Raw genomic sequence first — 70848 nt, 5'->3', positions numbered from 1 at the left:
CTTTCAAATAGTCACATTCTCCTCCTCTCACCTGGAACTCTTCAAATCAAATGTTATTTGTCACATGCGCCGAATACAACAGGTGTAGACCTTACAGTGAAATGCTTACTTACAAGCCCTTAACCAACAATGCAGTTTTAAGAAAGAATACCAAAAAATAAAAAAATACTATATAAAATAATACGAAATAAAAGTAACATTAGTCATTTGTGTACAAGAGAAAGTAGTGCACGGTTTCCTGTCAATATACCAGGTAAAATAATGGTTAATAAACAACTAAGGGGAGCCCTAAAAAATATGTGATTCTGCTCCCCCCCCCCCCCAATAAATTATGTTTTATGTTTCCTAAATTCTGTTCTCAGTTTTATTTTTCACTCTTAAAATTACAATTGTTCATAGAGAAATATTGAATTTGATGTTCTGAGTCCATGTAAATGCTTAAATCACATCCGAATACTTTAGGTCTGTAAGAAAAGTAACACATTTAGATTTTTTTAGTGAGGAGTGAGGAATGTTCCAGTCTAGTGATGGTTCTGTACTGCTGCTGCTCACTTCATGGCCAAGTTGGCAAATAACAAATTATAGACACAAATGATATACTTCTGCCAGGTAAACCTACTTTGCAGTTAAAATTTGATTGAGAAGGTTTTAGGGAAAGTATCTGTCAACCCACAAGGCGGTTATCACATCTACTGATAAATAAACGCGCGCACCACACAGACAAATGTGCAATATTGCAGGAAATTAATTGGCAGATAGTGTGTTAGGTTTGGCTTTTTTAGCCAATAGTGGCTAACCAGGGATCAGATAATGTCAATGTTGCGTTGATTAGATTAGATTGTAGCTGGGAGCTTGAACTGTCTGATACTTGAGATTTGATTCTGACAGTTTGTGGTGGAACACGTGAAAATTGCATGTACTTTCAGAATTGTTTGGCGAGTTACTCATAGGTGGGCTGCGTGCTACTGGTAGCTGGTGATCAACCTGTTGGAGACCCCTAGTCTAACCCGTAAACTAATACAGTGCAATCCTATTCATGCACTTGTTGAGAGAATGTTCCGCTACAAGTTAAAGGCTGGATCAGTCAATGAAACTGTTAGTGCTTGTGGTAATATTGTTCCTACACCCAGAGCTTGTAAAGTGTGAGACTTACCCAGCCACAGTGAGGCACTGGAGCTCTGCAGCAATCCTCACAGGGTGACTGGTGGGGATGAGGTGTTTCAGGGCAAACTTCTCTTTCGTCCCATTGGCCATCAGAGCCTCACCCAGGTACACTGAACTGAAAGTACCTAAATAAAACAACGTATTTTGTTGTTTTGCCAACTTCAACTGATATAGGATAACCCCTTTTTAACTACTATTTTTTTCTGATACTTGTTAATTGCCAAACTGTGTCTAAGCTGCAGTTGTCTGCATATGAAGACAGAGTAGTACTACATACCTTCACCAATTTTGTCTATGATGTGGAAAACTGTGGAGAGCTGAGGAACAGCTTCGTAGAGGTACTCAATGTCATTCTCCACATCCACTGAAGAAAAATTGAGAGTTACCATACAGAAGGCATAACATAACTGGTAAAGACAAGGTCACAGAAACAATGCCCCTACTTCCTGTTGCAAGATCACACTCACGTGATAGTTTTCTCCTTCCAATGTGCTTGTTGGCTTTGACGTGACTTTCTGTGCTGTTGCCGTCATTGCAGACAGAGGGATTAACTTCCATTTGTTCTGAGGACTGTGGATCTAGAAATACAGATGAGCATTTAAACCAGTGACAATTTTGACACACATGATGACTGTTCTGGAATGTTAACATGTAATTGGGAAATTGTAGGTGACCAAAGTTAATATTTAGAGTGATCAACACAATGTTTAGCATATTTTGAGTTTCTGTAATACACATTTTCCAGTGTTCAGTTTGTGACAGTCAAGGTGCAGAGGCACAATGACCGAGTACACACTGATTATTCTGAAGAGCAACTGTCAGCTAACCAAGTTACTGTGCATGGGACAGCTGGCAAGTTAGCTAACGTTTAGCAATCTGCTAACTCTGGTTTGACAAGCTAGCTATGTCGAAACAAGGTTTTTAATAAGGAAAAAAGCAGATAAAAAAGGTACTTTATACTGATATTACTAATTTGTATACTATTCAAATGACACAGAACTGAACAACTAGCTAGCTTCTAGTTTGGAGAATGTACACTGAACAAAAATATAAACGCAACATGTTTTCATGAGCTGAAATAAAAGATCCCAGAAATATTCCATATGCACAAAAGGCTTATTTCTCTCAAATTTAGTGAGCATTTTATCCTTTGTGAAGATAATCCATCCACCTGACAGGTGTGGCATATCAAGAAGCTGATTAAACTGCATGATAATTACACCAGTGCACCTTGTGCTGGGGACAATAAAAGACCACTCTAAAATGTACAGTTCTGTCACAACACAATGCCACAGCCCAGGACCTCCACATCGGGCTTCTTCACCTGCAGGATGGTCAGAGGGGGGAGGGCGGGGTGCTGAGGAGTATTTCTGTCCATAGTAAAGCCATTGGCTGGTTGGCTGGGCCTGGCTCCCCAGTGGGTGGGCCGATGCCCTCCCAGGCCACCGCCCCTGCCCAGTCATGTCCATAGATCATAGTCCATGACCAGTCATGTCCAGTCATAAATATATTTTATATGTGCGGTGCATTCGGAGGGTATTCGGATCCCTTGACTTTTTCCACACTTTGTTGCATTGCAGCCTTATTCTAAAATTGATTAAATTGTTTTTTCCCCTCAATCTACACACAATACCCCATAATGACAAATCAAAAACTGTTTTTTAGAAATGTTTGCAAATTGATTAAAAAGAAATACACTGGGTTCAAGTCCTGGCTGGGACACTCAAGGACATTCAGAGACTTGTCCCGAAGCCACTCCTGCGTTGTCTTGGCTGTGTGCTTAGGGTCGTTGTCCTGTTGGAAGGTGAAATTTCGCCCCAGTCTGAGGTCCTGAGCAGGTTTTCATCAAGGATCCCCACAGCATGATGATGCCACCACCATGCTTCACTGTAGGGATGGTGCCAGGTTTCCTCCAGACGTGACGCTTGGCATTCAGGCCAAAGACTTCAATCTTGGTTTCATCACACCAGAGAATCTTGTTTCTCATGGTCTGAGAGTCTTTTAGATGCCTTTTGGCAAACTCCAAGCAGGCTGTCATGTGCCTTTTACTGAGGAGTGGCTTCCGTCTGGCCACTCTACCATAAAGGCCTGATTGGTGGAGTGCTGGAAGGTTCTCCCATCTCCACAGAGGAACTCTGGAGCTCTGTCAGAGTGACCATCAGGTTCTTGGTCATCTCCCTGACCAAGGCCCATCTCCCCCGATTGCTCTGTTTGTGCGGGCGGCAAGTTCTAGGAAGAGTCTTGGTGGTTCCAAACTTCTTACATTTAAGAATGATGGAGGCCACTGTGTTGTTGGGGACCTTCAATGCTGCAGACAGTTTTTGGTACCCTTCCAGAGGAGCTGCTCTTCCTCCCGGGGAAGGACTGCCGGCTCCATGATCTCGCCATCACGGTTGACAACTCCATTGTGTCCTCCTCCCAGAGTGCAAAGAACCTTGGTGTGACCCTGGACAACACCCTGTCATTCTCCGCTAACATCAAAGCGGTGACCCGAACCTGCAGGTTCATGCTCTACAACATTCGCAGAGTACGACCCTACCTTACACAGAAAGCGGCACAGGTCCTAATCCAGGCACTTGTCATCTCCCGTCTGGATTACTGCAACTCGCTGTTGGCTGGGCTCCCTGCCTGTGCCATTAAACCCCTACAACTTATCCAGAACGCTGCAGTCCGTCTGGTGTTCAACCTTCCCAAGTTCTCTCATGTCACCCCGCTCCTCTGCACGCTCCACTGGCTTCCAGTTGAGGCTTGCATCTACTACAAGACCATGGTGCTTGCTTACGGAGTTGTGAGGGGAACGGCACCCCCTTACCTTCAGGCTCTGATCAGACGCTACACCCAAACGAGGGCACTACGTTCATCCACCTCTGGCCTGCTAGCCCCACTACCTCTACGAAAGCACAGTTCCCGCTCAGCCCAGTCAAAGCTATTCGCTGCTCTGGCACCCCAATGGTGGAACTTGAAACCCTACCTCTTTAAGGAATACCTGGAATAGTATAAAAGTAATCCTTCTGGCTATCATAGGTTGAATGCACTAATTTGTAAGTCGCGTCTGCTAAATGATGTAAATGTAAATAGATTAGGGCCTAATTTATTTACTTAAATTGACCGATTTCCTTATATAAACTGTAACTCAGCAGTCTTTGAAATCGTTGCGTTTATATTTTTGTTCAGTATATATATATATATCTATATATATTAGAAGATAACTTTGAACTACCTAGCTACTTATTGTTTAGCTAACTTAGTTAACGTCTAGGTCCTCTGTAGCTCAGCTGGTAGAGCACGGCGCTTGTAACGCCAAGGTAGTGGGTTCGATCCCCGGGACCACCCATACACAAAAAATGTATGCACGCATGACTGTAAGTCGCTTTGGATAAAAGCGTCTGCTAAATGGCATATCATATTATTATTATTATATCCCATCTTCAACCTAGGCTAACCTTAGCTAAAGTTAGCTAGCTGAGCTAGCCAGCAAAGTTCTTTGGCAAATCGACTTGATGTTAGCAAACTTTAACTTACCTTTATCGTACAAATCGCTTGTAAAGGATAGCCGATGAGACTAATCTAATCCTCTCTGAGACAAATACTTAAAAAAAGATAAGATACAAAGCAGAACTTTATAAAAGACAAACAAATCCAGAAGTGTTCTTCCCCTCTCCTTTTCCGCCAACAACAAACTCCGCGCTAAAAATGTACGTCAAATGACGTTGAACGTGATACGCACAAAATACGCCTTTTCTAGTAAAGGCGTCTTTTTTGTAGGCACTAACTCCGCTATGCTTCGTTGAACAAGGCTTATGGAAATGAATATAATTTTAGTAGGGTTTTTGGATAAACGCCGAAAAAAATGTATGTGGTAAACACAGGCTTAGGAGATCCTATACCTTTTGTTCTATGAGATAACCTTAATCAGCAAACGTCACTTTTTGTGAATTTTTAAGCATTTACGTAATAAAACAAACAAACAACGCACATAAAGGCTTCATAATTCATAAAGGTCATGCTAACTGACTGATATTATCTCATAGAACAAAACGTATTGGATCTCATAAGCCTGTGTTAACCTCAGACCTTATTTTGGACATTTATTCCAAAACCCTATTCATTTTGCCAATAGGGATGGCTGAACTAACCAGATGTAAATCATTTCCGGTCTTTAGGACTACAAGCTGGCGAGCTCGGCAGCTGCTCTCTAGAGCTCGCCAGTTTGTAGTCCTAAACCCGGAAATGAGTCACCTTTATGAATTATGAAGCCTTTGTGCTTTTTTTGATTACATAAATGCTTCAAAATTCACAAAAAGTGATGATAACTGATGAAGGTTATCTCATAGAACAAAACGTATAATATATCCTAAACCTGTGTTTACCACAGACCTTATTTTTGGAGTTTATCCAAAAACCCTACAAAAACTCAATTAATTTTCTAATAGGCTTTGTCCAACGAACCATGCCGGAGTTAGTGCCTACAAAAATACAATAATTGTGCTGTCCCCACTAAAGCTTCACTCCCATTGAGCGCTTTTTTGAGCTACACAGTCATCTTCATCACTAAATCTTAGAAGAATCAGGCTGGAGATTAATTCAGAAGTGTAAAACTGCAACACGAGCACACAGGATAGATACAACAGGTAAGTAGACTACGATATCTTAACACATAGGGTACATGAATATCTGAATAAGCTGTGACAGTGACAAAACAACATTGTGTGGGTCAATTACAGGTTTGAAGAATAATTAAGTGTTCTGAAATAAACCGACATTTGCATACAAAGTAGCTAGGATTAGGAAAATAGTAGCTAAATACGGGGGGCTCGCGAACAGCTGGGATAAACAATCTGTTTCAAGTTTTAATAATAATAATAATAATAATAATACTATGCCATTTAGCAGACGCTTTTATCCAAAGCGACTTACAGTCATGCGTGTATACTTTTTTTTTTGTGTATGGGTGGTCCCGGGGATCGAACCCACTACCTTGGCGTTACAAGCGCCGTGCTCTACCAGCTGAGCTACAGCTGTCACATGCACACGTACAGTGAAATGCCTTTCTTGCAAATTCAAAGCCTAACAATGCAATAATCAATAAATGTATTACTAGAAAGAAAAAAAAAAGAAAAAAACTAGAGAAATAAGAAATATGAAATACACAATAAAGTAAGCATAATATATACAGGAAATATTTAAAAAGTCAGTTCCAATACCATATTTACATGTGCAGGGATACTGGAGTGATGGATGTAGATATGTATAGGGGTAAGGTGAATAGGCAACAGGATATGAGATAAACAGAGTAGCAGCAGCTTGCATGTGAGTGGGTGTGCGGGTGTGTAGAGTCAGTATGAGTGTACACTACCAGTCAAAAGTTTGGACACCTACTCATTCAGGTTTTTTTTTTTTTTTGGATTGTAGAACAATAGTGAAGACATCAAAACTATGAACTATAACAGATATGGAATCATGTAGATAGCCTTATTTGGTAAAAGACCAAGTCCATATTATGGCAAGAACAGCTCAAATAAGCAAAGAGAAACAACAGTCCATCATTACTTTAAGACGTGAAGGTCAGTCAATACGGAACATTTCAAGAACTTTGAAAGTTTCTTCAAGTGCAGTCGCAAAAACCATCAAGCGCTATGATGAAACTGGCTCTCATGAGGACCGCCACAGGAATGGAAGACCCAGAGTTACCTCTGCTGCAGAGGATAAGTTCATTAGAGTTACCAGCCTCAGAAATTGCAGCCCAAATAAATGCTTCACAGAGTTCAAGTAACAGACACATCTCAACATCAACTGTTCAGAGGGGACTGTGTGAATCAGGCTTTCATGGTCGAATTGCTGCAAAGAAACCACTACTAAAGGACACCAATAAGAAGAAGAGACCTGCTTGGGCCAAGAAACACGAGCAATGGACATTAGACCAGTGGAAATTTGTCCTCTGGTCTGGTGTCCAAATTTGACATTTTTGGTTCCAACCGCCGTGTCTTTGTGAGACACGGTGTGGGTGAACGGACTATCTCTGCATGTGTAGTTCCCACCATAAAGCATGGAGGAGGAGGTGTCATGGTGTGGGGGTGCTTTGCTGGTGACACTGTCTGTGATTTATTTAGAATTCAAGGCACACTTAACCAGCATGGCTACCACAGCATTCTGCAGCGATACACCATCCCATCTGGTTTGCGCTTAGTGGAACTATCATTTGTTTTTCAACAGGACAATGACCCTACACACCTCCAGGCTGTGTAAGGGCTATTTTACCAAGAAGGAGAGTGATGAAGTGCTGCATCAGATGACCTGGACTTCACAATCCCCCAACCTCAACCCAATTGAGATGGTTTGGGATGAGTCGGACGGCAGAGTGAAGGAAAAGCAGCCACCAAGAGCTCAGCATATGTGGGAACTCCTTCAAGACTGTTGGAAAAGCATTCCAGGTGAAGCTGGTTGAGAGAATGCCAAGAGTGTGCAAAGCTGTCATCAAGGCAAAGGGTGGCTATTTGAAGAATCTCAAATATATTTTGATTTAACACTTTCTTTGGTTACTACATGATTCCATATCTGTTATAGTTCATCGTTTTGATGTCTTCACTATTATTCTACAATGTAAAAAATAGTAAAAATAAAGAAAAACCCTTGAATGAGTAGGTGTGTCCAGACTTTTGACTGGTACTGTATGTGCATATTATGTGTGAGTGAGAAAATGATGGAGTGAGTATTTGCGTGTGTGTTGGAGCGACAGTGTGTGTGAGTGTATAGGGCCCTGTGAGTGTGCACTGAAAGAAAAGGTCAATAAAGATACAAGGTAAACTCTGTCCGTGTAGCTATTTTGTTAGCTATTTATCAGACGTATTGCTTGGGGATAGAAGCTGTTCAAGAACCTGTTGGTGTCAGACTTGATGCACCGGTACCTCTTGCCGTGCGGCAGCAGAGAAAATAGTCTATGGCTTGGGTGGTTGGGGTCTTTGACGATTTTCCGGGCCTTCTTTTCACACCGCCTGATATAGAGGTCCTGGATGTCAAGGAGCTCGGCCCCAGTGATGTACTGGGCTGTCCGCGCCATGCGATCGAGGGCGGTACTATTGCCATACCAAGCAGTGATGCAGTTGTAGACCCTTTTCAGGATTTGAGGGCCCATGCCAAACTTTTTCAACATCCTGAGGGGGAAGAGGTACTGTCGTGCCTTCTTCACGACTGTGCCTGTGTGTTTGGACCATTTAAAGTATTTAGTGATTTGGACACCGAGGAACTTGAAGCTGTCTACCTGCTCCACTGCTGCCCCGTCGATGTGGACGGGGGCGTGCTTGCCCCCCCGTTTCCTGTAGTCCACGATCAGCTCCTTGATCTTGCGGACGTTGAGGAAGAGCTTTTTGCTCCGGCACCACACTGTCAGGTCACTGACCTCCCTGTAGGCTGACTCAACGTCGCCGGTGATCAGGCCTACCACCGTCGTGTCGTCAGCGAGCTTGATAATGGTGTTGGAGTCGTGCGTGGCCACACAGTCATGGGTGACCAGGGAGTATAGGAGGGGACTAAGCACACACCCCTGTGGGGCCCCTGTGTTAAGAGTCAGCGTGGTGGAGGTGTTGTTGCCTACCCTCACCACCTGGGGTTGGCCCATCAGAAAGTCCAGGATCCAGTTGCAGAGGGAGGTGTTCAGACCCAGAGTCCTAAGCTTGGTGATGAGCTTGGAGGGGAGAATGGTGTTGAACGCTGAGCTGTAGTCAATGAACAGCATTCTCACATAGGTATACCTCTTATCTAGGTAGGTGAGGGCAGTGTGGAGAGCCATTGAGGTGGCGTCATCTATGGATCTGTTGGGGAAATACGCAAATTGGAGTGGGTCTAGGGTGGTTGGGATGGTGGAGTTAATGTGTGCCATAACCAGCCTCTCAAAGCAAACATCTCTGTGGCAACTGCTAATGGCTGACGGCTAACTGTTAGGACTGTTTGGCTAGCGATTTATTTGATGAGGCAAAAAGTAGAGGAAATGACTAATTAACAACATGTAAGCATATAAAAACATACAGGAACGTAAATACTTACAGAGACAGGATGAAGAAGGTAAGACTATTTTACATAGAGGAATGGCGAACTTATAGCCAGGGGCGGACTGGCCATCTGGCAGTCCATATTTAGCCCAGTGGGCCTGTCTAACTTGGGTTTTTAGCACAAACTTATAATTATTTGACTAATAATGGGGGCCTCAAGGAAAAAATGGGCAGTTGTCGGGGCCTCAAGGAAAAAAATGGGCCGATGTGTTAGAAATGCCAGGGCCGATTTCTGGTCCCAGTCCGCCCCTGCTTATAGCTAACAACAACCAACTGCTTTCTGGATTAAATCTTCTCCAATTGCAAGCACAGAAAGTGCAGCCACGAGCTGCAATTTAAAGAAAGTCCACCAAAACGTCATTATGTGGTCCATGACACTCCCGCCTGCAATATTTAAAGATGCCACTCTAAAACAAACTTAACCTTTGAATTTGCACAGAGAAAGTTTCTAGGATAGCCAGTTTAGGCAGCTTTGCTGGTGGTCGGTTGCGAACACCTCTCTGAGCTGGTAGCGTTGGTGGGCTGACGATGAGGGCCGACTTGGGGAGGCCTTTCTTGTTGCTGTCGTTTGTGACAGGCTTCTCTGGATCACACAGGTTGGCTGGTCCGGATAGCCCTGTGGTGCTTGCTGCGCTTGCTGCTGGGACGGCCTGTGTACCCTGGTTTGCTGAGTTGAGAACGATGGGAACATACCCGCTCTTCTCTGGTTGTGTCGACTGCATGACACGCTGTGGCTTGGGGGTTCTCTTTCAGGTTTGTAGGATGGCTGTGGAGTAGTTGTCACTGCCTGCCCCAGGTTTGGCTCAGTGGGTGTCACTGTTGAGCTGAGCGTGGGAATCGCTGTAGGTTTGAGCGCTGCTGAGGCACACGTTGCGTATGGTGACCCATTTGATTGCTGAGTCTGGATCATTTTACATTAATAGACGCTCTTATCCGGAGCGACTTACAGGAGCTATTAGGGTTAAGTGCCTTGCTCAAGGGCACCGACAGATTTTTCACCTAGTCAGCTCGGGGATTCGAACTAGCGAGCTTTCAGTTACTGGCCCAACACTCTTAACCACTAGGCTATCTGCTGCCACCGATCAGACATGTGTTCTTCCACCCCACCGTACTCTGATGAAGGGGAGGAAAATCGAGGTCGGATGTGACATTGCTAGTGATGGTATCACCTGGAGAGTTGTCCGTTAGCTGTTGTCTGAGAGCGAAGTCCTCTGCTGCTGTGGGTTACCTCTAGTGGGATGGAGTGTCGTCGGGCGGATACTGTTGAGCCCTGGATGGCTGTGGTTTGCTTGCCTGTGGTGTGTGATCTGCTTGTGATGTGTGGCACGTGTCCCCATACCGCTCTTTCTCTGTAGGTTCGCTGGAGCCGACACTGGAGAGCTGTGTCACATATTCCCTGGTACGTTGCTGTTTGCGCTCAGGGGGTTGGAGGAACTCTAGGTTTTGGAGGAACTCTAGGTTTGTGATGGGGGGTTTCTAGGAGGAGGTGAGCTAAATGTAACTTCAGCTCCATTTCTCTCTGAGAATAAGCTTCTCTTGCCTGGTATGTTGTGGCTCTAGCATGTGCTCTAGCTCCTGACATACTAGATTTTGAGGCTTTTGATGAGCTTGACTTGATGGAGATGTTAGGCTTGCTGTCGGCGTCACCAGCTTCCATGATGACCAGAAGGTGTGAGGTTTGCTTCCTGCGTCACCAACTCTCTGTGTGATGACCGGCAAGTTTGAGTGCGTTGTCTGTGCCTACCGTTGTTGTTGCTTGGCACTCTTTCAGCCGGATGATGTGGCAGTCAGAGTTCAGCATCTATCTTCATGGCTCCATAGCTTGGTTCATCTTTTTACTGGTCTGTCTTCACTAAAGCTTTGCTCCTATTGAGTGCCTTTTTTTGCTATAAATCCAGCTAAACTCTTCATCACTAAATCGTTGAAGAATCAGTCTGGAGATACATTTAGTTGATTTAATTCAGAAGTGTAAAACTGCAACACCACAAGAGCACAGGATACAAACGGTAAGTAGAGTACTATACTGTATCTTAACACATACGGTACATAATGAATAGCTGAATAAGCTGTGACAGTGACAACAAATAGTGTGGGTCAATTACAGGTTTGTAGAATAGTAGTATTATAAGTATTCTGATATAAAGATACATTTGCATACAAATAATAACATGTAAGCATATAAAAACCATACAGGAACATAAATACTTACAGATGGTGCCAGCATAAGCTTACTCTAAGCTGGATGTAACTCTGAGCCGGATGCTGGATGTAACTCTGAGCCGGATGCTGGATGTAACTCTGAGCCGGATGCTGGATGTAACTCTGAGCCGGATGCTGGATGTAACTCTGAGCCGGATGCTGGATGTAACGCCGAGCTGGATACTGGATGCTGGATGTAACTCTAAGATGGATGTAACTCTGAGCTAGATGCTGGATGTAACTCTGAGCTGGATGCTGGGTGTAACTCAGAGCTGGATGCTGGGTGTAACTCTGAGCCGGATACTGTATGCTGGATGTAACTCTGAGCTGGATGCTGGGTGTAACTCTGAGCCGGATACTGTATGCTGGATGTAACTCTGAGCTGGATGCTGGGTGTAACTCTGAGCCGGATACTGTATGCTGGATGTAACTCTGAGCTGGATGTAACTCTAAGCTGGATGCTATACTGGATGTTACATCCAGCTCAGAGTTACATCCCCGACTGTCTTCTCCCATAGTGAGCACAGGAAGTGCAGCCACAAGCTGCAATTTAAAGACAGTCCACTAGAGGGTTTAAAACATCATTATGTGGTCCATGACACCATTACTATTGCTCTCTACACCCTCAGACTTCCTCTGAATAAATATTGTGTTTATTAAATTAATTAAATTAAGTACATAGAAATATTACATTTTTGGAATCATGCTAATGATGATTGAAAGTTCATACTCCTATGATATCAACATTTTCAAATAGGGCCAACAGTAAATCTAACAGTAAATCTCAAACAACAAACAGTACAAATCACAGTATAAAAAAATAACATACACAGTAACATGACAAATCACCATGAAACATTATCATGGTCCATACAACTATAAACACTACTAAAATAGTCCATCAAATATCCCCATGAATGCCTCCACTTCCTTGCTGTAATCCTCTCCATGGAGCCTGCAATGATGAAGATTAATGCTATCTGTCAATGATATCAAGTTAATTCATAATCATGATTTCAATTAGTATGGATGAACAAAGTTAAGAAAATAAAGTATCATTTCTCTATAGTCCCTCCTTACCTTTTGCCAGTCACATTGTCATTGTTTGGGGTAGTCGTCTTTGAGAATAAATCAAACCGTTCTCCCAGGGGGGGCAAGCTTGTGTCAGTCTGTTTTGGGAAGGAGGGTGGTGCATTCACGGGGGGTTCACTGAATGTCCTCTGCAGAGGGGAAAGATGTGTGTTTCAGATTACTTTTCAAACGTGTACTGAAACAAATGGGCTGCTAAACCCAAAACCGAACATTGCTATCCCCTTGATTTCAAAGCATGTGAATTGCGTGATAAAAGGTAACTTTTCATTCTACACTCAGTGGCCAGTTTATTAGGTACACCCATCTAGTACTGGGTCGGACCCCCTTTGCCTCCAGAAGAGCCTGAATTCTTTGGGGCTTGGATTCTACAAGGTGTGGCGTTCAAACGTTGCTCAATTGGTATCAAGGGACCGAAGGTGTGCCAGGAAAACATTCCCCACACTATTACACCACCACAACCAGCCTGTACCGTTGACACCAGGCAGGATGGGGCCATGGACTCATGCTGCTTACACCAAATCCTGACTCTGGCATCAGCACGACGCAACAAGAACCGGGATACGTCGGACCAGGCAATGTTTTTCCACTCTTCAATTGTCCAGTGTTGGTGATCATGTGCCCACTGGAGCCGCTTCTTCTTGTTTTTAGCTGATAGGAGTGGAACCCGGTGTGGTCGTCTGCTGCAATAGCCCATCCGTGACAAGGACCGCTGAGTTGTGAGTTCCGAGATGCCGTTCTGCACACCACTGTTGTACTGCGCCGTTATTTGCCTGATTCTTGCCATTCTACTTTGACCTCTCTCATCAACAAGCTGTTTTCACCTACAGGACTGCCGCTGACTGGATGTTTTATGTTTGTCGCACCATTATCGGTAAACCCTAGACACAGTCGTGTGTGAAAAGCCCAGGTGGCTGGCCGTTTCTGAGATACTGTAACCAGCACGCCTGGCACGGACAATCCTACCACGCTCAAAGTCGCTTAGGTCACTCGTTTTGCCCACTCTTAACGTTCAATCGAACAGTAACTGAATGCCTTGATGCCTGTCTGCCTGCTTTATATAGCAAGCCATGGCCACGTGATTCACTGTCTGTAGGAGCAAACCATTTTCGTGAACGGGGTGGTGTACCTAATAAACTGTATCATATATCATAACAGAAGCCTTGGCTTTGTCTGTTGTCAATTTCATTTTGACCTCAGATCCAGCATTGAGATAAAGTCAACTGATACTATGGGTAGATAATAACTCACTGTGGTCTTGTTGTCAGGGTGGCTCCAGCTATCAGAAGCCTGGCGGTTGTGTGGTCTGACTGGGAAAGTAGTAACTGGTATCTGAGAAACATCTGGGGAGGTCGACCTGAGACACACAAATCATTACTTAACATTGATAATCAATTGCTCAGGGTCACATTTGTCACGTATTTTTGCAACAGTACCAAGTTCCTTCCTACTGACGTCTCTTCAACCAGAAACCAGTTTTGCCCGCTGGGATAGATCATAGATATTTCATTCAGTGAAATGACAGGGGTTTGATACCGTGTGGAACTGTGAATTCCTAGTTTGTTACGAGCTGAGCTCACCTGAGTGGGGTACTGGACATAGTGCAGCGGGGTTTGGGCTGTAAGCAAGTGGATGGTAGTGGTGTGGAGTGGCCTGTAAACATCAATACATTTAACTATTCAATAATTTACATGACCAAAATGAAATTTTTAACATTGATATGTTCAAAAACTGCTCCCTGTTAGAATACCTTTTCTATCAATGTCCAGGTCCAACCCTTTAGTTTTAGCTACAGTGGTGCATGACTTCTCGTTGGAGTGCACCAAGTTGTCGTCAAAATCGTCCCACTCGTCTCCCAGGTCAAAGGTCACGCTGGGGGTGAGTGACGATGAGAAGAAACCACTGTCGTCGGTCAAGTCTACAATGGGACTCGGAGGGAAAGACCTGCTCTGACTTTGGGGGGTGCTGTAACTCTGAGGGTAACCCCTGCTCTGGGGGGTGCTGTGACTCTGAGGGTAACTCCTGCTCTGGCTTTGGGGGGTGCTGTAACTCTGAGGGTAACTCCTGCTCTGGCTTTGGGGGGTGCTGTGACTCTGAGGGTAACTCCTGCTCTGGCTTTGGGGGGTGCTGTGACTCTGAGGGTAACTCCTGCTCTGGCTTTGGGGGGTGCTGTGACTCTGAGGGTAACTCCTGCTCTGGCTTTGGGGGGTGCTGTGACTCTGAGGGTAACTCCTGCTCTGGCTTTGGGGGGTGCTGTGGGGGGTACTGTGGCTGAGGGATCTTCCATCGTAGGCATTGGGCTTCCTCCACATTGAAGTGCCTTAAAACAGAAATATGGATTGGTTATGGTGAGATTATGAGAACACGTTATTGTCTGTTTGCAGTACATTTGTGTGTAAATTGTATTGAATCTACAATAGGTCTATTTCGTAGAATTGTTACAACAACCAAAAAAAAAACAGTATGACATAGTTTTTTTTGTAACTGAGATGTCCTACTTTGTGACTCCGTAAGGGTTTGAAGTTGAACAGGTGGTGGTTCCACTTCTCCCATTGTCTGATACATGTCTTCCAGGTAGTCATTATACTCTGTCGAGAGACACATATGTTCAGTTACTCTTCTCAAGTGTCCATTAACTACAATTTCTCTACAACACTGCTGTATTGAAGGTGAATGAAGTTAGAAACCTCTAGAAGCATTCCGATACTAAACATACCATGGCCATAGGTCACAACATAAGCCATCTCTTGGGGTGTTGCAAAGTCCTCAGCTGAATCCACACTCTGTGGTCCTGCTGAAGCGCCATTACCTTCATACCTTCAAAGAAAGTTAAGAAAAGATGAGGAATGTGTTGGATACAGTTTGGATTAGTAATCAACTAACTCCAAGCTGATTAACTGCATCTATGTTTTGGGTAAAGGAGTGTACATACCTGGAAGAAGCAGGTAGGATCGGCTTAGGTGAATAAGAGAACTGCTGCATGTTCGCAGCTCCCATCCCACCACTCATTCTCATCTAAAGGAACCAGCAACAGGCAGATGAAACACTAATTCAGGTCAAAGTTCCTTGTTCAGTTAGTTGATGATAAATCAGCAAATGATCCTGAAACACGTGTCACTCATCTTTGACTTCAATGCCTGATTTATGTGAAAGTATGAATGAGTATTTTGTCTCAGCCTCTCACTCTCTCTCTCAAATTAGAATTTAGCCCAAAGGGGTTATATTTTAAAGGACTTCTGCAGCTGTTGTCAGTTGTTCTCCCCACCTTGAGGCGTTTGACTGGTGTCTCCGTCAGTGAGTCACTCCTGGTCTTCAGGTCTTGGAGGTAGGAGGAGAAACTCGAATGCTGATTCATCTGCCTTTTCAGAACCCCCGGCACTCCATTTTTACCTGGGAAACATAGATAGGAGGACATTGAAAATACAATGTAATCATTTGTGAATCAACAATTTCAATGATTCTAAGTGTCAATTGAGCAATGGAATGGAGACAAAAACTCGACTCACAGCAGTCGTGGCCACATTGATCCTTGTTTTTGCAGAAGTGGTTACATTGTTTTTTGCCTGGATCTGGTTGTGAGGAACCTGTATTTCAGTGAGGAAAAAAAGATTATGGAAGTTGGGTTAAAAAACAACAACAGTCCTGTGAGTCTGCAAGTACAACTTAGCAATAGCTCAAAGCATACTAATGTAAGGTATTAAATCAGCCTACCCTTTTCTGTGGCACATGTGGATGATGAGTTTCTCTTCTGTGTTTGCTGATCTGTTGGCTGTGTTCTCTGTGTTGCACCCTGTGATCTCTGAGTGTTAGCCTGTGCTCGCTGCACGGTGTTATGTTGCTCAGGTGTGAGTGATTCAGCTCCGTACCTCTTCGGTCCAGAGAAGAAGGCACTAAACTTCTGTTGAATGTCCAACCCCACTGAAGAGAGGAAGATCTCAATGTAGTTAATAGAATATATTCTTACTTTTCATAAATCTCACTCAAACAATTCCACTCGACTTAAACTGCCTTTTACAAGTTTGAAGTAGTTTGTACAAATGTATTTTAACCCAAATCTATACTAAAAGTGAGAGAAAAATGTCATGATAGTTAGCCGCCTGACCGTATTCTGAGCTGACCAGATTCACGTTTATCTCCTCTCCTTTGGAGGCTTTCGCCACTTCGATCTTCTTTGACCAGCTTCCTGACTTCAACAGCATCAAGTCTCTGGACGAACACACAACACAGTCCCCCCTTTCATCATTCTCTCCCTCTCTTTTGCTCTCTTTCTTTCACTGTTTTCCCTGTATGAGTGTATGACGGTAACACTTTGCCTAAAGCCTGCAGGCAGGGATCATCAACTAGATTCAGCCGCGGGTCGATTTGTTTTCTTAAGCGGATGGTCGGGGGTCCGGAACATAATTAAGCAATAAGGCCAGAGGGGGTGTGGTATATGGCCAATATACCACACACCCAATTGCACGACGCAACGCGGAGTGTCTGGATACAGCCCTTAGCTGTGGGATATTGGCCATATACCACAAACCTCGGAGGTGCCTTATTGCTATTATAAACTGGTTACCAACGTAATTAGAGCAGTAAAAACAAACGTTTTGTCATACCCGTGGTATACAGTCTGATATACCACGGCTGTCAGCCAATCAGCATTCAGGGCTCGAACGACCCAGTTTATAATTACAAATAATTTGTAGACCGCAAATTGACTCATGAATCCCAAACAGATATAATGTTTGACTAAAACATAATCATTTCAAACCTTGCTTACATTTGTATATGATCACGTCTCTATTATGGGTGGGAATACTCTGACCAGATTTCTTAAATTAAAATCACTTGCAGCTCATTTCCTGGTGTTTTTACAGTCTTATGTCCAACAATGAAAATTCATTAAAAAATAAATAAAAAATAATTATATATATATATATATATATATACACACTACCGGTCAAAAGTTTTAGAACACCTACTCATTCAAGGGTTTTTCTTGAGTGATGGAATGCTGCATCAGATGACCTGGCCTCCACAATCCCTCGACCTCAACCAAATTGAGATGGTTTGGGATGAGTTGGACCGCAGAGTGAAGGAAAAGCAGTCAACAAGTGCTCAGCATATGTGGGAACTCCTTCAAGACTGTTGGAAAAGCATTCCAGATTAAGCTGGTTGAGAGAATGCCAAGAGTGTGCAAAGCTGTCATCAAGGCAAAGGGTGGCTATTTGAAGAATCTCAAATATAAAATATATTTGTATTTGTTTAACACTTTTTTGGTTACTACATGATTCCGTGTGTTATTTCATAGTTTTGATGTCTTCACTATTATTCTACAATGTAGAAAATAGTAAAAATAAAGAAAAACCCTTGATTGAGTAGGTGTGTCCAAACTTTTGACTGGTACTGTATATAAATGTTTTCTTCCACTTTGACATTAATTGTTGACAAAAATTACAATGAAATCGATTTTAATCCCACTTTGTAACACAATAAAATGTGAAGAAATCCAAGGGGTCTGAATACTTTTACAAGGCACTGTATCCATGGCAGCAGTGTCACTGAAAGTGGACGGTCCATTGATTTGATGTAAGGCTTTGACTCAGAATTGTTTTCCTCTCCAGTTTGATACATCAGCGACCGCAGTGATCATGACCGAAACTCACACCAAAGACAAGTACATGCAGTTCATGAATGGGGCAGAAATCATTGAGAGCAGATGTGAGTGTATATATATATATATATATTGTGACGTCACGAGAGGCTACACAGCTTTCAGCGGGATTGCTCAAGTAGTGCAAGGAGACAAGGTTCAAACAAAACAAGGATTTTATTATAGGTCTTGGGAAATTAACGAAAATATAACAAAATTCTGTTCTCTTGTGGCTCTTTAAGGGTTAACAGTTCAGGGATGTCTCTTCCACATCCAAAATCATAATTCTCACTCGCTCAGATAACTTTTCCCCAGCCTTACTGTAGTCCACGTTGCAGCTAGTGGCCAACCCAGCAAAAAGTCCTTCCAAATGTCTCTCACGTATTTCCACAGGTGCATATATCCAAAGGTGAGTATTTCCCAAAGGTAAGTATCTCCAAATCCTTATATTCCTCATGGAAGTGGACGTGCAGCACTCTTGTCCTCCAGAGAGCCCAGGTTGGAGACTGTGTCTCTTCACCCCCCACACACTCCCCTCAGTGTGTCTCTTCCCTTCCCAAACCTTCAGCTCATCAGCTCCTCATTTGTTTCAGCTGCGTGGGAAGATTGGCCATAGAGGGGTGGAGTTCCCGACCATACCAGCAGATGGAGCCATAGCTGTCTGGGTTTGCAGCCACCTCAGGGGGATGTAACGTCCCTCCAGGACACAGCCTCTCGTGACATCACACATCCCCCCTCCTCGGGACCGACGTCCTCGTCGGGGTAAAGGCAGCGAAGAAGGCATCACGCCGGGAGAGGGCGTCCGCATTGCCGTGGTGCTTGCCAGCCTGCTCTCTCTTCAACTCCTCCACCTCTAGGACCAGGGACTCAGCCTCCTGTTGTCTCTCCTTGAGTTTCTTACTGAACGCATCAGCCTTGGTTTTAGCAGAGTTTAGCTTCTGTTGAGCAGCTTTCAGTTCCTTCTCTCTCTCTGCCTCCGCATTCTTCATCTTGTTCTCCAACACCTTGTACTTCTCCTCTGCCTTCTTCTGGACCTCCTTACTACTGCGCAGGGTCTCCTCACACTCCTCGATGGTCCTGCGCAGCCTCTCCAGCTCCTCCTGTTGCTTATGGAAGGAGCTCTGTTGGAGTTTAGCCTGGAGGATATCTAACTCTTCTGTCTTCATGTCTAACTGTTGCTTTAACAAACGATACCTCTCAGCGGTCCCCTTCAGACCAGACAGTTCTTTGTCCAGATTCTGTAGCTCCGTCTCTGTGTCGGTCTGGGCACCTGCCATCCCTATCAGAGCCCGGGGCGGGAGTGAGTAACTCGGAGGATTGCACCGGAGCCTTCCCAGGATGAGTCTTGCCTCTCCGTTTCCGAGGTACTCGGGTTATCCTCTCCTGAGACTCTCTCCAGAGTGGGTAAAAGGCTGGGCAGTCTCGTCCAATTAGGACAGGGACGGGGAGGGAATCAACCACCCCCGCCGTCGTGTGTATGGTTCCCCGTGTGCTGGTCATTGTAAGTTCAGTAATGGGGTATTCTCTGGTGTCCCCATGGACACAGGAAACTGGGAGGACTTTCCCCGGGGTCAGACACGTTGGGCCCACCAAATCCTTACGCACCAGGGTGGCCCGGCTACCAGAATCCAGTAAGGCCTCCACATCATGGTGATTCACAGTTACCGGGCAGGTGGGGGGTCGATCTGGGCCGCCATCTACGACTCCCAAGAGCGAGGCAAAGCGGTGTGTGGGTGCTGAGCTGGAGGACTCCGCAGTGGGCATAGGTTCATCGGCTGGTTTCCCACACTGCCAGGAGATATGTCCCATCTCCCCACACCGGTAACACTGTCGAGTTTCCCCCTCCTGGTGTACTCTTCTTGGACCCGCCTGGTTTCTGGCTCCCCCTGGAGCCGGGATAAGTCCTGACGTGGCTGGGTTCGAGACCTTGGGGTCCTTTGGACGGGTTCTTCCCATTTGTGGTGGGGCCGCCCTCCTGGGGTCTTTTCGGGAAGCATTCAGCATCTCCGCTGTGGCCTGGTACTTTTCCACAGCTTCCACGGTCAGATCAGCCGTGGTCAAGGCCTGTTGACTGATGAACCGTTTTGCCTCATAAGGCAGGGCGCGTAGGTAACGATCCACCACAACGGCCTCCACCACCGCCGCTGCTGTATTCCTCTGCGGATCCAGCCATTTCCTTGCGATTCGGACAAGTTCATGCATCTGCGCCCGAGGAGGTTGGTCTGGTTGGAAGGTCCAGCTGTGAAAGCGCTGGGCCATACCAAACTTTGTGAGTCCATATCTGCTGAGGATCTCAGACTTCAGGGCATCATAGTCAGTAACCTGGTCAGGGCCCAGGTCCCGGACAGCATTCAGTGATTCCCCGGTTAGAAAGGGGGCTAACAGACCAACCCACTGTTGCTTGGGCCAGGCTTCCCTAGTGGCCGTGGCCTCAAATGCATGCAGGTATGCCTCAATGTCATCGGTAGCTCCCATCTTAGATATAAAGTCACTTGCCTTTATTGGGCGGGTATTTTGGACCACCCTCTGTCTCTGCAACTGCAATTCCTCTGCCTTCAGAAGGTTGGCTTTCTTTTGCTCCTCCAAGAGAGCCACGTTTGCTTGCATCTGGGCTTGCTGGCCAGCAACAAGGGCTTTCAATATGTCCTCCATTTCAGTCGGCGGGGAGCCTACGGCCAACTTGGAAAACTGGGTGATCAAACCTTCGGTATCCTCCTCTGACATGCACTATTAACGCTTGAGCGTGCCCGTATTCTCCACCATCTGTGACGTCACGAGAGGCTACACAGCTTTCAGCGGGATTGCTCAAGTAGTGCAAGGAGACAAGGTTCAAACAAAACAAGGATTTTATTATAGGTCTTGGGAAATTAACGAAAATATAACAAAATTCTGTTCTCTTGTGGCTCTTTAAGGGTTAACAGTTCAGGGATGTCTCTTCCACATCCAAAATCATAATTCTCACTCGCTCAGATAACTTTTCCCCAGCCTTACTGTAGTCCACGTTGCAGCTAGTGGCCAACCCAGCAAAAAGTCCTTCCAAATGTCTCTCACGTATTTCCACAGGTGCATATATCCAAAGGTGAGTATTTCCCAAAGGTAAGTATCTCCAAATCCTTATATTCCTCATGGAAGTGGACGTGCAGCACTCTTGTCCTCCAGAGAGCCCAGGTTGGAGACTGTGTCTCTTCACCCCCCACACACTCCCTCAGTGTGTCTCTTCCCTTCCCAAACCTTCAGCTCATCAGCTCCTCATTTGTTTCAGCTGCGTGGGAAGATTGGCCATAGAGGGGGTGGAGTTCCCGACCATACCAGCAGATGGAGCCATAGCTGTCTGGGTTTGCAGCCACCTCAGGGGGATGTAACGTCCCTCCAGGACACAGCCTCTCGTGACATCACAATATATATATATATATATATATATATATATATATATATATATATATATATATATATATATATATATATATATATATATACTGCTCAAAAAAATAAAGGGAACACTTAAACAACACAATGTAACTCCAAGTCAATCACACTTCTGTGAAATCAAACTGTCCACTTAGGAAGCAACACTGATTGACAATCAATTTCACATGCTGTTGTGCAAATGGAATAGACAACAGGTGGAAATTATAGGCAATTAGCAAGACACCCCCAATAAAGGACTGGTTTTGCAGGTGGTTACCACAGACCACTTCTCAGTTCCTATGCTTCCTGGCTGATGTTTTGGTCACTTTTGAATGCTGGCGGTGCTTTCACTCTAGTGGTAGCATGAGACGGAGTCTACAACCCACACAAGCGGCTCAGGTAGTGCAGCTCATCCAGGATGGCACATCAATGCGAGCTGTGGCAAGAAGGTTTGCTGTGTCTGTCAGCGTAGTGTCCAGAGCATGGAGGCGCTACCAGGAGACAGGCCAGTACATCAGGAGACGTGGAGGAGGCCGTAGGAGGGCAACAACCCAGCAGCAGGACTGCTACCTCCGCCTTTGTGCAAGGAGGAGCAGGAGGAGCACTGCCAGAGCCCTGCAAAATGACCTCCAGCAGGCCACAAATGTGCATGTGTCTGCTCAAACGGTCAGAAACAGTCTCCATGAGGGTGGTATGAGGGCCCGACGTCCACAGGTGGGGGTTGTGCTTACAGCCCAACACCGTGCAGGACGTTTGGCATTTGCCAGAGAACACCAAAATTGGCAAATTTGCCACTGGCGCCCTGTGCTCTTCACAGATGAAAGCAGGTTCACACTGAGCACATGTGACAGATGTGACAGAGTCTGGAGACGCCGTTCTGCTGCCTGCAACATCCTCCAGCATGACCGGTTTGGCGGTGGGTCAGTCATGGTGTGGGGTGGCATTTCTTTGGGGGTCCGCACAGCCCTCCATGTGCTCGCCAGAGGTAGCCTGACTGCCATTAGGTCCCGAGATGAGATCCTCAGACCCCTTGTGAGACCATATGCTGGTGCGGTTGGCCCTGGGTTCCTCCTAATGCAAGACAATGCTTGACCTCATGTGGCTGGAGTGTATCAGCAGTTCCTGCAAGAGGAAGGCATTGATGCTATGGACTGGGCCGCCCGTTCCCCAGACCTGAATCCAATTGAGCACATCTGGGACATCATGTCTCGCTCCATCCACCAACGCCACGTTGCACCACAGACTGTCCAGGAGTTGGCGGATGCTTTAGTCCAGGTCTGGGAGGAGATCCCTCAGGAGACCATCCACCACCTCATCAGGAGCATGCCCAGGCGTTGTAGGGAGGTCATACAGGCACGTGGAGGCCACACACACTACTGAGCCTCATTTTGACTTGTTTTAAGGACATTACATCAAAGTTGGATCAGCCTGTAGTGTGGTTTTCCACTTTAATTTTGAGGGTGACTCCAAATCCAGACCTCCATGGGTTGATACATTTGATTTCCATTGATAATTTTTGTGTGATTTTGTTGTCAGCACATTCAACTATGTAAAGAAAAAAGTATTTAATAAGATTATTTCATTCATTCAGATCTAGGATGTGTTATTTTAGGGTTCTATTAATTTTTTTTGAGCAATATATATATATATATATATATATATATATTTATTTTTTTATTTTTAGAGAATTTCTTTGCTCCGAAAACTTGGGGGGCCAAATAAAACCACCCGCGGGCCTCCAGTTGGAGAACCCTGCCTGCAGGTATAATGCTTTATAACTTGTTATAACCATGTATGAGCCTTTAAAACATCTTATAATACGCTTTTAACAAGGTGTCTCTACCTGCAAGCTTTAGATAAAGTGTGTCTCTATGCATGTATCAGGCTGTGCGTGTGTCGGTGTGTTACTCAAAATGTCAGTCCTCCTTGTCTTACGTGAGTTTTTGCAGGAAGACCACGTTGTTGTCACAGTCCCCGATGATCATGGTGACATAGTGGTGGTCAGGAGCAGTTCTCTTTGACAGCAGCTGTTCATGGTTCTTCACGTTCACAGTCACGACAATCTCTGCGGTGGCGACGTTGTATCTTGGAAGCTAAAACGTGATAAATAAAAATGAAATTAAAGGTTGTTGGGGAGATTTATTAATTGGTTAGAAATGGAAATATACGCAGCCGTGATATTAAATGATATATGTGTGGGAAAATATTCTGTTACATCCCGATACCAAATATTGCTACAATGATTAATCTTGATCACCTTTTTTCCGTTCTAACAAAAATTCTACCAAAGCAATGGTTTTTACCTGCTCCAAACGAACTTCATACTTAGGCAGATTGATGATAGCCTCTCTGATTTGGTTTCCAAATGGAGGATGTCTGTTGACGATCTAGACAACAAATATTTGATTTTATTGTATGTGAAAGCACATTGTGATGACTGTTGACGTAGAAAGGGGCTTTATGAATAACATTTGAAAGACTGATTTGATTGAAAGCCATGGAACTGCATGTTTGTTTCAGCGGGTATGTCAATAAACCATGGAGATTTTTGAAACAACGTGGTGTTTAAATGAATGACTTTGTTTGTTATAGTCATCTACAGATGCTGTATGCTCACCAGCTCCAGCTCCCTGGCGTTGGTCTGCTCTATCTTATTGAAGGTGGTGAGCCCAGCGTTCACCATGGCTGCTGACAGAGTCAACCCTGGAACAGATTATCTGTGCCGTTACAGACATATATATTATATATTATGAATAGAGTCTCATTTATCATTTTAAATCAGCCTCATTATTACATTAAAATCGGCTCTAGAATCGGCTTCCTATTTCGCAACAAAGCCTCCTTCACTCATGCTGCCAAACATGCCCTCGTAAAACTGACTATCCTACCGATCCTTGACTTCGGCGATGTCATTTACAAAATAGCCTCCAACACTCTACTCAGCAAATTGGATATAGTCTATCACAGTGCCATCCGTTTTGTCACCAAAGCCCCATATACTACCCACCGTTGTGACCTGTACGCTCTTGTTGGCTGGCCCTCACTACATATATTCGTTGTCAAACCCACTGGCTCCAGGTCATCTATAAATCACTGCTAGGCAAATCCCCGTCTTATCTTAGCTCACTGGTCACCATAGCAACACCCACCCGTAGTCTGCGCTCCAGCAGGTATATCTCACTGGTCATCCCCAAAGCCAACACCTCCTTTGGCCGCCATTCCTTCCAGTTCTCTGCTGCCAATGACTGGAACGAACTGCTCATCTTTTGCACATCTATCATTCCAGTGTTAATTACGAAATTGTAACTATTTTTGCACTATGGCCTATTTATTTATTGCCTTACCTCCATAACTTACTACATTCGCACACACTGTATATATATTTTCTGTTGTATTTTTGACTATATGTTTTGTTTACCCCATATGTAACTCTGTGTTGTTGTTTTTATCGCACTGCTTTGCTTTATCTTGGCCAGGTCGCAGTTGTAAATGAGAACTTGTTCTCAACTGGTTTACCTGGTTAAATAAAGGTGAAAACAAAAAAATGAAATAAAGAAATGTCATTTAGAAGACGCTCTTATCCAGAGCGACTTATGGTAGTGAGTGCATACATTTTCGTACTGGTCCCCCACGGGAATCAAACCCACGACCCTAGCATTGCAAGCACCGTGCTTTACCAACTGAGCCACACGGGACCATTATAGAGTCATTATATTTCTATGGTTACAGCTACTGTACTACTTTAATTTGTCTAGGAATAAATCAGTTGGTCAATGGATTTCTTAAAAAGGGTCTCTGAACATAGTAACAGCAGGACAACCATTAACTACTAACTTTCTACATGCGTTGACAGTATGTTTTGCGTACACATTCTGTATTCATTGACCGTTTTCTACCTATTTTCTCCAGCTGCTTTGAGACGTAAGGAGAGTTCTCCCACAGCTTTGCCCTGAAGCACTTGGCCAGTATCAGGGAGTTGAGCAGAGCAGAGAAGCCTGTCTTGGAGCGCTGGTTTAGAAACTCTGCCAAACCTGGTTTGGAATCAAAACACATCTTGGATCAAAGAGTGTTTTTTTCAAAGGAAGCTTGCTTATCAGACAAGGCTCACTGCGAACCATCTTCTACTATCAAAATGTGAAGTGATTGATGACTTACATCTGCTGATTCGGACTCCATTCCGGAAGATTCTACCGGTGTCTTGTGTGAGTCCAAACTCTTGGACTGGAATGGAGCCAAACTGGGCCTGAATCAAGCTGAGGTGGAAGACGAGTATAGAGGAAAAGTGCCGAAGTTCAAGGAAAGACATTTGAGATTCACCCAAAGAGAATACATGGTGGCATCAATGTCATCCTCCATCTTCTCATGCTGGTACACTGTACGGGCCTCTGCTTGACTTACCAGTTCACCTTCATCTCATTGTTTTTGATCTTTCCCTCCATGGGATACCTGGAGAAAAAAAGCCCAGATATGACCATTTACAGTTTTTTGCATGTCACTTCACCTCTTCTTACAATGTATCAATGGATTGTACTTTAACCTGATGGTAATCCTGTTCTTGTCCTTGTTCAATGTGTTCAGGGTTCTCTTCTCGTTCACTCTCAGCTGCACGTCAGTGAACTCTCTGCCCTTCGCCATCAATTCTATCTGTGTGAAGAAGAGACAGCTTCCATTTCAGTGGGATTCTCAATACAAAATCTACTCAACTCATCTATTTTAATTTCCTATGTAACAAACAACACAAACGCCACAAACAACACAATGCAGAAACTCAATAAAAAACTGTGTACGTGCATATGAGAGATGCTACAGTGTTACTGTACACCTACCAGCTCAGGTAAGGTCTCAGTGCCAGCCACCTTGCTGAACTGCTTCATTGTGTCAAATGCCACACAGTACCTGGCCATCAACCTGCCTGCCTCTGTAGGGGATGTCCACAATTACACATGTCAAGAAGAGAACAGACTTGAGTTGAATGGCTTTGGGATGCTGGAAAGCAAATGTAGGAGATATCCATCTGTATTGAATAACACCAAACATGTACGGGGGTTTGTTAGTTAGTTGTTGTACACTTCTGATGATTACTAATGAAACAAACAGTAAAAGGCCATAGTAGCCACGCAAAACCCAAAATGGGTTGCCTCTCTCAACCTGTAGCTTTGATGTTGACGTCCTCATCCATGGAGACCAGACCAATGGAGGCCAGGGAGTTCAGGTTCTTCAGACAGAGCTCTGGAGCAGAGAGTATGGAGAGACATAATACAGTTAGTTACTACACAAACGCTATCATGATAGAGATATTCTGTGTTTTCAGATATGAAGTCCATATTAACAAAGAAAACACAGGAATGCCACACCTTGCAATTTGGCTTCGATCCCACATTGGTCCAAGTCAGTGGAAAAACCTGCAATAAAAAGTATGGACAGTTGTTTACTCATGTATGATGTGCCAATGTATGTCTATAACATTTATGTCTCTATGTCGTTTGAGAAACTGTTGTAAGGATGTTGTGAGATATTCTAAGTACAGTGCCTTGCAAAAGTATTCATCCCCCTTGGCGTTTTTCCTATTTTGTTGCATTCCAACCTGTAATTTAAATGGATTTTTATTTGGATTTAATGTAATGGATATACACAAAATAGTCCAAATTGGTGAAGTGAAATGAAAAAAATAACTTGTTTCAAATAATTCTAAAAAATAAATAACGGAAAAGTGGTGCGTGCATATGTATTCACCCCCTTTGCTATGAAGCCCCTAAATAAGATCTGGTGCAACCAATTACCTTCAGAAGTCACATAATTAGTTAAATAATGTCCACCTGTGTGAAATCTAAGTGTCACATGATCTGTCACATGATCTCAGTATATATACACCTGTTCTGAAAGGCCCCAGAGTTTGCAACACCACTAAGCAAGGGGCACCACCAAGCAAGCGGCACCATGAAGACCAAGGAGCTCTCCAAACAGGTCAGGGACAAAGTTGTGGAGAAGTACAGATCAGGGTTGGGTTATAAAAAAATATCAGAAACTTTGAACACCCCACGGAGCACCATTAAATCCACTATTAAAAAATGGAAAGAATATGGCACCACAACAAACCTGCCAAGAGAGGGCCGCCCACCAAAACTCACAGACCAGGCAAGGAGGGCATTAATCAGAGAGGCAACAAAGAGACCAAAGATAACCCTGAAGGAGCTGCAAAGCTCCACAGCGGAGATTAGAGTATCTGTCTATAGGACCACTTTAAACCGTACACTCCACAGAACTGGGCTTTACGGAAGAGTTGCCAGAAAAAAGCCATTGCTTAAAGAAAAAAATAAGCAAACATGTTTGGTGTTTGCCAAAAGGCGACTCCCCAAACATATGGAAGAAGGTACTCTGGTCAGATGAGACTAAAATTGAGCTTTTTGGACATCAAAGAAAACGCTATGTCTGGCGCAAACCCAACACCTCTCATCACCCCGAGAACACCATCCCCACAGTGAAGCATGGTGCTGGCAGCATCATGCTATGGGGATGCTTTTCAGCAGCAGGGACTAGGAGACTGGTCAGAATTGAAGGAATGATGGATGGCGCTAAATACAGGGAAATTCTTGAGGGAAACCTGTTTCAGTCTTCCAGAGATTTCAGACTGGGACGGAGGTTCACCTTCCAGCAGGACAATGAGCCTAAGCATACTGCTAAAGCAACACTCAAGTGGTTTAAGGGGAAACATTTAAATGTCTTGGAATGGCCTAGTCAAAGCCCAGACCTCAATCCAATTGAGAATCTGTGGTATGACTTAAAGATTGCTGTACACAAGCGGAACCCATCCAACTTGAAGGAGTTGGAGCAGTTTTGCCTTGAAGAATGGGCAAAAATCCCAGTGGCTAGATGTGCCAAGCTTGTAGAGATACCCCAAGAGACTTGCAGCTGTAATTGCTGCAAAAGGTGGCTCTACAAAGTATTGACTTTGGGGGGGTGAATAGTTATGCACGCTCAAGTTCAGTTTTTTTGGTCTTATTTCTTGTTTGTTTCACCCCAAAAAATATTTTGCATCTTCAAAGTGGTAGGCATGTTGTGTAAATCAAATGATACAAACCCCCCCAAAATCCATTTTAATTCCAGGTTGTCAGGCAACTAAAATAGGAAAAATGCCAATGGGGGTGAATATTTTCGCAAGCCACTGTACATGCTATTAACTGTACTGTAATAAGCTAGCATCCATGCTAACAATCTAACTGTTAACACTGAAAAAGCTTAGCATCCATGCTAACAATCTAAATGGTTAATATTGAAATAGCCTATCATCCATGCTAACAATCTAACTGGTTAATATTGAAATAGCCTAGCATCCATGCTAACTATGTAGTTGACTAGTGCTGAAATAGCCAAACACCCATACTAACAATCTAAATGGTTAATACTGAAATAGCCTAGCATCCATGCTAACGATATAGCTGACTTGTGCTGAAATAGACTAGTATCCATGCTAACGATGAAGTTGACTTGCGCTGAAATAGACTAGCATCCATGCTAACAATGCTGGCTAATGCTAATAATGACTGGGTGATGTCCAGTCTGTGTGTACTTACCGTAGTGTTTGGGGTTCTTCAGGGCTCTGATGTAGAGGAAGGTGGAGCGGATCCAGTCCAGGGCCATGTTGACGTCTGAGATGGTGTGGAGGACGATCTCAGCGTTCAGGTGCTCCACAAGGTGGGTGTGCAAGCTGAGGAGGAGGACAAAAATACTTCAACCTCAATGTGAATCACATAAAGTGTATGAAATCAAACAGAGATTTAAATAAAGGTACCGGTCTATGTGGTCAAACAATCATCATCACAATGTACTGTATCATACAAATGAATGTAAAACCAAATCAAATCATATAAGCTACACTCTGAAACAAGTGTTGGGGAACTTTGACACTGTAGAAGTAACCCATCACCATACCTGCTCTCAATGATTTCTGCCCCATTCATGAACTGCATGTACTTGTCTTTGGTGTGAGTCTTGGTCATGATCACTGCGGTCGCTGACGTATCAAACTGGAGAGGAAAAAAAATAAAAGTCAAAGCCTTACATCAAATCAATGGACCGTCCACTTTCAGTGACACTGCTGCCATGGATACAGTGCCTTGCAAAAGTATTCAGACCCCTTGGATTTCTTCACATTTTATTGTGTTACAAAGTGGGATTAAAATCAATTTCATTGTAATTTTTGTCAACAATCTACACAAAATACTCTAATGTCAATGTGGAAGAAAACATTTATATACAGTACCAGTCAAAAGTTTGGACACACCTACTCATTCAAGGGTTTTTCTTTATTTTGTTACAATTTTCTACATTGTAGAATAATAGTGAAAACATCAAAACGATTAAATAATACATATGGAATCATGTAGTAACCAAAAAAGTGTTAAACAAATCAAAAAAATTTTATATTTGAGATTCTTCAAAGTAGCCACCCTTTGCCTTGATGACTGCTTTGCACACTCTTGGCAGTCTCTCAACCAGCTTCATGAGGTAGTCACCTGGAATGCATTTCAATTAACCGGTGTGCCTTGTTAAAAGTTTGAGCCAATCAGTTGTGTTGTGACAAGGTAGGGGTGGTATAGAGAAGATACCCCTATTTGGTAAAATACCAAGTCCATATTATGGCAAGAACAGCTCAAATAAGCAAAGAGAAACGACAGTCCATCATTACTTGAAGACATGAAGGTCAGTCAATCCGGAAAATTTAAAGAACTTTGAAAGTTTCTTCAAGTGCAGTTGCAAAAACCATCAAGCGCTATGATGAAACTGGCTCTCATGAGGACCGCCACAGGACAGGAAGACCTCTGCTGCAGAGGATAAGTTAATTAGAGTTACCAGCCTCAGAAATTGCAGCCCAAATAAATGCTTCACAGAGTTCAAGTAACAGACACATCTCAACATCAACTGTTCAGAGGAGACTGCGTGAATCAGGCCTTCATGGTCGAATTGCTGCAAAGAAACCACTACTAAATACACCAATAAGAAGAAGAGACTTGCTTGGGCCAAGAAACACGAGCAATGGACATTAGACCAGAGGGAATCTGTCCTTTGGTCTGATGAGTCCAACCACCGTGTCTTTGTGAGACGCAGAGTAGGTAAACGGATAATCGCCGTATGTGTGGTTCCCACCGTGAAGCATGGAGGAGGAGGTGTGATGGTGCTTTGCTGGTGACACTGTCTGTGATTTATTTAGAATTCAAGGCACACTTAACCAGCATTACCTCAGCATTCTGTAGCGATACGCCATCCCATCTGGTTTGCGCTTAGTGGGACTATCATTTGTTTTTTAACAGGACAATGACCCAACGCACCTCCAGGCTGTGTATGGGCTATTTTACCAAGAAGGAGAGTGATGGATCAGATGACCTGGCCTCCACAATCACCCGACCTCAACCTAATTGAGATGGTTTGGGATGAGTTGGACCGCAGAGTGAAGGAAAAGCAGCCAACAAGTGCTCAGCATATGTGGGAACTCCTTCAAGACTGTTGGAAAAGCATTCCAGGTGAAGCTGGTTGAGATAATGCCAAGAGTGTGCAAAGCTGTCATCAAGGCAAAGGGTGGCTACTTTGAAGAATCTCAAATATAAAATATATTTTGATTTGTTTAACACTTTATTGGTAACTACATGATTCCATATGTGTTATTTCATAGTTGTGATGTCTTCACTATTATTCTACAATGTAGAAAATAGTAAAAATAAAGAAAAACCCTTGAATGAGTAGGTGTGTCCATACTTTTGACTGGTACTGTATATATATTTTTATAAATAAAAAATTCATAACTAAAATATAGTCGCTGCTTAAGTGTTCAGCCCCTTTGGTTAGGCAAGCCTAAATTAGTTCAGGAGTAACATTTGGCTCAACAAATCACATAATAAGTTACATGGACTCACTCTGTGTGAAATAATAGGGGTTGACATGATTTTTTAATGACCACCCCTTCCTCTGTTCCCCATACATACATCTGTAAGGTCCCTCAGTCAAGTATTGAATTTCAAGCACAGATTAAATATACAAAGACCAGGGAGCTTTTCGAAAGCCTTATAAAGAAGGGCAGTGATTGGTAGATGGGTAACAATAACAAATCAGACATTGAATATCTGTTTAAGCATGGTCAAGTTAATAATTATGCTGTGGATTATATATTAAACCACCAAGACACATCAAAGATACAGTCGTCTTTCTGAACTGAGCTGCAGGACAGGAATGAAACTGCTCAGGGATGTTACAATGAGGCCATTAGTGATTTTAAAACATCTAGTGAGTTCAAATGATGATGGATCAACAACATTGTAGTGACTCCACAATAATGACCTAAATGACAGAGTGAAAAGAAGAATACAAATATACAGAATATTCCAAAACCTGCATCTTGTATGCAACAAGTCACTAAAGTAATCCTGCAAAAAATCTGCAAAGCAATACACTTTTTGGTCTAAATGCAGAGCCTTATGTTTGGGGCAAATCCAACACAACACATCACTGAGTAACTGCCCCCTTATTTTCGAGCATGGTAGTGGCTGCATCATGGTATGGGTATACTTGACATCGGCAAATACTGGGGAGTTTTTCAGAATAAAAATAAACAGGATGGAGCTAAGCACAGGCAAAATCCTCTAGGAAAACCTGCTTCAGTCTGCTTTACACCAGAAACTGGGAGAGGAATTCACCTTTCAGCAGGACAATAACTTACAACATAAGGCCAAATCTACACTGGAGTTGCTTACCAAGAAGACAGTGAATGTTCCTGAGTGGCCAAGTTAGTTTTGACAGAGCTTGAAGGATTTTGAAAAGAATAATGGGCAAATATTGCACAATCCAGGTGTGCAAAGCTCTTATAGACTTACCCAATAAGACTCACAGCTGTAATCGATGCCAAAGGTGTTTCTAACGTGTATTGACTCAGGAAGCTGAATACTTATGCAACGGCTATATTGTAGTTATACATTTTTTATTAATCTTTCAAAAATGTTCAAATGTTTATTCCACTTTGACATTAGTGTATTTTGTGTAGATTGTTGACAGAAAATGACAATTAAATCGATTTTAATCCCACTTTGTAACACAAAATGTGAAGAAAGGGGTCTGAATACTTTTGCAAAAACTATGGCTCATTTTCTTATCCAATGCATTCAGATATGAAAATACAGAATGGGCACTGGCTACAAATCAGGCAAAACTAGTAGAAATGATGTCATAATGAATAGAACACTGGTTGTAATTATCTCATTTCAACTAGTTTTGCCCGCTGGATAGGAGCTGGTTTTGGACTAGGATTTGTACCCTGTGGTGCTAAGCATGCTGGGACTAGAGGGCATGTCTGTAATCCGTACCTGTGGCCGGCCTGCTCGGCCAATCATCTGCAGCATGTCGGCGTCGCTGTACTCCTTGCAGGCGCCCCCGATGTAGTGCATGGTGGACTTGATCACCACCAGGTGGGCTGGCAGGTTCACCCCCATCGCCAGAGTACTGGTTGTAACTAAGAAAACCACATACAGTGCCTTCAGAAAGTATTCATACCCCTTGACAGCCTCAATTCAAAATGAATTAAATTGATATTTTTCCCACTCACCCATCTATACACAATACCCCATAATGACAAGTGAAAACATTATTTATTGATTTTTTTGGCAAATGTATTTAAAATGAAATACATAAATATCTAATTTACATAAGTATTCACACCCCCGAGTCAATACTTTGTAGAAGCACCTTTGCCGGCGATTACAGCTTTGAGTTGTCTTGGGTATGTCTGTGTCAGCTTTGCACATTCTTCCAGATTTTCTCAAGCTCTGTTAAATTAGATGGGGATTGGCAGTGAACAGCAATCTTCAAGTCTTTGCACAGATTTTCAATGGGATTCAAGTCTGGGCATTGGCTGGGCCACTCAAGGACTTTCACATTCTTGTTCTGAAGCCATTCCAGGGTTGCTTTGGCTTGGGGTCATTGTCCTGTTGGAACGTAAATCTTCGCCCCAGTCCAAGGTCGTTTGCATTCTGAAGCAGGTTCTCATCAAGGAGTTCCCTGTATTTGGCTCCATTCATTGTTCCCTCGATCCTTACCAGTCTCCCAGTCCCTGCTGCTGAAAAGCATCCCCATAGCATGATGCTGCCACCACCATGCTTCACTGTGTGGATGGTGTTCTCGGGGTGATGAGAGGTGTTGGGTTTGCGTCAGACATAGCGTTTTCCTTGATGGCCAAAAAGCTAAATTTTAGTCTCATCTGACCAGACTACCTTCTTCCATATGTTTGGGGAGTCTCCCACATGCCTTTTGGTGAACACCAAACGTGTTTGCTTATTTTTTTCTTTAAGCAATGGCTTTTTTCTGGCCAATCTTCCATAAAGCCCAGCTCTGTGGAGTGTACGGCTTAAAGTGGTCCTATAGACAGATAATCCAATCTCCGCTGTGGAGCTTTGCAGCTCCTTCAGGGTTATCTTTGGTCTCTTTGTTGCCTCTCTGATTAATGCCCTCCTTGCCTGGTCCGTGAGTTTTGGTGGGCGGCCCTCTCTTGGCAGGTTTGTTGTGGTGCCATATTCTTTACATTTTTTAATAATGGATTTAATGGTGCTCCGTGGGATGTTCAAAGTTTTTGATATTTTTTTATAACCCAACCCTGATCTGTACTTCTCCACAACTTTGTCTCTGACCTGTTTGGAGAGCTCCTTGGTCTTCATGGTGCCGTGTAGCTCAGTTGGTAGAGCATGGCGAATGCAACGCCAGGGTTGTGGGTTCGATTCCCACGGGGGGCCAGTATGAAAATGTATGCACTCACTAACTAAGTCGCTCTGGATAAGAGCGTCTGCTAAATGACTAAAATGTGGTGCCCCTTGCTTAGTGGTGTTGCAGACTCTGGGGCCTTTCAGAACAGGTGTATATTTACTGAGATCATGTGACACTTAGATTGCACACAGGTGGACTTTATTTAACTAATTATGTAACTTCTGAAGGTAATTGGTTGCACCAGATCTTATATAGGGGCTTCATAGCAAAGTGAATACATATGCACGCCCCACTTTTCCGGGTATTTATTTTTTAGAATTTTTTGAAACAAGTTATTTTTTTCATTTCACTTCACCAATTTGGACTATTTTGTGTATGTCCATTACATGAAATCCAAATAAAAATCTATTTAAATTACAGGTTGTAATGCAACAAAATAGGAAAAACGCCAAGGGGGATGAATACTTTTGCAAGGCACTGTATACCCTTCCACAGATATATGCCTCATCACAATTATATAGCTGAGATCTATGGACAGTTCCTTGGACTTCATGGTATAGTTTCTTCTCTGACATGCACTATCACCTATGGGTCCCGTGTGGCTCAGTTGGTAGAGCATGGTGCTTGCAACGCCAGGGTTGTGGGTTCGATTCCCATGGTGGACCAGTACAGGAAAAATATGAAAATGTATGCACTCACTAACTGTAAGTTGCTGTGGATAAGACCGTCTGCTAAATGACTAAAATGTAAAAATATAGACAGGTGTGTGTTTCTTTCTAAACCATATCCAAACAATTGAATTGGCCACAGGTGGACTCCAATCAAGTTGTAGTGACATCTCCTGAGTTAATTTGGAGTATCATAGCAAAAGGGTGCCTTTTAGTGATGCGCGGGTTGACTCATAACCTGCAGTCCCTGAGGTGTGGATGGGTTTAGGGTCATTCAATATTGCTGAAGGGCGGGTGGGTGCCAGGCAGGTTCAATAAAAATAAACAATACCTTGAAAAATCTATAATTCTTGTGCAATTTATATAGGCTACACCGAGGTTTGTCTTTCATTATTTTAGGCTATCTGGTATTAGTGCATAAGCCTAAACCTTAGAGCTTAACTGTACACGCGCCAAATAATGCTTTTGGGAACGGGCAGAAAAAGTTAACATCAATCCACAGAGGCAAAAACGACATTGTCGAAGTTGAATTCAATAAGACAAAAGCTGCGAAAGGAGAGTTGAAAATAAAGAGAAGGGAGGGCCAGAAAAGTAATGTTTGGAAAAGATTTGGTGAAGTGGTAAAAGAGGATTATAGCAGTGCCGGCTATGTTATGTGCAGTGGTGTAAAGTACTTAAGTAAAAATACTTCAAAGTACTACTTAAGTAGTTTTTTGGGGTATCTGTACTTTACTATTCATTTTTTTGACAACTTTTACTTTTACTTCACTACATTCCTACAGAAAATAATGTACTTTTTACTTTTTCCCTGACACCCAAAAGTACTCGTTACATTTTGAATGCTTAGCAGGACAGGAAAATGGTCCAATTCACTAACTTATCAAGAGAACACGTGGTTATCCCTACTGCCTCTGATCTGGCGGACTCACTAAACACAAATGCATAATTTGTAAATGATGTCTGACTGTTGGAGTGGGCCAGGCCTAATCGCCCAACATCAGTGCCCGACCTCACTAATGCTTGTGGTTGAATGGAAGCAAGTCCCCACAGCAATGTTCCAACATCTAGTGGAAAGCCTTCCCAGAAGAGTAGAGGCTTTTATAGCAGCAAAGGGGGGACCAACTCCATATTAATGCCCATGATTTTGGAATTAGTTGTTCGACGAGCAGGTGTCAACATACCTTTGGTGATGTAGGGGTCGGGCGGTTGTGGATGGGTCATTAGCAATTGCAGGCGGTGCAGGTGTACAAACAGCTGACCCGCGCACCACTAGTGTGAATACTTATGCAAATGAGATATTTATATATTTCACTTTCAATACATTTGCAAACATTTCTAAAAACTTGTTTTCACTTTGTCATTATGGGGAATTGTGTGTAGATGGGTGAGAGAAAAAAAAAAACGATTTCATCCATTTTGAATTCAGGCTGTAACAACAAAATGTGGAATAAGTCAAGGGGTATGAATACTTTCTGAAGGCACTGTACATTTCCCCAAAGTTCAACATTGATAATTCAACACTGTATAAAGACATTTAGTGTTTCTTTTTTTTTTATGGTGAATTGACTACAGCCAAGTTCCACAGCCAAGGGTAAAATAATACAATATACAGTATAGTAAGATTTATTTGATCTTGCACACATTCACAGCTAAAAGCTAAAGGTTTATTTGACCTTGTACACATTCACAGCTAAAATCTGAATTGCAGTATACAGACACAAAAACAATGAGTAGATTTATATAGCGGGAATCGATAAAGGGTGGATTGAAGCAGTTAACATTAATCTTTTTATTTTAATTTTCTAAAAATAGTCAAAAGGTAACCTAAGATAGTCACGCAATTTTGCATCTATCTAGGATGTTTGGTGCAGTATTGCTCAAGTGAAAAAATTAGCATGAGGACGAGTCGTCTCTTGTTGAATGACAACAGACATTTAATTGTTGACCAATTGCTGACGAGGGGGCGTAGACTTCAGCTACCGACCTCGGCTTGCCTTGAGAAACATTTTTGTGTGCCTGAACAGCTGAAAAAAACCTTGCCGAAGTCCAAAACGAACAAATCGTCACAAAATTTCGTCATAATACAGTACCAGTCAAAAGTTTGGACACATCTACTCATTCAAGGGTTTTTCTTTATTTCTACTATTTTCTACATTGTAGAATAATACTGAAGACATCAAAACGATGAAATAACACATATGGAATCATGTAGTAACCAAAAAAGTGTTAAACAAATCAAAATATATGTTATATTTGAGATTCTTCAAAGTAGCCACCCTTTGCCTTGATGACAGCTTTGCACACTCTTGGCATTCTCTCAATCAGCTTCATGAGGAATGCTTTACCAACAGTCTTGAAGGAGCTCCCACATATGCTGAGCACTTGTTGGCTGCTTTTCCTTCACTCTGCGGTCCAACTCATCCCAAACCATCTCAATTGGGTTGAGGTCGGGTGATTGTGGAGGCCAGGTCATCTGATGCAGCACTCCATCACTCTCCTTCTTGGTCAAATAGCCCTTACACAGCCTGGAGGTGCGTTGGGTCATTGTACTGTTGAAAAACAAATGATAGTCCCACTAAGCGCAAACCGGATGGGATGGCGTATCGCTGCAGAATGCTGTGGTAGCCATGCTGGTTAAGTGTGCCTTGAATTCTAAATAAATCACAGACAGTGTCACCAGCAAAGCACCTCCACACCACCTCCTCCATGCTTCACGATGGGAACCACACATGCAGCGATCATCCGTTCACCTAGTCTGCGTCTCACAAAGACACAGCGGTTGGAACCAAAAATCTCAAATTTGGACTCCTCAGACCAAAGGACAGATTTCCACCGGTCTAATGTCCATTGCTCGTGTTTCTTGGCCCAAGCAAGTCTCTTCTTCTTATTGGTGTCCTTTAGTAGTGGTTTCTTTGCAGCAATTCGACCATGAAGGCCTGATTCACGCAGTCTCCTCTGAACAGTTGATGTTGAGATGTGTCTGTTACTTGAACTCTGTGAAGAGTTTATTTGGGCTGCAATCTGAGGCTGGTAACTCTAATGAACTTATCCTCTACAGCAGTGGTAACTCTGGGTCTTCCTTTTCTGTGGCGGTCCTCATGAGAGCCAGTTTCATCATAGCACTTGATGGTTTTTGTGACTGCACTTGAAGAAACATTCAAAGTTCTTGACATTTTCTGGATTGACTGACCTTCATGTCTTCAAGTAATGATGGACTGTCGTTTCTCTTTGCTTATTTGAGCAGTTCTTACCATAATATGGACTTGGTATTTTACCAAATAGGGCTATCTTCTGTATACCACCCGTACCTTGTCACAACACAACTGATTGGCTCAAATGCAGGAAAGAAATTCCACAAATTAACTTTTAACAAGACACACCTGTTAATTGAAATGCATTCCAGGTGACTACCTCATGAAGCTGGTTGAGAGAATGCCAAGAGTGTGGAAAGCTGTCATCAAGGCAAAGGGTGGCTACTTTGAAGAATCTCAAATATAAAATATATTTTGATTTGTTTTACACTTTTTTGGTTACTACATGATTCCATATGTGTTGTTTCATAGTTTTTATGTCTTCACTATTATTCTACAATGTAGAAAATAGTACAAAGAAAGAAAAACCCTGAATTGAGTAGGTTTGTCCAAACTTTTGACTGGTACTGTATATGCACGAACTGTTTCGGCTAGGAAGCATGCGGACGCCTTTAGGGCTCAGACACCCCAATAGCATTTGCTGGCCGAGAGTACTTAGCACCTCTGAACTTAATTTACAAACCGATTTTACATGTAGAATCGTCAGTCAGACGTCTACAGCGCGTGGTCCCTAAAACACATTGCGCTGAACGATGGACAGACGAACGCTAGATCCACATTTGTTGCGATGTGTGAGAGCCTTTAGACAGTACAGGCAGGTCTCCCATGGTGAAGGCCATAATGCTTACACAGTACAGGCAGGTCTCCCATGGTGAAGGCCTCCTCGATCACCTTCCTGTCTGACACGTCAACCCCGGCGTGGTGGAAACCAACCCCAAACGTCACCAGGTCTGGAATAGAGAAATCACTGGGCTAGTGATTCCACATTCTAATGCAATAATAGTTATATTTAAATCAATGAGAAATGTTTGCCTACATGATACAGAAGAGAAGGAATATAAATTATTCTAAATTATCCACCGACCTCTGAGTTTTGAGTCCAGAAGAGAGTTTGCATACTTCATCAACCTGCAAACAGAGGATTCCAACGATTCAATCAGATCTAACTAAACAGGAAGACATTTGTATTGAGTACCTGTACATCTGTAGAGAATGAAAAGGGAAGTAGCTCAAACCTTTGTTTGTGCTCAAGCCTCATGATGAACCTGGCATCCTTGGCCAGAACAGTGGCTGACTGCTGGACTCCTTTCCTTGTTGAGCAAAACTGTTTTGAAAGAAATCCCATGTGTGAGCTATTAACAATGGCAATACTTACTGAAACGTACAAATATGGTGCTGGTCATGTCTACATTTCAGAGACACAAAGAGAGTTCCTCACAACAAGGGTTGGTTTCTGGTCCGAGTAGGTCTGGATGATGTTGGCCATCTTGTAGTTGAGTGACAGGTCGAACTTGAACTCAGTCTGGTTGCTGCTGCAGGGGAAACCCAGCACTACTTTCCTCAGTTTCACAGGTCTGTGACTCTCATCCATCTCCAGACAAGTAGCAGGGCCTCTGTTGTCACACAGCCAGTCTGCTATCTGCCATGTCAAACCATTGAACACAGTGAGGAGAGGGAATTTCTTCAAATAAATGCTCTGTTTAATGATAATCGGTAAATATCAATACTTCCAAGCAGCCTCCTCCTCTCCTTCCCTATTTCCTATTCCCCTACTCTTTCTGAAGGAGATAAGAACAACATAACAAGATATGGAGATCAGTGGAGGCTGAGGAGAGGACGGCTCATAATAATGGCTGGAATGGAATGGTGTCAAACATGTGGTTGATCAATCAATCAAATTTTATTTGCCACATGTGCCGAATACAACAGGTGTAGACATTACAGTGAAATGCTTACTTACAAGCCCTTAACCAACAATGCAGTTTTAAGAATAAAAAAAAAAAAGTGTTAAAGTAAAAAATAGATAAGTAAAAAATAAAAATAGCAAATAATTAAAGAACAGCTGTAAAAAAAAAACATTCCATTGACTCCATTCCAGCCGTTGCTATAAGCCGTCCTCCCCTCAGCAGCCTCCACTGATGGAGATGCATGTATCAGAAAGGGAAAGAAGGACTATAGTGAAGGAAGCCTCTTTAGAGTATTAGAATATGGCCAAAGTGTGCTATCACCCCTCTTGGCCCCTCAGCCACTTACATCCTTGATATTTGGAATGGTGGCGGAGACGGCCACAAATCTCATGGAGAGGTCCTCCCGGGGGTTCTCTGCTGCACGGTAGGCATGGACTGCCTTCATCCTGCTCACCACCACCTCTAGTGTCGCTCCACGCGTAGTGTCCTTCACCACGTGCACCTAGAAAGAGCCAAGATGGAGTATATTTAGTTGTCAATAAAACACATAACATAATACTAGACAGATATGCACTACTAAGTTCAATGACAAATCAAGAAACAATCGATTACAATCTGTGCAAGAAAGTTTCAGTCTGTCCAAGCTGTTTCAGAGTGTTATTTGGCCAAGTCTATGGTTGCAGTGATACCTGAGGGAATTTTTAACAGAACATTAAGTACTTAGGCATATCCACTGACCTCGTCAATAAGGAAAAGCCGGACCAACTGCAGCAGGCAGTTATCCCTCCACTTCCTGGTCATGCTGTCCCATTTTTCCTGGGAGGAACAAAGAAATGTGTCTGAGCTTTATCGAGAACGGGTTAATGAAGTGTTAAATTACGTTTTTTTTTAATGAATCTTCTAATGAATTATCTTGATACAACACAATGTATCCATCCATCCATGAGCCCTCAAAACAAAAATGTATCTATTCTTGTATACCCAAGCCCTGTTTGCATGAGAAACATGGGAATCCTGACTGCTTGTTCTTCAATGGATGGTTGCTATGGTCACAGGATCAGCCACCTCATTCCGCTACATATTACACACAAACAAAATGACTGCTAGTGACGTGCTTTAATGCGACATGTACACTGGGATACATTTTTCACGTACAGGTGTGGTCATGATGATATGGGCGTCCTGAATCTCAAAGAAGTCGTCGATCTCTGTGTCTCCGGTCAGCTCCTTGCAGCTCAGGCCCAGAGGCTCAAATTTCTTCTTCCAGTCCTCAAAGCGCTGGCTGCATAGAGCTTTGATGGGGGCCACTGAAGAGAACAACATTAATGAAAATTAATGCACAGTTTTCATTTAATAAAAAATACAACATATACATTTTGAACACTATGTTAGCTAGCTTAACCCATACTGTAGCTTTAACTGGCTCTTGATGTTTTAGATTGGCTGTTGATGTCTTAGTACATTTTACCTATTGCTTTTTAAAGGGATACTAAGAAACTAGTGGTTTTGATGTGACATTACTTACTATACACAGCTTTGACGTTTCTCCAGGGCTCTGTGGTTTCCATCAGTAGGCGGATGATGGCCAACTCAAAGAGCACTGTCTTACCAGAGCCAGTAGGAGCACAAGCCACAACGTTCTTTCCCGTGTAAAGAACCTGCAAAAAAGCATTTTGTTCCAAGAAATCGGCCACGGATTTTGTTTTGATGATAAGGTTGAAGATTTAATAAAGTCTAGATGCCTACACTTACATCATCCAGGGCTTTGGACTGGACGTAGTTGAAGTAAGGGAACTCTTTGAAGACAGATCTGAATTTTGCATCTGTGATACTTTGATTAAGGATACAAACATTTTCTAACTAAAAATGTATTTGTTAACTTCGTTAAATTAAAGTTGAATGTATTTCAGCAGTAATTACTTGTGATAAGGGTGAGAAAGGATACGGATTTCAGAGACTGGTCGGAGTATCCCAGGCCCAGAAGTACCTGATATGAAGAAAAAAAAATCTGTATAAATGTGTTTATATTTCAATATCCAAACCAATTCCAGTCAAAATGGGAGATATTGGCCACCCCCTAGTGGTAATTGTCTGCATTACAGCCAAGAGGGCATTGGGTAGTGCTCACCTTGTTTCACCTCATCAAGCCCTAACGAACAGTGACAGCTGCTGCCATGACCATTAAATCTGAGTACATTCTTCAGCTACAACACCTCATCATAGCAATATGTATATGATTTATATATGTATATGAGAGATATATATATACAGACAGACAGACATCATGTTGGGTTCTGTCTGTGCGGTACTACCTTGTATGTGAAGGGGCCGGGGTGTCATGGGGAGGATGTTAGCCCTCTTGGTGCCCTTGTCCTGTGTCTGCGGTGGGGGTCCCCGGGCTGCAGCCGGACCCAGACCGCTGAGGGAGCTGGGGCCTGCTGCTGACTGGCTCGCCAGCCGAGGCTCTGTCGCCATGGAAACCCGGTTGAAAGTTTGCTGTGCTCTGGGTCTTGCCTGGCTGCAGCGGCTGTTCAAGTCTGCGCCACTGTTCAGCACCTGACCAATGAGAGGTTTGAACAAACTGTAACGAGAAAGAGATTATTTAACTAACGGGCAGATAGATCATAAGTGCTTGCAGTAATATCCCACATATCATGATGTAACTAGTACAGCCATATCTTTGATAAAGAAGATCACATTTCAGAGGGGCTTTGCCAAATATACGATAAAGGGATTTTTTTTTACACTCATTACATTCCAAAACAATAGTATCTGTATAAGTCACATGATTGGAGAAAAAAGACAGCAACTGACATTTACTATGTATTCTGAATGCACAGTATACACACTCATTAGCTTTATTTGAATGGCTTACCCTCTCCGTACAGGTGGGCTTTGGCTGAAGTCCAGAGGGAAATGTCTCTGCTCCAGCGCATGACCAGACTCCTGTGGGGTTTCAGTTCGACCTCTGCTGACCATTGTGGAATCCTGGGAATTATTCATGAAGTCTTCCTGAGACCAGAGGGCACACCCGCCCTGGCCCTCTGGTTCTTTTTCTCCATCACTGGTAATCTGAAAATCTGTGTTCTTTGGTGTGAAACCATCATTGCCGACTGCTCTTTTCAAAGGGGGAATGAATTTCTTGGACTTCTGAGAGAAACCTACATTGGAGATGATAGAAGACATGATGATGTAATGATTGACAGGGAGGGACATGACTTCAAACTAAATCCTGACTCTTAGGGACGGTTTCTCAGACCCAGATTAAGCCTAGTCTTAAACAAAACAATCATTCTCACTGGAGAATTTTCATTGACAGTGCATTTTAGTCCAGGACTATGCTTAATCTGGCTCCGGGAATCTGGCCCAGGCCCTTACAGTATTGACTGAATTGACTAAAATGATTGAATCACATCAAATGTAACTTACTGAATGATGAAAGACCCTCTGCCTCTTTCTGGATGTCCTGAGTGGCTGGAATCTGGGATAAGGATGGAGGGGGTTCCAACTGCCAAGAACTCTGCTCTTGACAAAGTGGCTTTCTGGAGACAGGACCAAGGCAGGAAAAGGGTTGAGCAAGCATTCTCCATAGCAAGAGCCCAGTTCCTAGCTAAATATACATTTAGGAGGGCATGACTGTGGGATGCAGGTTGTTTCTGACAACTCACACTTTGTGGACAACTGGCCTCTCAAAGAACAGGTTATCCAGGTACAAAGTGCACTCTTCTGAGTCCAACATCTCTCCAGTTCATGTAGGCTTAGGCTATGTAACAGTCATCTGTAGAATTACAAAGTTAGACATAATCATGGTATATGCAACAGACACCTGACAGCCATTTCAGGGAGACAGACATGATGTTGCCACAACTGGAGTCTTTATTGGTTCTGCCTAGGTTTGCAGCAACTGGGAGGGATTGAATCAGTAGCCTTCTTATGAAAAGTCATAATTTTGTCAGTACTGTAGCCTGAATAGACCTCATAAAATATCTTAATTGTCGTCATACTATAAACCACATATAGTTTTTGTGCTAAGGCCTCAGGTGTTGTTTTCAAAAAGGTGTTGAAGACACTAAAATAGATGAACGCAAGATGGCAGTCTTGTAAAGGACCTAAAAGTTAGCTTGCTAGCAAGCTAGCTAACAAGCTAACGGTAGATAACTAGCTAGGCAGGCTAGTTCGCTCGCTTTCATGTAAGCGACTTATTTGACAAAATAACAGTTTACTATGACCATACGGATGAGAGCATGTTAATTCGTATTTTATTTCAAACTGACTAGTGGCGTGGAAATAGATAATTCCGGTAGTTAGCTAAGTAAAGTATATTTTAGCCTACCTGTTTCGGTGTGGGCTAGCTAGCTAGCTAACTAGTCTCGAGCCTAGACGCCCAATGCTCGATCTTCGCTCCGGGAGTTAGGCCAGCTCAGATGATTGATGGGCAACTCAAAATATGCCTAACTAGTACTTTTTTTCGTTTGAACAAAATAAGTGTGATTATAATTCATATATCGTAAGAATCGATTTAGAATCAAGCTGCTCAATAATGTACGATCGCTAGCTAGCTAGCTAGCTAGACAGTTCGTATATGTATCTGACAACTAGGTAGCTAAACTAGGCTTGAGAGCTAACCAGCTGGTGATTGATTGTCAGCTTATTGATTGTTGTGCGCGCGCTGCGGCTGCCTCTCGACGCAAAGACGATTGACAGGTTTCAAAACAACATGCTGTCAGATATAGCCAACAAATTCGGTACATTAAGATTTTATATGGTATTTCAATATCCTATAAGATTATGAGTGAACAATCTATGGGGAAAAAACATCATGTTGAACAGGTAAAAGCACACTCAGACACAACTGACTGTAACATTAAAGCCACAGTCTGGGATTCGAAAAACAACAAAATAACGCCCCGCTACTTGTCTTGTCAAACAGGGGAGGGATAGGGGTGGAGAATTGTAACCACTTTCAAATTCATAGGCTACCAGGGCTGGATGGCTTCAAGGGCCATCCATCATGATCAAAATTGTCATGTTTTGAGGTATACAGCATTTGTTTACAATTACATTGTTTACAGACAATGGAGTAAAACAAGCTTTTATTTTGGGTTCTGGTGGTGTAAGACGGTTGAACTAAGCTCATAAGGTATTGTTATAAGCCTTTATATCATGTCCAGAAATGGACGTACCATTCGCAGACTGTATCTTTTATTACTTAAATGGCAAATATGACATTCTGCATGTACGCATTGTGAAGTTGCTACATCTAAAAATAAAACATTGAGAGGAAAGATTCGTCGTGATTGCTAGTAATCTTGTGCTATTATGTTGAGGAGTAACTAACTGTATGACCCCCCCCCAAGGTGTTCCCAAACCCCAAGGTGATTCAGACAGAGAGAGAGAGATAAAGACATATCTACATCCAATGGAAATTACCATCCAACATGTCAATTTATTCAATTTAAAACCGACTATCAGTATCAGTCACCCAATCTTCTACCGATAACTAGGTAGATGATCATCACCTCGGGATTTTTCATGCTGTCTATCTGGGACAAACCACTTTTTCTTGCAGGGGAAGTTTATCACGATGACACAAAGTCAATGAAAGATCACGGACGTATATTAAAATAATTTATTACACTGTGAATTATGTATTATATTCCTAGTCCTAAACTGGAAAAATGTTGAGCAATTCACATTTTAATTTGCATTAATGCAGTTGTTTTGTTCTTGTATTCCCTCTCAAAAAAATGGTTTAACTTACTTAGACCATCAAGGAAAATGGCGACTGTGGAATGGATGGAAGACGAAAGTGAGCAATAATTCAATGCAACGATTAAAGTACATATCGTTTGCATTTGCACCGTTCTTCGGTAACGTTTAAAATCTTATCTTACAATATTGTCAAATCTTGGTATTGTTCAAACATATCCGTTTTTTTGTGTGGGGTTTGGTGGGGGTTTTGGTATGGAACAGTATGGACTGTAGTAGGCTATTGCAAAGCATCCAACAACAGGATGATTTAACAAGAAGTAAAGCACCTTTGGAGCTTTATGGGGCTCGAGGAAGACCACAATTAGCTCGCTATGTTTGTGCTTTTGAAATCAAAGGTTGCGTTTTGTTTTGTTTTTGCATAGGTGGGCAGTGCTGCAACACATAGCTAGAAAGTTTGTAGCTACCATCGAATGCAGAACTGTCTACTGCGGTTTCCACTAGCTGGCACAGCCACAAACTCAAAATTGTCTATATCGTAAAAATTCAACAATTAGCTTTTGGTCATAATTTAATATTAGGATTAGGCATAAATGTAATTAAAATTTAGGCATAAGGTTAGCAGTGTGTGGTTAAGGTTAGGTTTAAAATCAGATTTTAAGAAGATACATTGTAAAAATAGGCGGGGTTTATGACTTTGTGGCTGTGCCAGCTAGTGACGACCGTCTGTCTACTGCTCATCAACAGTCATAACGTTACCCATCGGTCTTGAGTAAGGGTTGATCGACTAGCATTTTATTATATCGAGATCCTTGTTTTATGTATATGAAATGGCATCTAGCAGTGTAAAAAATTTATGCAACGTTTTTTTTTTTTACTAGGCTAAATAACAGCAGATTTCTTCCCCGTTTGTGAGTGTTTACAAATGACAAAGTGATCTTTAACTACACAAATTCAGCTCGAATTACATAAATACAATTGTGATCATATTTTGCAGCAGCTCTCAGAAGTAATGTTGGACTGTGCTTTTTCTGTTGTTGCTGTGAACCAATAGCAGGCACCACTGGTGGTGGTAGAGAGTTCTTAAAGGAGCGGTACCATATTTGGCAAGAGTAGCCAGCTCGGATGATTGATGGGCAAAGGCAACATCTTTCTGATGTTTTTTTCTTTCCTAGGGTTCAGGTACTGAAATGTCTGATCTGACCGGTATTGATGAAGAGGAGAAAGATGCAGATCCTATGATGGACCCCTTAGATCTACTTCAGGATCCAATGATAAATCAGATGCCCTTGTTTATGGAAATGTTGGACAGACCTCACACTTCTCCTCTGAGAGAAAATAGCAGTGTCCTTGATGTTCTCTCAAACACAAATGTGTTGTCTGTGAATGGACCATCACACCAAGCCTTCGAATCAGATGAATTCAACAGCTTGTCAACAGAAAAGGAGGAGGAAAAGAGTATTACTCAGTTGAAGACTGTGCAGGACATTGACACTGCAGGGATATGGGGTTTCGATGTGGAATCTTCAGAGAACTCAATGGATAATTATGAGGGTCCCCTAAGCTGGGACCCTCAGAGAGAATTCATGCAGTTTCTGTGGGACAACCATGATGATTCTCCTGTGGAGGAGCCACCAAAGGCAGATCCTCCCCCAAACAGGAGGAGGAAACGCAAAATGGACATGGTGGTCATGGTAGATCCCTCAGAGGAACTTTACTCTGATTTGAGCCTCAAGTCAACAAAAGACGTATTTGATGAGGAGGATCAAGAAGACCCTGTTCCCATCAACAAGGTCCGATCCTTAAGAAAAAGCTCAAAAAATCAGTCACCGACAGCGAAGAAAGCCCAGTATCCCAATGGAACTGTAGAGGCTATCAAGCAACTGATTTTCAGTGCGCCAGCAAGATATCCACGTGAGCAAAGCGTGGCTCACAAGCTTACGCCACTGAAAGGGAAACCACAGACAGACCCTTGTTCAGAGGAGGAGCCATTGTTTTTTCCTTGCACAAAGTGCAACATAAATTTCAAGGAGAAGAACCATTTGCACCGGCACATGAGGACTCACACAGATCCGCCCAGTCCTATCAACATGCCAAAGCCTTTTATATGCAGGGAGTGTGGACAGTCGTTCCGCTTTCGCAACTCCCTCCTTCGGCATATGACCATACACCAGGAGAGAAGAGAGAGACTCATTGAGGAGATCAAGGGCATGAATGAATTGAAGGATGAGGGCACAGATGCAAGGCTACAGTGCCCCCAGTGCGCTTTTGGAACAAATTGTCCAAATACTTTTATTCAACATGCTAAGACTCATGAGAAGGACAAGCGGTACTACGACTGTAAGAAGTGTAACTACATGGCTGTGACAGTGTTAGAACTTGAGAGACACGTGAACAAAGAGCACAGTCTCTGTAAAAACCAGGAAGAGCTTCCAGAGAAACCCAGAGTGTTTAAGTCAAAGGAAGATGATGAAACGCATCATTCTTACTCCTGTAACCGTTGTTCTTATGGCACCTCAAGTAAAAACGTATTTAAAAATCATCTTGAGATTCGTCATAATCAGACATACGAGGAATATGAAGCTTTGCAGTGTAGAGAAAGAAATGAGTATGCACAACCACCTTCTGAGATGCACTTTCCCATTAGAAAATCCCCAGTAGTAGATTCCTTTTCTTCAGAGCTGACATCAAAATTATCTGTAAAAAAACAGGCTTTCAGAAAAATAACAGATTCGCCTTGTGATTCAAATGACATTTCTGATCTTTTCAAAAAGGATAAGATTGTTCACAGAGCACAAAGGGGCTTCAAGTCTCAACCCACAGAGTCAAAACTTGACAAGTCAATAAATAATCTGTTGTCTCGACAAAGACGTGACAAGCAGAGCAATGAAAAAATTGATGTCACCACAGGTTTTTCTTTTGTCGAGGACAGAAACGGGGACAACAATGATCATGATTTTGGAAGAACATTGTCAGGAATTTCAGAAAATCCAAATTCTCCCTCTAATGGCCACAAATGTTTATTGGCATCTAAGTTGGAGAATAATATATTAAATTCTGTCTGTGATTCTGGTTTAAGCGAAGGTATTAGTGCAGACCTCAACAGCAAACATGTCTTTAAACTTGTCGTAGAAAAGCCCATTATGAAAAAGTCACCTTCCAAAAGAAAAATGTCCACCCCTTATCGCAATACTGTTGACCAGGACTCTTGCTTCATTTTACCAAAACATTTGCAAAGTCCAAAGATGCTAAATATGGTGGAGGATATGGAAGAGGAAGACTGTGATGATAAGGAGGATGTCTTCCAGTATAGTGACTATGCCACAGATGCCAACACTAAACTTCTTGATAAAAGTGAAATCAAGCAAGAGAAACCGTACATTGTTAATTCCTTTAGCAGAAGAATGTCTGTGAGGGGAGTCCTTGGAACCTCTGAAGACATGTTTGAGAAAGGTCAAGACGGGCAGTCGCAGCAGAAGCCAATTGTCAAGGAAGAGTGCATCGAAACACAGATTTTTGGAGAGACCCTTGCGCCCAACTCGGTGCCACTAAGTGAATCCTTTTTAGATTCGGAAGGTGGTGGGGAGCGGAAGACCTGTCCTTACTGTACTGCAGTGTTCGAGTCAGGTGTGGGATTATCCAATCACGTGAGAGGGCATCTTCATAGGGTTGGACTGAGTTACAATGCACGCCATGTGGTATCAAGAGAGCAAGTGGCTTCTAAAGACCGGAAGCCCCGCATCCGTCGAAAGATGGTAGCAATGCAACGACTGAAAAAAGGTACTAATTTCCTTTATCTTTCCATCTTATATTATATTTTGTTGCATGGATGGTTATGTTCTGATCCTTCAATATAATGTTCAACAGTGCTGGTCACCTTCATGTTGTTATACAGATGAGCCAGCGGTCAACCATTTGGCTTCACAGAAACCTCCTCTAAATAGAGACGCATAGGGTTTTTATTAGCTACATTTACATTTTAGTCATTTAGCAGACGCTCTTATCTAGCGCGACTTACAGTTAGTGCATTCATCTTAAGATAGCTAGGTTGGACAACCACATATCACAGTCATAGTAAGTAGATTTTTCCTCAAAGTAGATATCAGCAAAGTCAGAGCTAGTGGGGGGAGTCAAGTGTGAGTGTTAGTTCACGAAAGGCATTTTTTGGGGAGGGGGTGCTGTGGAATTATTCTCTTTTGAAGAGGTGGGGTTTCAGATGTTTTCAGAAGATGGGCAGGTACTCTGCTGTCCTAGCTTCAGGGGGAAGCTGGTTCCACCATTGGTGTGCCAGGACAGAGAAGAGCTTGGACTGGGCTGAGCGGGAGCTGCCCTCCCGCAGGGGTGGGAGGGCCAAAAGACCAGAGGTGGCAGAACAGTGGTCGGTTGGGGTGTAAATAAAGGAAACTAAATATTGTATTGTAAGAAAAAAATTACACACCTGGTTTGATTGGAGAAGTTTACATTATTCAACATAGGCAAATTCATCAATAATTTGGTAATAATTTGTAGGTTGTTAATGTCATTACAATGTATTCATGATGTGTTAATGTATCATGCTAATACGTGAAATACCACACCTTAAAGTTATACGTCCGTGATCTTTCATTACTGTAGTACTAGCTTTGCCATGACACATTTTGGCGTAGTCGGCGGGATTGGGTACACTGCTAAGTACTCGATAAATAATATTTTAAAATTTTGAATGGGATGGGAACTAATTTCTTTGGCATACAAAGAAGTTTTGACCAATTATTTCTGCTGTGTTGCTATTATTTCAGCACCCAGGTTGGGGTCCGAGGACTCTCCGGTCCGAGGGCACTCCTGTCCATTATGTGGGGACTCTTTTGATAATAAGACTGGGCTGTCCAACCATGTTCGGGGCCATCTGAAACGGCTCGGCAAAACCATCGCCACTAAGTCCAAGTCCCCAATGTTGTTGCTCCGGGAGCTGATGCGTGACAAGAGAGAGTTCCAGAGAGCTCTGCAGATTCTGGGCAAAAAACGGATCCCCTCCCATTCCAGAATCCCCTCAAAGCAGGCCACATCTAATCACCTGACACCTAAACGGAATCCCATCCAGAACCTCTACAACAATGCCAAATCACTGGTGCCCATGTATTCTCTACCAGGGGAAACATTGGATAGGAAACAGGCAGAGACTAAGTTGGAGGTGAAAGGTTCACTCTCGAGTGCCTTGATAGGAATTCTGAAGAGGAGGAAGTGTCAGGTGGACTCAAAGTTGAGGACTTCCTCTCTAACGGCAAGAAACGCCTTGGCAGTTCCCCCCACCAGCGAGCACAGTAGAGGAGCACAAGTCAACTCAACACTCTCAAACTCTACATCAGGTAAGACCAAGAGTCCATTTAAAGTTAGGTATGAAGGGATGTTAACGAAATACAAAATGTTAGCATGGAAGATATGAACGCCAAATCGAGTGTCTGTATGCGTGCAAAACCATGGCTGATGTGGTCAAAAGTGTGATTGATTTTCGTTAAATATTGTTTCACAGAGAAAGGTGAATTCAACAGGAAGGTGTGTGTCCATTGCAATGCAACCTTCCACAGCGGTGTTAGTCTGTCCAATCACTTGCGGGCATACGCAAAACGAAAGAGGACTGCCTTGCTGGAGGGAACAAGTAAGTGCCTTTGCGTCATCATCAATGGCACATGTTCACAAAGTAATATCATTGCTCACGGCCTCACTACTGTAAAGTGAACACAATGCTTTCTTCAATGTCACTGCCTCACACAAACCCACTGCCTCACACAGACCCACTGCTTCAGTACACGCATGGTCACCAGTCAATACCAAACTTACCTGAGCATGTTGTTCTGTCTTGCCCTGTTTCAGCGTATGACTGTAAACAAAGGAGGCAGAGATCGAGGCCTGGTTCCAAGAAGAAGACGTCCCCCACTACGCCACACGCACCAGAGGAGATGTATAGACTAACCTGCAGGTACTCTATACCTCATCTTGTTATATGCCACAAAGGTTGACCACATACCACACTGTCTATGCCGTTGGTGTAAATTATTGTATTATTCATTTAAATGTTTCTGCTAATAAACACTAAGATTTAAGTTGGGGCAAAGCTCTATTCAATGCATTTGTATTGACGCTTTCAAATGAATTAAGTTTACCAAAAATATTTGCATTCAAAGATATTTAAGACCCAGGTTGTAGCTTATACTGTCTTTGAGGGCCACGTCTGAATGGGGGTCTTACTGTGCTTGGATCCTCTTTGCAGATTCTGTGACCTAGTCTTCCAGGGCCCCTTGTCGGTCCAGGAGGACTGGATAAAGCATCTACAAAGGCACATTATGAATGCCAGTGTCCCCCACACAGGGGCAGGCATGAGGGAGGTCACTTCATTGCCCAGGGACCCCTCCTTCTCCACCACCACTGAAAGACAGAACCCATCACTGATAACTCACACTGCCTCCTAAGCCAAGGGGACCTAGTTTTAAAAAATCACTATTTTGGTCCTGTGCGTGTATGTGTTTGTACATTGGATGTTCCTTCAGTTTTATACAGTTATAATTGAAAAATGCTTGCCACTATTACAACACACAATTTCAGAGGAGTATGACTACCTAATCTCTTAAAACACATTACATTTTTTGGCTATTGTTACATTTTATCAACATTTTAAATGTCCCATGTTATGAATATGATTCCATGTGGGCTGACTGTTTTCTTGTGTTTATGCAGTAATTAGTGTGGAACCCATTTCCAATAGAGACAACTCTTACCTCAGATTCCTAAAAATTCTCTGTCCATTTGGTCCAGTTTGGAGCACCTTTTCTCTGTATGTTGATATTTACATTTATGCTACACATGAAAACAAAAATGGGACAAATACAATTCTCTTCTGTATTTTAACATGTATTGAAATCATGATCATATTGCTACGATTTGTGTTTGCAGGTAGGGGGTTCTGGGTAAGAAAATAAATTGATAGGAAATCTACCTAAAGATTAGTTGATGACTATCAATATGGGTAAGTGTGGCTTGCAAGTTAATCACAGAACAAAAGGTTCAAAACATGGATGCCAGTTTGGGGTGGTGGGTTTCACATGCTGCAGTTATCTGCATATTAACTGAAACACCTAAATGAATAGGGTTTATCAGTCAGTCTGTTCAATGATGCAGTCACAGTGCTTATTGTAGCTGCCTTTCATGAATAACTGTTGCCTATATTTAATGTTTTTTAACTGTTTCAAAAAAAATTGCTGTTTGTCTTTTTAAATAATTTATGTTTAAATGTATATCATACAGATATGATGCAGAAACCATTTTTGTGATGTTCTAAAAAATAAAAAACGTACTGTTTAGTCAACTGGATTGACCTGTGGTGTTTTCTTTAAGTGTCCCACTATTAGTTTGTCAAGGATGGACAGATTGCTGTCATCCATGAACAATCAAATCATACCTGAAACTTAACTCATTCAGTAGTTTTATGATACTTAATCTGGTGAATACATCAATCTACAGTGGGATACCACAAATGTGTGGGACCACTGAAGACTCCATGAAGTTTCAACTCAATAAGAGGAATCTGTATTCACAGGATATCAAAGGGCACTGTTATTCTATGGAACCAGAAAATTGTTCCTTTCCAAAACTGCACAATTTTAACCTTAAGCAATAGTTGGTATTTCAAATGGCTGGTTTGCATATACTGTAGATGAACTACAGTGGGGAGAACAAGTATTTGATACACTGCCGATTTTGCAGGTTTTCCTACTTACAAAGCATGTAGAGGTCTGTCATTTTTTATCATAGGTACACTTCAACTGTGAGAGACGGAATCTAAAACAAAAATCCAGAAAATCACATTGTATGATTTTTAAGTAATTAATTTGCATTTTATTGCATGACATACAGTGGGGAAAAAAAGTATTTAGTCAGCCACCAATTGTGCAAGTTCTCCCACTTAAAAAGATGAGAGAGGCCTGTCATTTTCATCATAGGTACACGTCAACTATGACAGACAAAATGAGATTTTTTTTTCCAGAAAATCACATTGTAGGATTTTTAATGAATTTATTTGCAAATTATGGTGGAAAATAAGTATTTGGTCAATAACAAAAGTTTCTCAATACTTTGTTATATACCCTTTGTTGGCAATGACACAGGTCAAACGTTATCTGTAAGTCTTCACAAGGTTTTCACACACTGTTGCTGGTATTTTGGCCATTCCTCCATGCAGATCTCCTCTAGAGCTATGTTTTGGGGCTGTCGCTGGGCAACACGGACTTTCAACTCCCTCCAAAGATTTTCTATGGGGTTGAGATCTGGAGACTGGCTAGGCCACTCCAGGACCTTAATGCTTCTTACGAAGCCACTCCTTCGTTGCCCGGGCGGTGTGTTTGGGATCATTGTCATGCTGAAAGACCCAGCCACGTTTCATCTTCAATGCCCTTGCTGATGGAAGGAGGTTTTCACTCAAAATCTCACGATACATGGCCCCATTCATTCTTTCCTTTACACGGATCAGTCATCCTGGTCCCTTTGCAGAAAAACAGCCCCAAAGCATGATGTTTCCACCCCCATGCTTCACAGTAGGTATGGTGTTCTTTGGATGCAACTCCGCATTCTTTGTCCTCCAAACACGACGAGTTGAGTTTTTACCAAAAAGTTCTATTTTGGTTTCATCTGACCATATGACATTCTCCCAATCCTCTTCTGGATCATCCAAATGCACTCTAGCAAACTTCAGACGGGCCTGGACATGTACTGGCTTAAGCAGGGGGACACGTCTGGCACTGCAGGATTTGAGTCCCTGGCGGCGTAGTGTGTTACTGATGGTAGGCTTTGTTACTTTGGTCCCAGCTCTCTGCAGGTCATTCACTAGGTCCCCCCGTGTGGTTCTGGGATTTTTGCTCACCGTTCTTGTGATCATTTTGACCCCACGGGTGAGATCTTGCGTGGAGCCCCAGATCGAGGGAGATTATCAGTGGTCTTGTATGTCTTCCATTTCCTAATAATTGCTCCCACAGTTGATTTCTTCAAACCAAGCTGCTTACCTATTGCAGATTCAGTCTTCCCAGCCTGGTGCAGGTCTACAATTTTGTTTCTGGTGTCCTTTGACAGCTCTTTGGTCTTGGCCAAAGTGGAGTTTGGAGTGTGACTGTTTGAGGTTGTGGACAGGTGTCTTTTATACTGATAACAAGTTCAAACAGGTGCCATTAATACAGGTAATGAGTGGAGGACAGAGGAGCCTCTTAAAGAAGAAGTTACAGGTCTGTGAGAGCCAGAAATCTTGCTTGTTTGTAGGTGACCAAATACTTATTTTCCACCATAATTTGCAAATAAATTCATAAAAAATCCTACATTGTGATTTTCTGGAATTTTTTTTCTCAATTTGTCTGTCATAGTTCACGTGTACCTATTATGAAAATTACAGGCCTCTCTCATCTTTTTAAGTGGGAGAACATGCACAATTGGTGGCTGACTAAATACTTTTTTTCCCCACTGTAAGTATTTGATACATCAGAAAAGCAGAACTTAATATTTGGTACAGAAACCTTTGTTTGCAATTACAGAGATCATACGTTTCCTGTAGGTCTTGACCAGGTTTGCACACACTGCAGCAGTGATTTTGGCCCACTCCTCCATACAGACCTTCTCCAGATCCTTCAGGTTTCGGGGCTGTCGCTGGGCAATACGGACTTTCAGCTCCCTCCAAAGATGTTCTATTGGGTTCAGGTCTGGAGACTGGCTAGGCCACTCCAGGACCTTGAGATGCTTCTTACGGAGCCACTCCTTAGTTGCCCTGGCTGTGTGTTTCGGGTCGTTGTCATGCTGGAAGATCCATCCACGACCCATCTTCAATGCTCTTACTGAGGGAAGGAGGTTGTTGGCCAAGATCTCGCGATACATGGCCCCATCCATCCTCCCCTCAATACGGTGCAGTCATCCTGTCCACTTTGCAGAAAAGCTTCCCCAAAGAATGATGTTTCCACCTCCATGCTTCACGGTTGGGATGGTGTTCTTGGGGTTGTACTCATCCTTCTTCTTCCTCCAAACACGGCGAGTGGAGTTTAGACCAAAAAGCTCTATTTTTGTCTCATCAGACCACATGACCTTCTCCCATTCCTCCTCTGGATCATCCAGATGGTCATTGGCAAACTTCAGACGGGCCTGGACATGCGCTGGCTTGAGCAGGGGGACCTTGCGTGCGCTGCAGGATTTTAATCCATGACGGCGTAGTGTGTTACTAATGGTTTTCTTTGAGACTGTGGTTCCAGCTCTCTTCAGGTCATTGACCAGGTCCTGCCGTGTAGTTCTGGGCTGATCCCTCACCTTCCTCATGATCATTGATGCCCCACAAGGTGAGATCTTGCATGGAGCCCCAGACCAAGGGTGATTGACCGTCATCTTGAACTTCTTCCATTTTCTAATAATTGCGCCAACAGTTGTTGCCTTCTCATCAAGCTGCTTGCCTATTGTCCTGTAGGCCATCCCAGCCATGTGCAGGTCTACAATTTTATCCCTGATGTCGTTACACAGCTCTCTGGTCTTGGCCATTGTGGAGAGGTTGGAGTCTGTTTGATTGAGTGTGTGGACAGGTGTCTTTTATACAGGTAACGAGTTCAAACAGGTGCAGTTAATACAGGTAATGAGTGGAGAACAGGAGGGCTTCTTAAAGAAAAACTAACAGGTCTGTGAGAGCCGGAATTCTTACTGGTTGGTAGGTGATCAAATACTTATGTCATGCAATAAATTGCAAATTAATTACTTTAAAATCATACAATGTGATTTTCTGGATTTTTGTTTTAGATTCTGTCTCTCACAGTTGAAATGTACCTATGATAAAAATGACAGACCTCTACATGCTTTGTAAGTAGGAAAACCTGCAAAATCGGCAGTGTATCAAATACTTGTTCTCCCCACTGTATGTTGTACCAGATTAATATCACAATGGTAACCTTGACAATGTTTCAAACAGGGTCAACCGTCTATGTTGCGGTTTATAAAAGGCTGTGAATATCAGTCACACACCAACAACTCATTATTTTTTAAAACATTTATTTTTGGGTATTATTCTTTTTTAATGATTGTAAGAAACTACAAAGTTGGGGAAAGCCTGTAAAGACCGTATTTCTCCAGGAAACAAAACATAGCAGTATTTCAAACCTTAAATCTCACAATGAATCGAAGCAGAAGTTCTATGGACAAATGATAATTGCGGGAAAAACATTGCAAATGTGCTTCAATATCTATTGAAATTAAAACCATTTCCAACTGAAAAATAAAAAGGTCCACAGTTACAGATGGATGTTCTTACGTGAAGAAATGTCTACATCAAACACAAAATGACTACAAGTTCTCAACTACGTGATATCTAGCTAATGGATGCTCCACACTCAAGGAAAACAGGTATTCTGTATTAGTTAAGATTATTCTGTATTAGTTTAGATTATTCTGTATTAGTTTAGAGGTACATAAGACTGAACATCAACGCTCAGGGCACAGACTATGTCCATTTGGACTTTGTCTAGTTGGTTTTAATAGGTGGTTGTTGGCTGTCCATAGTTGTCCATAGCCAGTAGCTAGCAGTTAGCATCAACTGTTTGCCTATTCTTCATGGCCCTCATGATGACTGTTCAAAAGGATCCTTGCCCTGAAATACAACCAATTATTTGTCAATTCCATTCAATTTAAATGTGTTTTTGTCTACAGTTTTATAGAATTAACAGACTTTAAAAAGTAATACAAAACTTTGGTATTTTACAGATTATGGTGTAATTCCTCACAGATTCATAGCATTAGTTTAATGTATAGCAAAATGCCTGTTCAGATTGTTTACCTCACAGAAGCTTGCATACTCAGTCTTCATTCGTTTCATGGTGGCCTTCGCGAAGTTCACACTTTCCCGCAACTGTTTCGTTCTAAATTCCTTCAGTAAAAAGTCATATAAACATGAAATAGTAAGCACACCCACTTGTCTGTTGCAGTGAAAGAACAACAGATTTCAAGAAAATAATGTATCATCTATCGCTTTGATGTTTGTTTCTTTAAAGAATTGAGACAAAATTCAAAATCAAACAACACAATCGGCCAATTTGGCCAACTTCATGTTGCATCCCAGCTAACACTACAATGACTTCCAAAACAATATCAGTGAGTGACCATTGCTTTTTAAAGATGTATCATGTGTTCCATTATTCACTGATTATCTGAGGTGTGATAACTGCTGTAGCAGCAGAATGGCTGCCTTACCATTTTGTTCCTCAGGTGGTCTTTGGAGCTCAGGTGATCCTGCAGTGACGATGGATGTACGGAGACGTAGACTTGGCAAGGAGCACAGTGGAAAATATCTACCTTTGTCATGTAATCCTTGTCCTGCAACGCTGCAAATGATAGGGGTGAGATATAGACGTCAAATCACGTGTAGGCTTAATGACACCTGGTAGTGATGTTCTCCAAATCATACAAGTGCATTTAGAATCAATAGGTTTCGTTTCTATTGAGGAAAGAAAAAATACCTAAACATTGGGGAGTTTAAATTTAGCCACCTTTAAAAAATATATATCTTCTAATTACATTCTTCACTTTATTTTCACAGTTGGACACAGAGGGGGAGAATAGTATGAGGGATGGACGCGGGAATGAATCTGGTGGGGAACAGTATATGTGACTAGCCAGGAGCGTTACCGATAGGCCACAGGCTTTGCACATTAAACTACCTCTAAGGCTTTGTCTGTTCATCTGCGGTCTATCACCTTGCCGGACTTTGGTTAACATGGCCTCCTGAAACGTAAAGAAAAATAAATTTCCCTTAATCGTCACACAGATTGATAATCTCACATTTCATTCCATCTGAGAGAGAATGTTTTTGCTTGACGTACATGTAAAAATGCGATTGCCGTGTCGTCGTAGTTGTTTTGATTTTGGATGTGCTCCAGGGTCTCCCAGTGACTATTGCACTTCAGATGCACCTCAAGGACACTCGCTTTATGGAAATCCAAGTTACACATGTCACAGGTGAAAAAATCACTGAAAATACAATAGAAGGGGTCTTAAATCTGTGTCAACTCAAATCAACGTTTATTGGTCGCGTACACAGTTTTGCAGATGTTATCGCAGGTGCAGCGAAATGCTTGTGTTTCTAGCTCCAGCAGTGCAGTAATACCTAGCAATAAAACAATTTATAAAAGCATTATACACATAATCCAGAAAAATGTTAAATATCAGAAAAGTCTGTCAGAGACCAGAATATAAATATATATATATATATATATATATATATATACACACACATATAATGGTGTGTGTCAATATTATTGTGCATTTTAGTAAAGAGGTCCTTGCAAAAAAAACATGATAAGTCAGATGATGGTTCCTCCAATAATGTCTTTACCTTGGTATGTCCTCATTTGGGCTTCTGCTTCTCTTCTTCGTGACCTCTGGGGGAGACTTGGTTTGGTCCCCTCCTAAAAATGGACATTTAAAGACGTCCTCCAGTGATTTGAGTAAAATTGTGTTTTTTTTTTAGACACCTGCAAACTTCAAGGAGTAGGACATTCAATGAGTTGGTCTGATGGTGACTTTGTGAAGTCATCGGCCTCCCCTTGCTTGAGGAACAATAGAGGAGCAATAGAGAACCCCCCCCCCCCTCCAGGAGACTGGAATAGGACTTAACAATCACACACTTTCTCTCTCTCTTCACAACTCTGCCAGACCATTAGCAAAACAACACAGTTACAATCCTACCTCTTCCACTAGATTCTGATTGGCGATGATTGGGGTTGGTATCCCAGTGGGACCGGGTAAACCCTGGTGGATTTCTTGTCTGCAAAGAACAGAGAAACATCACCATTACAACGCTGCACCAGTGCAAGCCTCAGCAACATCTTTTGACCTTTCCCCCCAAATAATAACCTGACTTCGGTGAACCTCTTACCTCTTTGTCAGGTACTGCGGTTGTGGACATTTCTCTCCCATTTTCCCCCTGCCCCCAATATGCATTGAGGGGGAATAGTGGGGTTTCTGTCGTGGGCAATGACCGTTCTGAGTGGTCATGGCTGGACTGGTCAGGTCTGGAGCCATGGCTGGACTGGTCAGGTCTGGAGCCATGGCTCGACTGCTCATGTCTGATGCCATGGCTCGACTCTTCATATCTTGTACCAGGCCGAGAGTATAACAAATCCCAGTTGAAGCCGTCACTATGTCCAGCTCCTGAAGCGGAGCCTTGATATCCACTACTCAGGCGGCTGCTCCCTCCACTAACTCTGTGTCTGTGATGGTCTTCCCTGCCTTTGGAAGGCTCCACTTCAGAGTCTGATGATGAGCCCGGATCAGGATCATACGGGTCGTAGAGCTCGGCTCTGGAGGAAAAAACAAGAGCATTTCAGCCAGGTCTTGTGCAATCCACATTTCTATGGTGTAATTTTTAAGCAGGCCTTCCACATCACTAGCTTCTATAGCCACAAAGTCATAAACCCTGCCCAGTTCTACAATTGATCTTGTTAAAATGTGATTTTAAACCTAAATCTAACGTAACAACAATGCTAAACTTATGCCTAACCCTAACCTTAAAGTAAGACCAAAAAGCTAATTTTGACTTTTGTGGCTGTGGAAACTGACTTTGTGGCTATTGGAAACCTTACACTAGGACTTGGCCATGTCTTCAACATTTACATTTACATTTAAGTAATTTAGCAGACGCTCTTATCCAGAGCGACTTACATTATTTATTTATTTTTCATACTGGCCCCCCGTGGGAATTGAACCCACAACCCTGGCATTGCCAACGCCATGCTCTACCAACTGAGCTACATCCCTTCAATAGCCATATAACGTACAAAGCTATGTTCCAAACAAGTCTAAATCACATTTTATGGGAAATACTCTGCTTGATACATTTAGAATGGATAAATCAAAAGCAAAACTGCATATCTTACTTTTCTGAGTTGCTTGTTTGCTGAGAGTTGTAGGATTCTGGGCTTACGGTCGAGTGCCTTGTGTGGTGAGTATAAACATGGCTTGTTTCTATGTGGAATAAAAATAAGCTTTGTTCATTGAAATGAAAAACAAAAATAGAATGTAAGGAATGGGTTTCCTATCCCTATCAGACAGGTTTTACAAATATTGGGCCAAAGGTAAAATGACCTACCTGTACTTCGCTGGGTTGGTGTGATGCTGTACTCGAATAAAGAAAAGAGATTAAGACTAATCTACTCAAACACAACACATTAATAGCTAACTGAGAGGCTAACGTGAATTTATCGCATGAATTATTTTCTTGACATACTTTTGTATTTTCAACAAAAAACAGCAAACTATCTGTATGTTTATCATCAACTACATTACATTCTTAGATTAGCTAGCTAACAACTCTCAACTAATAGCTAGCAGCTAGTAAACAGTTAGCTACTAGCTAGCTTGCTGGCTACAATGGCTATGACGTTAGCTAGCCTACCTTCCATGAGCAGTGTATTTATTCGGCGGTCCAGAATCATAAAACGAGTGATTATTTCGTCGACTCATTCTCGTCCTCAGGTAATTCACTATTAATGCCTAACGAACGTTCATATTTTTGTTAAATGACTGTCTCGTTTACGTGACTGCAGCTAGCTAAAAGGCTAGTAAGCGGTCATCATGCTACAAATAAGATACGGAACACAATTTTCTATTTCTACCTGCAGGGGACAGCATCTTCCTACTGTCACAGTAGTCAACGAAGAAGCTGCTTCTAGGCTATAAAATGTATGATTACTGCCACCTATCGTACTGGAGTATAAAGACTACTCTGTAATGAGTTTCTAAACAACAGCTTTTTATTGATGATTCAACTTGCAAGTTGCAATTTTGAATAAAAGGTATGTACATTATGAAGTATAGCTATAGGGTTTAAAATGACAAGAGATCTCCACATGCCAAGCAGATATTTGTGGCTTTCCTGGCTTGCTTGTAATGTGTAACTAGGAGCATAAAGCAAGTGCCAACATGCCCCATGTGCTGGAAGAGAAATACAGAAAGTCACCTACATAACTCAACTTGACTATATGTTATAGAATTACTAAAGTACTGGCAAGATAGTGTTCTCTGCAAAGCCTGAAATGTCTGTGACAAATGTCTCTCATCTGTCCGGATGTCAACCTCCCGAGTGGCGCAGTGGTCTAAGGCATGTGTCACTAGAGATCCTGGTTCGAATCCAGGCTCTGTCGTAGCCGGCTGCGACCGGGAGACCCATGGGGCGGTGCACAATTGGCCCAGCGTCATCCAGGGTAGGGGAGGGAATGGCCGGCAGGGATGTAGCTCAGTTGGTAGAGCATGGCATTTGCAACGCCAGGGTTGTGTGTTCGATTCCCACGGGGGGCCAGTATAAAAAATGTATGTATGCACTCACTAACTGTAAGTCGCTCTGGATAAGAGCGTCTGCTAAATGACTAAAATGTAAACGTAATGTCAGAGTTACAGGCATTGACTTCCAGATTGTATTTCAAAAGTTGTCTTCAATTGCCCTATTGTTTTGGCATGACATTCTCCCTAAAGATGTAGCATAAGTTGTACCTTGCTTGATCATTCCCCTCAGTTAATGTAATGCACAGGTTATAACAATATATAATTATGCAATAAGGCCCGGGGGCCGGGGGGTGTGGTATATGGCCAATATAACATGGCTAAGGGCTGTTCTTATGCACGACACAACACGGAGTGCCTGGATACAGCCCTTAGCCGTGGTATATTGGCAATATACCACAATTGCTATTGCTATTATAAACTGGTTACCAATGTAATTAGAGCAGTACAAATAAATGTTTTGCCATACCCATGGTATACGGTCTGATATACCACGGCTGTCAGCCAATCAACATTCAGGGCTCGAACCACCCAGTTTATAATATAATAATATATACCATTTAGCAGACGCTTTTATGCAAAGCGATTTAGTCATGCGTGTATACATTTTACGTATAACAAACCCTTAACAAATAAATACTTTTGTACAGCAGCTTACCAATTATGTTATTCTTTATACAGATATAAATGCAGTAATCTACAGTAATGACCAATGACCATTGAGAAAGATCTTGAAACAGAGAACAACAATTAGAAAAGTGTATCTAAAATCTAGTTTTATTGTGCCAGAAATGTATGGACTAAGCGTATGAGCAGTAATTTGGTATGCTTGCAAATGTGAACAGTTTATGTACAGTACAGAAATACATTGGAAAAAGGCAATATAACAATATTTGTCCCATGTGTACACTTAATTGATGCTATTGTTGCCTAATTTAAACACTTTTTTTTGGTGTAAAACATTGTCTCCCTTTTGTCAACCCTAATCTATTTTCAATAATACACACAAAAAAAATGCTTAGCATGGTCTGTGATGGGGGAGTGTAATCCATAGAAAACATTTAACAATATTTTTAAAAAGCTAAGCAAATATTGGTTGTGCAAAGTACTTCCAATTTCAAGCGTAATCCCCAAAAGTTAATTACTACTGAAAAGAGCATTTGTTATTTTACTGAATGGTATTGTGAATAATGACAGGGAGTGTATCGACAAACATTAGAGCTGTTTAGTCTTTTCTTATGAAAGCCCTCACTGAGAAATAGCAGCAGTTAAGGCGAAATGATGTTCCCCATGGTTAACATTATACCTGAGTAGCTAATACAATATTTGTTGATAAGCCTAAAAATCTATTCCCGCTTTCAATATTATGTCATAATACCCTATGAAGCAACTAAAATATTTTTATTATCCTGAACATTCTTAAATACTTCATGAAATTATACTTTGAAATGATGTTACATTATTTATAGTGCTATACAGTCTGCGTTGAGGAGAAGCATTCTCTCTCACTTTATTAAGCAAAAAATATATAGGAACTACCCATATAGGGCATTGATAATCAATAAAACGTGGTTCAATACCCTGTGAAAGCAACTGCCCCTTCTGCTTTACTTCCTGGTCATGTCCCCTAATCTTTTGAATGTGCTTGAAGTTACATCATAAAATTCATGAAAACGCGATCATTTAAGATATACATGTATATAAAATTATATTTGTGTTTGTGGATGAATTTACTTCTGCCATATGCCTTTATGAAGTATTTGGCTTCAAGACCATTGCGCTACCTTTTTTGCCCATTGAAGAGGATTCAAAAAGTCTACAAAAGTTTTTTAAACTACAAGGCTAGTTTCTGGTAAATAACGTGTTACTTTCGTAGCATTTTGCTTCAGTGAGTAATATAAATTTCAGTTAATCACTGTACCATAAGGGTTTAAGATATCAGAAATTATCAACTATAAGCCACTCGCAAAGGACACATTGGTCTCCCGACTAATGCTCTCCTTTACCTCTACAGGCAAAGTGTCAAAAAGGTGGTCCTCAACAATGAGGCTGTTTTTACGTAGAAGGTGGCAGTTCCCCAGCAGTGAGGGAAGGCGGTCCAGACAGTTCCCCTTCAGCTCCAGCTGAGCAAGATGCACCAACTGACCCACTGTCTCAGGCAGGTTGGTGAGGCCATTGTTGCTCAAACACAGGAACTTCAGCTTGGTGCACCTGAACAGCTGCTTGGGCAGCACCTCCACCTTGTTTGCATTGATGGCGAAGTGCTGGAGGTTCTGCAGGAGACCCAAGTCCGGCGGGATCACCGTGATGGAGTTGTGACTGACATCCAAGTGCCTCAGCTTGGGGAGGTGGAACAGCGCCGGCGGGAGCGTCTCCAGTTTGTTGTGCGAAAGGTGAAGTGACTCCAAAGACTTGACCTGGCCTATGGAGGCTGGAATGGTGATGATTTTGTTGTGCCACAATTTGAGGCAGGTCAACCTCTTGAGGTGCTGAAAGCTGATGACCTCCTCGATGGTGCGAATGTTGTTGGATTTGAGGTCCAGCTCTTGGAGGTTGGTTAAGCTGAAAATAGCATGAGGGATCCTCTCCAGCTCACAGTTGTGCAGCTCCAGATCAGCGAGGTTTGTCATCTTCTTTAAGCTGTTCAGTACAAGTAGTTTAGTACCATCGTTATGCACCACCAGTTTGATCAGGTGTGGAGACAGCTCAGTGAGGTTGGAGGGCATCTTGGTGAGGTTGCTCTTCAGATACAATGTCTTAAGATGTTTCAAATCACGCATGCACTCTAGTCCTATCATTTTGTTGTTTTCTGAGCTTAAATTCCCTACCAAGTTTAGCTCCCTCAAACTCCTCAACAAATAAACCCATGCTGGGATCTCAGCGACGTCTGTGAACTTGACATGAAGGCACCGGAGGTGGTCACGGAGAAAGACAAAGGCAGTCTGCTCAACTTTGGCGGGGCAGTGGCAGAGGTGCAGCTCCTGCAGATTTGTCATTTGGGATACCTTTGCCGAAAACCTGACCTCAGGAATTAGCTCTAGTTTAAGTATTTCCAGGTCGGTGAGGTCAAACACTGCATTGGGGAGACCAGAGAGCATGAAGAGGTGGAGCTCCTGCTGGTCTTGGGCATTTCGGGTCACAAGCTGTCTGAGCTTCTCGAATGTCCACTCGTGGTTCAGACTGATCTCCCTCAGCTTGTTCTCGCTGACCTCTGAGAGGAAGACACCAAACCGTTTGGAATACAGCTGGTCGTACTGATCGACCATGTGCAGAAGGAACGCAAAGTCGTTCTTCACGTCAGGAATGTCACTGAAGCTACTCTCCTCTCTGACTTTCTCAAATGAGTACTCTTTAAGGGGGCGCCTGAACAGCCAGTGGAGGGAATACAAGCACACCATCCCATAGATCAATATGAGGGCCATGTAGCTGAGGAGGAGCTTTCTCAGCATGAAAGCCATGTTGTGGGTACAAAAGAATTTCTTATATCCGGTTAAGTCTTTGATGTTGGGCTCACATGTGTGGTGAAATTCGATGGCAGCAATAAATGTTGACGTATAGGACAGAATCAAAATGAACTTGACCGTTTTGACCACAGTCTGAGCTACATAGAGCTTGTAGATGAAATCGCTATCCTCCACATGAGCGCGGAATTTCCTCACCTTCTCAAAAAGAGCCTTCGCCTGCTCTCCATCTTTCTTGTCCAGGATAGTCATACTTGGGGCCTCAGCAACAGGCTTATCTGCTGAGAACTTGACTCCTGTATTCCCAAGCATAGGGGTAGATGAGTTGGCAGCATTTTCATCTTTAGTTTCCTGTGATAACTCTCTCTGTGCTGAAGTGGTGCCAGTCAGTCTCTGTTTGTTCTCCTCAGAATCCTCACAGGCTGTCTCGGACAAAGCCTTTGTAGTCCACGGAGACTCAAAGCACCGTCCGAGAATGGACACAAAGTGTTCAATCTTTGAGCTTGTCTTGGGGTATTTGAACCAGAAGTTACTACTGACCATAAGCACAAGGGTGTGGATGAGGGAGAGGTACGGGAAGTACTTTGAGTACCAGGGCAAGGCAACATGGTAACACATTTGATTGACAAAGACGTACTGCTGATAATCTAAGTTGGTTCGGATCCCTGTGGGCTCGGGTTGCTGCATTTTGCTCTCTCGCTTCACAATGATGGGCTGGGTGTTGTGGATCTCGTGTACTGCACTGTCTGGTAGATCTTCAGTGGCCATTGGTGTAGCAAGCAATGTCTTTATGGTAACTGCTGATGAGGCGGTTTCTTGTGGACTTTGGGATGTGCAAGAGTTTGGCCCTGCCGCCTCTTCCTCCAGGCATGGAAGACACGCCACCTGGTCCTTTGTGATCTGCATCGTCATGGCGAAGATGGACAACATGAGCATGACCACCCCCAGGTAGTCCATGAAGACGTCCCACCATGGTTTTAGGATGCGGTAGGTTGGCTGGATGTCGTTCAGCGACGCTAACTCAGTGATGGTAAACATTCCTGCAATGGAAGGAGACAGGGAATTTAGCTAGTAATGAGAGCACTTATTTCTCAAACGATCAAATTATTTTTTTTAAGCACTTCAAATGGGTTTTTGTTGGTAAATGTTTGTACTTGGTATGGTTAAAAAGGTAATAAAGGTTGATCAATTTAGTTTCATAACTAATTTGAATGGCTCTCCATGTCAAAGTGGCTCATGAAAGACAAAGCAGCATTAGTAATGACATTGGCTTATTATATCTGTTTCATATTGCATCTATCTTTAGAATTTGAAAATATCTGATGACAAAGCCAAGAGTCTGTCTGATCTAGTGTAAAGAATTTCCCCTCCTGGGCGTAAATTGGTTTTCCTTCACATCAAGACTAGTTAAGACATGTGGATACTGGAATGGCAAAGGTTCCTTTGATGTTAGTCTACCTATTGTGAGTCATTGAGACACAATATTGTCCATCTTTGGCTTATTATTTTTTACTCGTTATTGTTATTAGTTATTCACTGTGTATTTATACTGTGTATTTATTCTTCGTGTCACTATTTATATATATTTTTAAAAAATCTTTAATTGCCTTGTTGAAAAAGGACCCATAAGTAAGCATTTCACTGTTAGTCTTCACCTCTTGTTTAAGAAGCATGTGACAACTAACATTTTATTTGAGAAGTTTACCATGTTGGTGTGCCATTTTGAGAAGCAATGAATGGTAAGTATGCCCAGTTTCAGCATGTTGGCTCACTTCCTGTATTTGCCAGTGTTGTAACTAACTCTAACTCTGTTCCCTTCTCTGATCCTTTTCCCCCAGGACAATTAAAAATAGTTTTAAATGTTTTTATGAGAGTTATTTAAAACAACAATGAAAATACACTTGTGTCACATTGCCCAAACTAAGTACATAATGATCACAACTGTTAATAATATGATTATTACTGTTACTACACTATTAAGGCCAGGCACCACAGGCTGAAATGTCAAAAACATATTGTGAATGTATATTTTCTTTACTTTATCATACTACCATCATCAACATTTTATTAATTTTAACCACTTTTAAAAGGACATCTATCATTTCAAAGCTCACACATCATTTAAAAACCCATTTCATAGTGAATGTTACAAACTGGACTGTATGTAGTAACTTACTTTGAAGAGATGGTGATTGGGTCAATATAGGCATTTGGCAATTGGTAGGCTAAATTCAGTGTACATTTCCCGAAAGTAAGACCCACCAGCCAACTCATTTTTCTCAGCTTCAGAAGAATCTACATTCCCCAAAGTTTGTGTGGATATCCTTAGATATATTCTCCAAACTTACTCAGAGGGAATTGTTAATATGTTGTCAAAATTGTATTCTATACTGAAATAAAATATAAACGCAACATGTAAAGTGTTGGTCCCATGTTTCATGAGCTGAAATAAAAGATCCCAGAAATGTTCCATATGCACAAAAAGCTTATTTCTCTCCAGTTCTGTGCAGAAATTTGTTTACATCCCTGTTAGTGAGCATTTATCTTTTGCCAAGATAATCCATCCACCTGACAGGTGTGGCATATCAAGAATCTGATTAAACAGCATGATCATTACACAGGTACACCTTGTGCTGGGGACAATAAAAGGCCACTCTAAAATGTGCAGTTTTGTCACACAACACAATGCCACAGATGTCTCAAGTTTTGATGTCAGATGTCTCAAGTATTTCTGTCTGTAATAAAGCCCTTTTGTGAGGAAAAACTCATTCCAATTGTCTGGGCCTGGCTCCCAAGTGGGTGGGCCAATGCCCTTCCAGGCCCACCCATGGCTGCGCCCCTGCCCAGTCGTGAAATCCATCAATTAGGGACTCATTTATTTATTTCAATTGACTGATTTCCTTCTATGAACTGTAACTCAGTAAAATCTTTGAAATTGTTGCGCTTATATTTTTGTTCAGTATTATTCAAATATTCTTGGAAAATTTGCCAAAAATGCTTTTTATGTACATGTCTTTAGTATTTTACTGATAGAAAGATTTATTCATAATCTGGTCAAAGAAAGTCCTGGAGTGTCTTGACAAATGAAACCAAAATATTTAGGTTGACTTCATCCAGTGTCCCCAAAAAATTGATTTGCATTCTATGCAAATATGCAAATGAGATCACCTCATTTGCATACCGTATACAATATTTCAGAAACATTTTAATATAGAAAATGCATTATATTTAAAAGTTGATTGTGATATGATTAAGTGGGGAAAAAATCCCTATTAGGGTGTGGTGCCTGGCCTTAAGAGTGATTTTATGCCATAGACTTTTTCCTTGCCACAAATATGGACACTAGATTTATCACCAATAAATCTTTAGATGATATTTGCTCTCATCAATCATTTCCTTTCATAGTTGAACTAAATAATTACAGTAATATCAATGCATATTTTTGATACTATAGGCTACAGCCTATTAGCTATATTTATAGGTATAATATTAATAAAAAATGCTTTAAGGTAAAATCCCAGTAAACCATCATCAATGACGTTTTGCATATAGGCCTAATCGAAGTGGGAAGAGGATCTGCAGAGGGCGAGACAGCTTGTAGACAACACTGCTTCTAACAAAGAGACGGGAAGCAGAGAGACCAGTTGTGTAATAAACCTAGGCTACTGATCAAACATATTTACAGTCATTTAACTTATAAGAAATATTAGATAAATGTTAAACCCTTGAGATTTTTCTGGAGATCTTGCGTATGAACTTTTCTGTTGTTGTCTGACTCTGGGGTCAGGTGACTTGCTGTAACTGTAACTGTAACTTTTTTTTTTTACTGTGTGTGACTCAACTTCAACATGTGCCCAGAGTTAAACATTTACAGTGCGTTAACAATTTATTATCTGGCCACTTGCGATAAATAAACTACCCTGGGATAACCGCACAACGTCAAATAAATATATATTATGATTTTACAGTTTTTAAAGCGTGGTAAGTCCGAGAAAAACGAGCATACTTACTATCTTGGTGACGTTATCTAATTAGATGTCCTGTACTCCATTCCACGATTCAGCTCAATCCATTAAACTAACGAATAAAGCTTGTGACCAAGAACATTTGTTCGTGACAATGCGAATATCGGCACCATCCTCAATCCCAGCGGTTCTGCATACCTGAGCGGCGTGGAGAATATGCGCATAACGTCGACCTCTCCGTACGCATGTAATTTGAAGAAAAGGGTGGTCCAATTTCAACATGACACCGCTATTACCGGCGTTTCTTATTGGTGGACGCCACATATCAACGTCCTTAAGACACAACATTCTTATCTCAAACAGCTTCACAGTTCTTTCAAGCTAGGTCTCACTCAGATGCCACCAAATTCGAGATAATGATGAAAACTAGGTCACCACGGACCGCATACGACTTGATCGAATGTGTCCCGCGTGCACATTCTGTTACATATTAATATAACTCATTCGGAAGCTTTGAACTGTAACCATCTATTCAGTAACTATGGAGCAAGTGACTCCAAATATTAAGGCTATAAATGAATACATTGTATCCGGCACATCATATCTGTTGCACCTGTAGATTGTAAAATACACAATGTAATGTAAATCCTCGCCATCTCTCTTCCTCTCTTCCTGTCTGTAGCTAGGCTATATAGCCTAATTGTGAAAATGAAGACATGGGAATCTATGTAGAACCCTTGGTGAAAGTCGCTACCGACTTAAGTCAGATATCTGGATTTGGTTGCACACAGCACACTTGAGGAAGTGTCTCTTGTGTTTGGTACAGGTTCCAACTGGTCCAGGCTAGATAATATAAAAAATAGTTGGCCACCCTCTGCTCAATGTACTCTCAGAGAGGTGAATAAAAATACCAGCCAGGCCAGGTTCATGAGAGGCCATACAACTTTATAAAAACTATAGATTATAATTAATCAAATTATCGTTTATTACACAGTTGAAAGACTGTTATAACATATAAATATTATACACATCCTAAAGGGAGAATACGGTGACCTGATATGGATTGTGATTGTGTAACAGCAGAGATCTGATTACAGACCTGTAGATGGTGGTAGACACACAGAAGAGAAATCTGACACTGGGTCATATAGTTGGGGGCGAGAGCGGTACAGGGTTGTGGTCGTGGTTACAGCAATGGGGAATAGGTGGATCCGTGTAGTAAGGGCCTGTCTACGGGGCGGAAGCAGACATACAGACGTAACCCCCACATGTCCTTAGCAACCAGGTCATTGTGTTGAAAAAGGGCTGAACACAGTAAATGATTAAAAAGCCAGAGATGTACAACAACACCCCACACCTACACCCATCATCCTTTGAGAAATACCTCAGGCAAACATCATTACAGCGATATGATTTTTATGACAAGTGCTGTCTGAAAAGTGCAATCATAA

At 42.4% G+C, this 70848-nt stretch overlaps 5 protein-coding genes across 6 annotated transcripts in view; 1 reads left to right on the top strand and 4 right to left on the bottom strand.

The window, feature by feature from the left end:
• Window positions 1-4881, bottom strand: part of cdc7 (cell division cycle 7 homolog (S. cerevisiae)) — a 12731-nt gene extending 7850 nt beyond the window's left edge. The window contains exons 1-4 of one of the 2 annotated variants that reach the window (XM_041895747.1): window positions 4687-4881; window positions 1632-1742; window positions 1442-1528; window positions 1154-1289 (exon numbers count right to left, since the gene is read on the bottom strand). In XM_041895747.1, coding sequence (XP_041751681.1) covers window positions 1154-1289; window positions 1442-1528; window positions 1632-1722 — 314 coding nt within the window. In that variant the 5' untranslated portion in view covers window positions 1723-1742; window positions 4687-4881. The remainder of the gene's footprint in view (window positions 1-1153; window positions 1290-1441; window positions 1529-1631; window positions 1743-4686) is intronic. The other variant, XM_041895745.1, reaches the window with a different exon arrangement.
• A 7282-nt stretch (window positions 4882-12163) lies between these two features.
• On the bottom strand, window positions 12164-45034 carry LOC121581682 (probable ATP-dependent DNA helicase HFM1). Its single transcript, XM_041897164.2, has 40 exons — window positions 44282-45034; window positions 43617-43726; window positions 43378-43490; window positions 42824-43109; window positions 42261-42529; window positions 41894-41935; window positions 41701-41771; window positions 41474-41606; window positions 41104-41255; window positions 40687-40764; window positions 40295-40450; window positions 39480-39680; window positions 39277-39365; window positions 39126-39169; window positions 38890-38991; window positions 32892-33037; window positions 29473-29567; window positions 29115-29248; window positions 26898-26945; window positions 26692-26772; window positions 26370-26461; window positions 26081-26187; window positions 25942-25989; window positions 25699-25796; window positions 25440-25574; window positions 24161-24246; window positions 23847-23930; window positions 23479-23636; window positions 16600-16703; window positions 16209-16415; window positions 16004-16081; window positions 15763-15887; window positions 15430-15512; window positions 15214-15314; window positions 14996-15085; window positions 14248-14817; window positions 14078-14150; window positions 13749-13854; window positions 12489-12628; window positions 12164-12363 (listed from the first exon to the last, which is right to left on the bottom strand). Exons 2-40 carry the CDS (start codon window positions 43685-43687, stop codon window positions 12297-12299), a joined length of 4863 nt encoding a protein of 1620 aa, XP_041753098.2. The 5' UTR covers window positions 43688-43726; window positions 44282-45034; the 3' UTR covers window positions 12164-12296.
• A 687-nt stretch (window positions 45035-45721) lies between these two features.
• LOC121580731 (zinc finger protein 644) lies at window positions 45722-53001 on the top strand. The gene is made up of 6 exons (XM_041895744.2): window positions 45722-45818; window positions 46833-49437; window positions 50436-51002; window positions 51167-51292; window positions 51508-51613; window positions 51905-53001. Exons 2-6 carry the CDS (start codon window positions 46848-46850, stop codon window positions 52101-52103), a joined length of 3588 nt encoding a protein of 1195 aa, XP_041751678.1. The 5' UTR covers window positions 45722-45818; window positions 46833-46847; the 3' UTR covers window positions 52104-53001.
• Window positions 53002-56684: 3683 nt separating this feature from the next.
• Window positions 56685-61319, bottom strand: LOC121580730 (DBIRD complex subunit ZNF326). Its single transcript, XM_041895743.2, has 11 exons — window positions 61088-61319; window positions 60782-60807; window positions 60570-60657; window positions 59570-59993; window positions 59380-59458; window positions 59027-59099; window positions 58515-58662; window positions 58353-58416; window positions 57886-58016; window positions 57473-57562; window positions 56685-57286 (listed from the first exon to the last, which is right to left on the bottom strand). The coding sequence occupies exons 1-11, from the start codon at window positions 61153-61155 to the stop codon at window positions 57257-57259; spliced, it is 1221 nt and encodes a 406-aa protein (XP_041751677.1). The 5' UTR covers window positions 61156-61319; the 3' UTR covers window positions 56685-57256.
• Window positions 61320-62730: 1411 nt separating this feature from the next.
• LOC121580728 (volume-regulated anion channel subunit LRRC8D-like) lies at window positions 62731-69822 on the bottom strand. Its single transcript, XM_041895742.2, has 2 exons — window positions 69443-69822; window positions 62731-66472 (listed from the first exon to the last, which is right to left on the bottom strand). The coding sequence occupies exon 2, from the start codon at window positions 66468-66470 to the stop codon at window positions 63924-63926; it is 2547 nt and encodes an 848-aa protein (XP_041751676.1). The 5' UTR covers window positions 66471-66472; window positions 69443-69822; the 3' UTR covers window positions 62731-63923.
• Between the last annotated feature and the right edge of the window lie 1026 nt (window positions 69823-70848).

Source organism: Coregonus clupeaformis, chromosome 14 (genome assembly GCF_020615455.1).
Source record: "Coregonus clupeaformis isolate EN_2021a chromosome 14, ASM2061545v1, whole genome shotgun sequence".
In the NCBI taxonomy this organism is placed as follows: domain Eukaryota; kingdom Metazoa; phylum Chordata; class Actinopteri; order Salmoniformes; family Salmonidae; genus Coregonus; species Coregonus clupeaformis.
Note: the sequence above shows the minus strand (reverse complement) of the source record. Positions and strands in the feature narration are given on the sequence as shown.

Bases quoted from the DNA above. Each gene is read 5' to 3' on its own strand.
- LOC121581682 (XM_041897164.2), bottom strand. From the start codon at position 43,687: ATGTTGGACTCAGAAGAGTGCACTTTGTACCTGGATAACCTGTTCTTT. The intron at 23,931-24,160 runs GTGAGCATACAG...TTTGTTGTCTAG, and splicing joins ACGCCAGGGAGCTGGAGCTG to ATCGTCAACAGACATCCTCC. The intron at 14,151-14,247 runs GTATTCTAACAG...TGATGTTTACAG, and splicing joins CCTGGACATTGATAGAAAAG to GCCACTCCACACCACTACCA.
- LOC121580731 (XM_041895744.2), top strand. From the start codon at position 46,848: ATGTCTGATCTGACCGGTATTGATGAAGAGGAGAAAGATGCAGATCCT. The intron at 51,293-51,507 runs GTAAGTGCCTTT...GCCCTGTTTCAG, and splicing joins TGCCTTGCTGGAGGGAACAA to CGTATGACTGTAAACAAAGG. The intron at 51,614-51,904 runs GTACTCTATACC...TCCTCTTTGCAG, and splicing joins ATGTATAGACTAACCTGCAG to ATTCTGTGACCTAGTCTTCC.
- LOC121580730 (XM_041895743.2), bottom strand. From the start codon at position 61,155: ATGAGTCGACGAAATAATCACTCGTTTTATGATTCTGGACCGCCGAAT. The intron at 59,994-60,569 runs GTAAGATATGCA...TTTTTCCTCCAG, and splicing joins CAAACAAGCAACTCAGAAAA to AGCCGAGCTCTACGACCCGT. The intron at 58,017-58,352 runs GTAGTTTAATGT...TATCATTTGCAG, and splicing joins GAACAGACAAAGCCTTAGAG to CGTTGCAGGACAAGGATTAC.
- LOC121580728 (XM_041895742.2), bottom strand. From the start codon at position 66,470: ATGTTTACCATCACTGAGTTAGCGTCGCTGAACGACATCCAGCCAACC.